The sequence below is a fragment of the Falco cherrug genome, chromosome 3 (assembly GCF_023634085.1).
Source record: "Falco cherrug isolate bFalChe1 chromosome 3, bFalChe1.pri, whole genome shotgun sequence".
NCBI classification, from domain to species: Eukaryota; Metazoa; Chordata; class Aves; order Falconiformes; family Falconidae; genus Falco; species Falco cherrug.
This window is the reverse complement of record NC_073699.1, coordinates 91535589-91596194: the sequence shown is the minus strand read 5'-3', so window position 1 is coordinate 91596194 and position 60606 is coordinate 91535589. Positions and strand designations below refer to the sequence as shown.

The following is a 60606-nucleotide window of genomic DNA, read 5'->3' as shown; positions in this document are numbered from 1 at the left end:
AGGCAACACAACCACCATGCTCAACTGTCCGCTGGCATATGGAAGCTCCAGGATCTTAATTTTGTCAGAAGCCATCACTGCCACTTTAAATGAACCAACCTGATACATCATCTGCACAGGTTTGCTTTCTTGCTGCAAAAACAAGATAATATAGTTTTCACAAGAATTATTCCTATAGTGTAGAAATGTCTACTTAGGGTTAAAACTATTGATTGCCCTTCTTGAAGAAGATTGTAAAACAACTTGTATACTCTATTCATAAATTCTAGGAGATTACACCTTTAAGGTGGTATATGCTCATGTACCTCAGTCATTCTGAAAGGCACTGTCTGGGTGTCTTCATCCTTAAATGCTTTCTCCCACATTCCTTTGAAGTAAATTGCATTGACAAGGACCATTTCAGTCTCGAGATCCACAGCACCCGGCTGAAGGATGTTTTTGATCATTCCTTTAAGAATGCATAGGAAAAGAGAACACATGTATATATACTTCTGTGTATAACCCATCTTAGTTGGCAATCACAATGTTAAATGAAGGGTATAGGATTTGTGGGGAGGAGGGTGTAGGGCAGGGACATTGTTTTGTTTTTGCAACTGTAATCTTGTGTTTCCAAGGTTGATTTGCTCACTGCTGTTGGTAATAGCTGTTGTTTCCCTCTCTGTAAAGAAGTGTAATGAGAGATATAAGACCCAGAGATTTACTTATTACAAAATAAGTAACAAATAAGTTTACAAAATAAACCTGTATATGTTATGACAATGGGAAGAACCATTGCAACCTTTTATCTCAGGATGGTCTCCAACCCAAACAGTAAGCATAAATACTTCTTGCTTGAAACCGATGTTGAAAGGAGATGTCTATATAAAGAAGGTAGCAGGAAAGGAAACCAGAATTTTACTCTGCTTTCTTGTTATACTTTGTTTTTTTTTTATTCAGCAGTCCTCATGCACATAGCAAGCTCATCCCTTAGTTCTTTCCCACCAGTAGCTTTATCATGGCCTGGTTTTCTCCTTCAAAGTATGACACCACGCCAGAAGTTGTGTGACTGTGAATATTTTCATTTAGGTTAAAATTCAACATCTTTTATCTGTGTTTACTGTTCAGGCTATATGTTTCGTGCATGAAGGAAAGGAGTATTTTGAGGTGTCCAGGAAGAAACTGGAAGAATGGAGGCACCACATGGAGATGCAGTGGAGTAAAAATCCCAATTGTGATGTACCTATTTCTATGCATTTCATACACATCTGTGGTTTTCCATTGTCCTTTACATGTTAAGATTTCTCAAGTACCTTATGACTGTATGCCCTACTCAATAGACACACAAAAATTCTGGGGAGCTTGAGGGCAAAGTGCACTGGTCAAAGGATATCCAGATTCTTAACATTAGTGTCAGACCCCTTGTCAATGTGTACAGAGCATATTCTAGTGCTGTCTCTTTACATACCTGCAAAGCCCCTACAGATATAGAGGTCTTCTAAAAGGAACGTGTCTGAGGAAAAATGGTAGTTTCATATGTGGTAACTGATCTACTACCCAAGAGAAGGAATAGAGGGAGAGGTTTGGGGTTTTTTTGTCTCCTGACTTAAGCATTCTCTTATGCTGTCTGCATGGTGGCAGAAGGGAAAATATTTATGCTGATATTTGGCTTGCTCTTACCATTTGTCTGACTTTCAACCCAGGAATTTATGAGGTCTCTGGCTTGATCTGCAGCTGTTTGAAAGCTGATAGTTTCCAAGCCTCCTTTATACAGTTCCTTCACACATTGTAAGTATTCCTGCAAACGAAGAGTATGCAGTTTTCAGATCAGCATGCCAAAGAATTTTGTACATGTGAAATGCAAGACTGAAATTAAGAGATATTAATATTATGCTTGTTAAGACTAATTGGTAAGCCATGGGTTTAGATTATAAGCATCTTAAGATTTGATATTCATTGCTACAAGCAAGAGTATATGCTCACATTTTAAAAAATATTTTCCAAACTGAGTTTGATCCACAAATGGCATTCAATTCCATTGAAGTATGGTGTGTTTTTTTTTAATTTGCCCAATTTTAACTTTATTTTGCAATGATATTTTTCCTTTAATTTCAAATTAAATATTCCTTTCAATGGGAAAACTTGGAATATTTTTGAGAACCTGAAGTTATTTTTCAGGTTTGTTTTACAAGTTGAGAAAACAGTTGGAGTTAACCGTTGTTTTGTTTTCTGACAAAAGTTATCTTTACTAATTATACCTTGACATGATCGGATCATGATTGTACTTTGCACAAATATCTTTTTGGATAGGCACATTTTTTCTCAAGACTGTAGAGGGTTAGGGCTGTAACAGACAGAAGTCATGAATCCTTTCTTCTATATGGAAGAAAACTTCTTTAGCAGAACCTAGACTTCTGACAGTGCTTTTGCATTACAGAATGGTACAGCTTTGACACAGAATACACTCAGATCAAATTTTAGAGCAACTCACCGGTAGGATTGAGTATGCCTCTTCAGCATAAAGTCTACTGGCAAAGCTGAGTGAATAATTGTCACTTGGTTTGGTGATTTGGGTGAACATGTCTTTAAGTGAGTGGATGCTTGCAGATGTGACACACTGAGTACAAATAAAAAGGTAGATGATGTTATGCTTGGTTTAGTATTTAGTAGGTTTTTCACAACATATGAGAAGACTAGAGTAGTTCAGACACTTCTGCTTACAAAACTGTTGTTCATCCTGTATGTTTTGTTGCTATAACTACACTGATGTAGTAATTTTATAATATATACAATTATGTGCCATTTTTCTACTGTAATTTCCTCATACCTCTCTCAAGGGGACTCTTAATTACCTGCTACAGTAATCTAGCACAAGCAGATCAGGTAGGTTTTCCATTCCCAACCAGTCCCATTTAACAAGTAACTTTCAGCTACCTTACTTAAGCATACAAATATCTATTTTTTTCCCTATTTGCCCGATTTTATGGTGCTGGGTTTCATCTTATACTTGTTCTGAATCCTCTATTACCTCCCTTCTCTTTCTATTCTTATGAACAAAGTGTTTCCCAAACTGCTGGATACAGAGCACTAACTGCTCGTCAGAGAGGGGTCAGATCTACCAAGAGATTGCTTTATCTGCTAGATTGTGCTCCCATGAGAAAGTGACATAGAGAAGGAGATGAAATTTCTGTACCTGAGATTCAATAGCCTCTCCAAAGCCTGCAATTTTATCAAAGTGAACAACCTGTAATTGAAAACAGCAATAGTTGAAATAACAGATATGACAAGAAGACATTATGCAACTGAGATTAACATGTTTGAAATAAAACCGTTGGCTAACTGAGAATCTGGATGTCACTAAAAGGTGCAAGCCATCTGTACCATCTGTGAATAGCTGTGCCTACTCTTGCCTGCTTAAATGATCTCTTTTTCTATTGAACATCTAGTAATCAGCTCCAGTGTGTGCTATTAACCATGCTAACTTTCTTCCAGGTAAGAAGCCAGCTACTCTTTATGAAGGAAGTGAGAGCTTTAGGAAACTTGTGAAACATTTTGCAGTCTGGAGACATGTTTTGGCTCTTTACCTGGAGATTTCATCTACTTCCCTTCCTCTAAATAAAGGACCACTGAAATGTATTGCTTTGTTTAAGAATCCTACTGCTACCAATGATAAAATTAAAACTGAAATCCAGTATCAAGATTTCTGGCTGATGCATTTGTTTAACCCTATGGGAGTTTAAGATGGCTGGAGCTTTTGATAACCCTGAACCCAGATGTTTTAAAAGTGCTGTGGCTCTGTTGAGCAGCAGGAAGGTTTAAATTCTTAACTGTAGCCTCACCTTATCTATCTGAGCTTTGGTATTTTCTCTTGCACCTAGGTAGACCATGGACAGAGCTGAAATGATGCTCAGGGGAGAGTAGAAGATGTTCTCGTTGACATGCTGAACTTTCAGCTCCTTGAATACATCAAAACAAAATTCCACACTTGCTGCACCGATGGAGCCCATTGTGAAACCAATTGTCTAGAGCAAACAGCAGAAGTACAATGACAATGACTGAATATTGTACAAACACAGCACAATGCACTTTAATTGTAATTTTTAGGCAGTGAAATATAAACAACTAGTTTCTCATTCAGTGGTAACATGCCTATTACTATGCTCACCTCTCATGCATGTCAGAAACTCTATATTCATCAATCTATTTCCTTCTGCATTTGTATTCAGTTGCCTTTTTGGCAGTACAGTTCCTCAGGGGTCTTAAATCTGTATGTGATTTCCGTTTACCTTTTCAAAACAGTCAAACAACAATTACCTGTACTTATTTTCATTCAGTGAAGGCTAGAATTCCTTGGTACTTGATAGGACTTTTGATGAAAACAAGAAAATATGATCTGTCTTTGATAAACTTGCAAAGCTGGAAATTTAAAGTGCAAATTTTAGTAGACTTGCTCTAGGTTGCACAGATGTAAGTAAAAGCAGAGGCTGGCTGACTATTTTTATTTCATAAAAATAAACAAGCGCAGTAAAGTATTTGTTACACAATACTCACTGTCAGTAGATCATCAAAGGCTTGTATCTTTACACTAGTTTTAGTAATAGAAGCATGAATAGGCAATATAATTTGCCTGAGGTCACCTAGTCTAGGAGAGAGACTGATGCACAAAATTCATATTCTACTTTCAGATATAGCTTGCCTTGCTTAAATGTATCTATATATACTACACCATAACCTTTCTGAGAAATTAAATTGTTAGAGACATTCAGACAGAATAGAAATGCAAACATGATAAAATAGCACTATCTACCATAATGCATCACTGTTAAATTAATATTTGTTTGTGGCAAAAAACAGTATAAGATTTATACTTGTTTTTGTCTGAGGCTGCTATACAGTGCTGGACAGTGTAAGTCCTCTGTAGTCACTGTGCCTATATAAAACACAACTCTTGAGGTCAACGTAAATCTAGTTTCCTTCCTGTGATTTATAGAAATTCTGTAAATTTGTCTTCCAAAATCCAGCCTTTTATGTAGGTGCTTAATGCTGGGATCTCAAGTTTGTCTTCAGAGTATTAAACTTCACCAGGATGACCATGTTTGAAGGTATATACATACACTCACACACACATTTCTCTCACTTTCCTTTCTGCACACAAGTTCACTTTTATAGATTATTGTAAAAATATAAGTCCGAATGCCCACACACCTTTTTATCTTGTGTAGTGTTCACCAGCTGTATTTTCCAGGGATGAAACTGTTAGAGAAATTTCACACTAAAATAAACCTAGCAAATTCACTGAATGCCATGGTTTTGCTCTCAGTGCACTCTGTTGAACCGGAGGTCAATGAGACAAACTTATTCTTTGGCTGCCAAAATCAAACTTAAAAGATACTGAATGAGAGGATAAGCTGCTCTGAAACAAGATCATATTTTAAGCACAAAGAATAACCTTTTTAAAAGTCTCCTGAAAACAAATACTCAGGTTTTGCACATAATAAAATAGCATATACATACACAAAGATGAGAAGATTTGTGGAGAATATCACGTAAATATTCTGTCTTTAAACATATCAAACAAAATACAATAATTTCTCTCTCTTTAAGTTTAGGCATAAACAAGAAATAATACAGCAAGAAGGTAAATTTTCCCAGAGAAATGCTTACCTTTTGAGCTTCAGCACCAAAGGCAATACAGCTTTCCAGCTGTATGTGGACAGACTGGCTGAGCCCTTAGGAATTTATACAGTCTGAATTGTGACCCACCTGCCGCTGCCCTTCAGAAGATTGACCTTTGACACCATAAAAATAATTTAATGGGATTAGCTGAGATTTTAATTTCAATGGGTCCACTTTTGACTTAAAGAGCAAATATTGGTTTTTCATTCTGTATAACAAAGTGTTTTCTACTAGTACATCATGGTTGTTGGACTGGAGAAAAGATTGTGAAATAATGCTCATGTTCCTTTAACCCTCATTTGCAACTAGATACTGGGATGTTAGTAAAAACAAAAAATGTAAAAACCTTACTGATGGAGAACATAATTAGCAGTTATTAGTCAATCTGTCAATAATTAGTCAATTTGTTACTATGGTTGTAGTAGAAGACCAGAACTGTCTTTTAACTGATCCTTTTTAAATGTACAAAAGGCAGCTATGCCATGCTAGACAGAAGATAAGTAAGAACAGGACTTGGCCTATTATTCTGCTAACAAAACTGGGGAAATAAAGAAGGGTGCATGTCAGAAAACCAGTTGAGGTGAAATTCAGAAGCAGACACATTTTCTTTGAGCAGCTAGGATGTTTAAAAAAGATCTTTTGATGAGTGTGAAGGTTTTATAGCAAACTATTCTAGGGAACAAAACATAGCCCCAGACAAAGTAAAAAGTGGTCAATTCCAAATGTGCTTGTAGTATGCACTTGCCATGTATCTCTCAGTGCTTAAATCAGTAACTTAATGGTCTGGCAGATGACAGAGGTACTGTGAAATACAGCTAAAGTATTGTTCATGGTCTGTGGGACAATCATAATATACAATAGCAACTATATTTCAGTTATAAAAGCATTTAAGTCATGAAAGCTATTGTTCTGTATTGAAATAATAGAATGGACAAACAGTAAAGAAACCATTCTGACCTCTGTAAAGCACTATGTGATTTTTAAAAAGATGTGGGGGGAAATCCCAAAGTCAGTATGACATAATTCTTTAAAACATGTATGGACATGACTGTGATCTCTGTTAAGGAGGAGAGGCACTGCTGTCAAAAGTTTAGACAGTGCAGTTTTCTGTGCCTCAGTCTGCTTCCTTTTGTGAAAATAAGTGTGCCATAGCGATCTACATTCTCCTTGCTGAGCTGTTGTCACCAAGGCAGTCTGAGGACTTAAGCAAGGCAAGATTGTAGTGGAAGTGTTATTTTTTATTAGATCTCTACTCCACAGGTATCAGCCAAGTGTTTTGGTTTGGTTTTTTTGTTTTCCCACAGTCTTATGTAACTATACTTAAGCACAGAATAATTATTCTCACTTGTTTTTTAATGCAGGGCTACTGCTTCTGTTTCAGCCTTTAAGTAAGCCTAAAAATTTGCCTGTTTTTTCTGATGATATAAGCACTTCTCAAAAAACATTATCTCTACCTATAAAATATGTATTAGTATGTTGATGGAGAAAAGGACTGGAGAATGAGTCTCCCAGGCACATTGTTAATCAAAAATCTCCACCATCTGGTCAAACACCAGTAACAAATTTTGTACATATATTCTACTTAGCTCTTCATATCTACTTGTTAATATACAGATCAATGTAGACCAGGTGGTTCTGCCACACTGAAATATCCTGATGAAATAACAAGGAAAAGGACAGTTTTACCTCTCACTGAGGCAAAGAACTGTTTACCAGCCAGCCAGGTACTAGGGAAGACAGTCAGCCTCAAAGGGATGCTTCCATCATTAAGACAGTGCCACCATGGCTGAGAAGAGCAGTCGAAGACCTCCTTGAGAGGGAGGCAGTTTTAGTAGGAAAATTCCAGTCTTTCTACAGCCCTGGTCTGAGAGCATGTCACATGGATACAGCCAGGGGACTGGGAAGCTCAGCTAGTACCTCAGCTCCTAGCTCACCCTCCCCTGCATTCAAAGGGAGGGCAGCGGTAAGGGGGAGCAAGCCTCATGAGTCTAATAGAATATTGTGCTTTTTTAATGGAAATTTTCTGGGAGAAGCTGTATCCTTACTCAGTTGCCAGATGGAGGATCCTGAGTAATTTCTGTCTTATAAGAGTCTCCACTAAAGAGAGGGAGTGAGTTATCCACTATGGCCAAAACTGTCAGCCATTTTGTCTGAGCAGACACCAGGTTAAATCAGTAAGGGCAAGGTCTTTCCAAAGTAACCCTAGCATATTAAGCTTTTCCTTTTATTCTTTTTCTTTTTTTAAAAATTACTTACATTTTTATGAATATAGTTCAGTGTGTTGCCTCTTTGGAATGTTATAAACAAAGGCTTTTATTCACACTTCACTATAACCTGTCTTAAGAGTGGTGAGTAACAACAGGGTGTTTCTCACCCAACAGTTTGGTGTACCAGTGGGCCAAGGCACTGAACACTTCAACAAGTACCCATATTCCCTCTTTTGTGTCCACTGGCAGAGTGGGCCCACATTTTGTTTGCATAGCTCAGGAGGTGAAGTGATACCTTAGGACTTAAGGAGAGGCAGAAGTGCTTTCTAGCGCTAGGTGGCCAGAAGAATATCTGGCATGTAATAAAATACTGGGTGGTGTGCCTGGATTCTGAGAGTCGTAGGTAGTGTATCATACCTTGTTTTGCTTTTAAGCTTCCTGTCCACAGCATAATAGTTATCAGGAGTCCTTCAAAGCTGAAGACAAAAAGGCTGAAGAGAACAGGCCAAAGTGCGCATATGGTGGTGATACTAAACTAGGAGGAGGTATGGACTCCCTCGAGGGTAGAGAGGCCTTACAGAGACGTGGATAGGCTAGAGAGCTGGGCAATCACCAACTGCATGAAATTTAACACGAGCCACTGCTGGGTTGTCCACCTGGCATGTAGTAATCCTGGCTGTACATACAAATGGGGGACAAGAAGCAGGAGAGCAGTCCCATAGCATGCCCTGCAAGCCAGCACGGACAGCAGTGCCCTGCGGCACACCAAGCACAGCACAGCCAGCCCGTCAGGGGAGGTGACTGTCCCTTTCCACACTGTGCTGGTGCGGTCCCACCTCACGTACTAGGGGGGTTTGGGCACCTCAGTATGAGAAGGACATCAGATTGTGAGAGTGTGTCCAGAGGAGGGCAACAAGCATGGTGGACAGGCCTCAAGGGCAAGACTTATGAGGAGCAGCTGGGGTCACCTGGCTGGTTCAGCTGGGAGAAGAGAAGGCTGAGAGGTGACCTCATGGCAGCCTACAACTTCCTCAGGGCAGGGGGCTGTGGAGGGGGAGGTGCTGATCTGCTCTCTCTGGCCCACCAGTGACAGGACAGCAGGAAATGGAATGAAGCTGTGTCAGGGGAAGTTCCTATGGGACATTAGGAGAAGGTTCTTCACTGAGAAGGTGGTGGGTCACTGGAACAGGCTCCCCAGGGAAGTGGTCACAGCACCAATCCTGTCCGAGTGCAAGGAGCATCTGGACAATGATTTTAGTCGTTTGGGTTTGGTTTAGGCAGTCCTGCAGGGAGCAGGGAGTTGGACTTAATGATCCTTATGAGTCCCTTCCAACTTGAGGTGTTCTATGATTCTGTAATTCTATGTGTCTACACCTGTTAAGCTGCTTTTTCACACTCTTTATAGTAAACCACCTCAGAACTGTGCCACTATTTTCACTCATCATCCCTTTTTTATTCAGGGCCACTTTGTGCTCACAGGGGTTTATTTCTATTTCTACCACACTAGTCTTCCATTACTGCACATAAGACTTGGCCAGTACATTTAACTCAGTCAACTCTGCCTTCAAGTGTCCCTCAAGGCTCTCTCCTAAACAACCATGATTCCCCTTCCCTTAATCTGGTTTATCACACATTAATTATATGTGTCCAGACATGTGCCACAGGCCCAGCTCATCACAAATGGCCTGTATTTTAGGACCTACAAACATATCTAAGAAGCAGCTGTAGTTTTGTTAGTGATCATTTTTTTCACACCATCACACTGCAAGTATCGAATAAAAAAGATCCCAGAGGTATTTTTTATACCTGGTGAATTTCACTTCTTTGTAGTGTCCTAGTTCCAGACCTGTACAAGTTTTGTATGTGTTTGATGCAGAGCTTTGCTTCGTAAGTTATACAAAAGCCATGTTTTCTCTTCCAGAACTCAGGTTTCAGATTTAGAACACACCTACAGTAAGCAAAGACATGGAGGCTGAGAAGTTCAGCTTTGATAATGTATGAGAAAGACATGATGCACTCTTTCCTAGAAATCTGTTTGGGTTTTCTGTGCTCAAACTGACAGTTAATGCCAAACCAGTTGTAAGCAACAGAATCTGTCCATGAGCAAATGAAGAACTGGATCAGAACAGGCCATCAGCATAGCATCTTCATACAAAAGGTCTTGTATAGTCAGCTTGACATGGGGTCTAGAGAGAGTAAGCAAATCTTCCTGCAGTTGAGAGGCTGCCTGGGACAATTGGTAGTGGACTGCCCTGTCCAGCACAGCTGTGCAAAGCAGTACAAACAGTTCCGCCACACATCCTTGTTTGACAATGCTTGTCCCAAGAAAGAGGTCAGCTAAGGCTCTGCTGCCCTTTCCTCTGCCAGGCCTTTCATTGTGGAGCTGTCCCTAAACCAATAAACTCTTGAGTACCTGAGCCTTGGACACATAAGAGTATAAAAGGCACTTTTTATCCAAAAGGATATGAAGTCCAGGTCATCTCACAGACCAAAGCCTCTCATCCAATCACAAAAACCTACACAGAACTCAAAAGAGTTTTTTCTCCTTCTTGTTCCTGTTCTTTTGCCAGCAGGAAGGAGCATATTAATTATTTTGTGTTTGTCTTCACTCGACATTGTGAATCTGGAAGATGTCTTTTGATGAGGGACAGAAGCAACCACTCACAGACAGAAATCATTTTACCCAGAATGATTACAGCTGACTTTCCAACTGCTTGTCACTGCGGACTTGGTGCTGTAGCTATCAATGATGGTTTCTCTCTCAGTTGTTCCGTGGGACTGTGTTTTTTCCCCAGTGCAAAGAAAATGAGGTGTTGGTCACACTCCTTCAGACAGGAGCTCATAGCCCGGCTGGCACCTTTCTGCAGCAGCATTGTGTCATTCAGAAGAGACAGACATTGTTGCCTGCAGTGCTGCCTTGGTCTCTAGCAGACTATGACAGGGGCATCTGGCAATGCTCTTGTCATTGTGACATCCCATATTGGACATCTTACATTCATTTTAACCTGGTATGGGCTCAGTCTTCATTGTACAACTGATAATTTCTTAATGCTCCCCCGTGGACATTAGATCTGACATAGGTTGATGTGACGTTCATGGCATAACTTACAGTGATCATTGCATCCCACACACCAGGAACAGGTTGGAAGTGAGTATTTGACCCAGAACCTGAAGATCATCCTCACTGTGGCTGAATGAGTTTCAGCCTCACCTACATGTAAAGCCTTTCACTTGCTCCTATGCATGCCACATGTCTTGCTGCTGAAGCAATATACAGGCTGTCTCTGACGATGAAGGTGCCTTCATTCTGACTGAGCTCAAAGGCAAAAAGTGTATGAGAGTTGGAAGCAAGGAGAATACACCAGGAAGTATACACCAGGAGTATAGAAGCTTTCCCTGTACATGAAAGGATGGAATTCAAAAAGCAAAAAATCTGCTGGAGGGAAAACTGACAAGGGCAGTAAAAAAGGCTTCTTTAGGTAGAACAGCAAAAAGAAGACTAAGGAAAAGTCAGGATGCTCAGGGAAGGTTCCTGATGATTTGGAAAAGTGACTAATTTTCAGAAAGGAAAAGAAGGAGAATTCAGGAGTTTACAGGTGCTGCAGTCAGTGAGAAGGTGTAAGCAAGCACTGCAAGGCAGTAAGGCTAGTGTTCATTATGATCTGCATTAAGAAAGGCACTCAGACTCTGTAAGATATTGCTAAAATACCATTTATTGCAGCTCATGTTAAAAGGAAAAAGAGGATAGTATAGATAATCTCAATTCCCTCAGATGCAGGGAACCCCAAGTTGTGCAGCATTGGACAGACCACCAATCAAGGAATGGCATGCAGTGCAGGTCCCATCCATGAAGACAGATGTTCCCTGCCACTTTGGCTTTTAGAGCTCTCACAGGATTTTCCAAAGAAGAAAACAATTAAATTAATTTCTACTCTGAAACAAAAGGATGTTCACATGAAAACATGCTGCCTCACTTTATGGTAAATAAAAGGACACAGATGGCGCAATCGCCTATGCCAAGTGGGAGCTACCTACACATCCTCTCCTTCTGACTGGCACACAAAGTTTACCCTGCAGCCCAGGGGTATGTGCAGCACAGCACAGGATGGGAAGCCAACCTATAGGCTAGGCACAGCACCGGCCTGTGCTTTCTTGTGTCAGTTGTTATGTGTATCACTAATTCCTTGACGTACAATTGTATTTGAGTTTGAATCACTACGGAACACTTCAAAGCAAAGCCTCCTGGGAGCATTTCAAGACACATGAAGGAATAAAACATGATGGAAAAAGCCAGCACAGATTTACCAAGGGCAAATCTTTCCTGACCATCCTCATTTTTAGAATGGGATGGCTTGTTCTGCAGACAGGGGGAGAGCAGAGGATATTGTACACCCTGACTTTACTAAGGCCTTCAGAATGATCTCCCAGAATATCCTTGTAGTCAGATTGGAGAGCTATAAACTAAGCAGACAATACTGTGGGTAGACTGCCAGGAGCAGCAGGAGCAGGGCTGCTCCATGAGGACAGCAAGACTAGCCAAGGGTCACCTCCAAGGTGGGCAGTGCCTTCACCAGCCGGTGCCACACCACAAGATCTGGCCATAAGGAGGCAGAACCAAATGCCAGGAACAGGGTCCATCAACATCCATGGACACAGCAAGAGAAGTACCAGGGCCAAAGTCCATCTACAGAGCCCAAGGTTAGGGAGCTGTGAGAACTAGCTGCTCCCTGTGGGATGGGAGATTCACTGACCAGGAACAGCCTCATGGCACCTGAGCAAGGGAAGCAGGACAGACCCTGAAATGGTGGCAGGTCCAACCAAGTCTTCAGATCATAAGGCAGTATAGTGACATGGCAGGTCCAAAAGCAAGCCAGAAAGTCAATCTACAAGTGAGAGCTGGGATCAGGTACAGTCAGCACCAGTTTCCTGGGTCCTCCTTCTTGCCCTTTTCGAAGACTGGAGTGACCTTGGCCTTCCTCTCCAGTCCTCAAGCACCTCTCCTGTTCTCTGGGCCCTCTGCTGGGCAGAAAATGTTCAGAGAGATACAAGCAAAGATCTCTGACAAAGAGATGCTAGCAGCATAAAAGGGGGTTTTTGAGCTTCTTCAGAAGTTGCTGGTACAGAAGCATAGCTCCTCTTGGCACCACACTTGCCTGTGCTACATCAGACCTTCAAACTCCTCTACACATCACGTGACCAGCACTACACGGAGTAAGTGGGTAGCGTTGATCACACAATGGGCTCCTCTGGGGAAACCCAGCCACCCAGGAACCCTGGAAGAGACCATGGACTGGCCAGAAGACAGAGATTTTGGAACATTGCCTGAGGAGGTGGCTTGTGCCCAAGCAGGGTCACCTTCTAATGAGTTATCAGAAGGTGAAAGGCTGTTTACCGATGGATCCTGTTGCATTGTAGGAAACTGTCAGAAGTGGAAAGCTGCTGTGTGGAGTCCCACATGACAAGTCATCTAAGCCACTGAAGGGGAAGGTAAGTCAAGTCACTTTGCAGAGGCAAAAGCCATCCAACTAGTCCTAGAGATTGCTGAAGGAGAAAAGTGGCCAGTAATTTCTATACTGACTCCTGGATGGTGGTTAATGCCCCATGGGGGAGGCACTGGTGAGCTATTTGTAGCTTGATGGGCCCACGAAACATAGGGAAGTCTAAGGAGAGATGCCATATGCAGATGGGCTGGTGATCAAGAGGTGGACCTGACCATGGAGGCTGTCACACAGGTCCCTCATGAATGTGAAGCAGGTATGGCAATCAAGCAAGCCACATGAGTAAAGTCTCTCTGAAACAGAGGGCGGTGGCTGAGTTTTTGCTATGGTGGGGCCTTTCAAATTGAGTATATATCGGAGCACTGCCACGAACATGCCAGGACAAATGCCCCGTGCCCATACCATCCCGCTTCATTGCTGAAAGGCTCAGGGAGCAGGCCACTGGCCACCAAATGCTGCTGCCAACCATCTCCACCAGTTACAGCCCGTGGGTCTGCAAGGGGCGGCAAAGCCCTGACCCTGTAGCGGCTGCTGCCTCCCTTTGCCATGCAGGAGCAGAGATGGCATCTCAGCTGGGCCAGGGGAGGCCTGAGCTCACTGCCAGGGAGCAGCAAGGCCCAGCTTTTCCCCAAGGAAAGACAAACCAGGAGGCAAGGGGGATCCCACAGCCAGCCGGACAGCAGCCTTACAAGCCAGGGCTGCATCCTACAGGACCTGAGCAGAGCAGGCCCAGAGATCAAGGGCAGCTCCAACCAGGAGTCCAGATCATAAGGGAATGTCATGCCTATGAGGCAGGTCCAAAGACAAACCAGAAAGCTAGTTCACGTGTTAGAGCTAGGCTCAGGTTCAGTGATCACAAGGCAGGGCCAAGGTCACACTAGAAGTTCTTGGCCAGTCATGGACACAGCTGTGTTTGAACTGGAAACTGGCACACCTCTAATGTAGCACAGAGAAGGACTGAAGATCCAGGGCATAGCTTATTGCTTCTGGGCCCATAGGTGTGGGTAGAGGCTCCCAGGTGTGCTTGGTCAGGACCATTAAAGGCTTATTAGTGCATTCAGAGCCCTGACACCTAGTAATGAGGAAAAGAGATGGGCCTGGAGACAAGGCTACAAAGCTTGTGTCTGAGGTCCAGGCCTGGAAACAAGCACCTACAGTGGATTTCAGGCAGTGACTGGAGTTCCAGGGCTCAGCTGAAATGGACTTCTGTTGTGGGCAACAGTCTTGACTTGGGGAGTTTCACATAATTTCTTACTGATTAACATAAAATTTGTGTTGTTGATTCAAGTATTGACAAAAACCAATGTCACAAACTACACACTTAGACCTTTCATCCTGCTTCCCCACACTCAGCTTCAGTCCAAAAAGTCTCCTTCTCTGCTTCCTAGTTTTAGCTTTCTTGTTACACTCAGTGCTCCCCAGTCCCTTTGGTAATGCAAGGGAATGCAAGAGGCTGGGGCTGATGTGTAACTCTTTCTATCTGCCAGTTGTTGCTGCCCACTTTTTTCCTGTAGTCTAGTCTCCTTGTTCCAGTGTTGGTCACCTGTGGGCTGCAGTCCCTCTTAGGTGTCACTGCTCTGGCATGGGTTACCTGTGGCTGCAGTCCCTCAGGGGTGCCTCCTCTGGCATGGAGCACCTCCTCCCAAGAGCATGCCTTCCACTGTGCTCTCAATAACATCTCCTGTTAAGTCTCTCCTCTGTTTTGTTTCTCTAAACATACCTCTTGCATTTCTCCCACAACCCTTTCTTAATTATGCTCGAGGAGAGATGCCATATGCTCCTCTGACTGTCTGAAGATTTGTAATACAAGTTCTTTTCATTCATTACAGGGCTAGCTGCAACTGGCTGTGACTGGCCAAGGACAGTTCATGTCCTCCTCCCACAAAGAACACCCCTAGTATTAAAATGGTGCCAGTGCCCTGTACAGGCTCCTGAACGCATGCACAGAGCGTGTGGGGGAAAGCTCCTGCTGAGGTTGGTCATGCTGTCAGGGTCTTAACAAAAGCTATTTTCAGTCCTGAGACTTCAATAGCTGGTAGTATTTTCTGTAATTTTATTACTTCTCAATGAATTTATCTTCCACAGTTTTGTTCAATCTCCATTTAAAATCATGTAAATTTTTATCATCTCCAGCATCCTTTGACCATGAGGTCTATCATTCAGCTACCTCTATTTGTTTCTTTTGTATCTGCTTCCTACTAACTTCTTATAATACCCTTATGTTCCTGTGTCAGAAGAGATACTAAAAAGTCAATCTCTGTCATTGTCTCCATATCATCCAGGACTTCAGAAACCTCTGCTCTTGACATCATCCCTTTCTTAGGAGTCTGGCTGCCTGGTCTCAGGCCCATCTGAAGCAACTGCCCTCCCTTGAATCAGAGCACTGTTTGTGATAGAGCTGTGAGATGCCTCCATGGGTGTCTACACCCCCTCACCGGAGAGAAGAATTTAAATTGAGTCTCTTGATTATGGCCCTTGCTACCTTGCATCCCTGTGCCTGGCCATTAACCCCACTGAGATGGACCCTGTAATGTACCATTGCAAGTGTTCATTTTGGACACTACTATGAAACTGATTAAAATGCATTTTATTGGAAGTAACATGAGAGGGAAAAAGGAGAGAGCACAGATAATTTCATGTCCCTTCAGATGGTGGGAACCCCAAGCTGTGCAGCATTGGATAGATCTTTATGCAGGGCACAGCACACTTCGCATATCCCCTACATGCAGAGGTTCATTGGTGGTGTGACCTTTACAAATTTTATAGGTATGTTCTTAGAAGTAAACAACTCTGTTTATTATTTCTACTGTGGAAGAAAAGTACATTTATATAGAACTATACTGCTTCACTTCAAGATAAAGACAAGGATGTGCTAGCAGCAGCATCACCAGGTGTCAGTTTGGGACCATCTACGAGCTCCTCCATTACGATTAGCAGGTGGAGTTTATCCCACAGCTATGAGGTATGTTCAGCACAGTGTAGGCCTGGAGGCCAAGAGATATGTGCAGCACAACATAGCACACCATAGCACAACACGTGCCTGTGCCTGATCAGGTCAATTTTTTTGTGGGTCACTAACTCCTTGATGTGTAACAGTTTTCTGGTTAGGACTACTAAACCCTGATGTGTGGACATAAATTCCAGGCTTGGTATTTGACCTACCTCATTGCTACAGACTTCTTTGGGAATCGCTGGACTGTAGTGGTAGTATTGGGAACTAAAGCATTGAACATCTTAGCAGGGAAGCCCCTGCCCTGCTGGCCTTACTGTCTGCCACCTGCTGCCCAGGGTCTCCTTCCCTGGCAGAGCAGTCTCACCATTGCTGCTCCTTGACAATCCCCTCTCTGCTGTCTCTTTTCCAGACTGAAGACTCCTAGCTCACTAGCCACAAGAAACAGAAAACTGGACCACTGCTCTGTATCAAAGCCAAAGTGGATATGTAGTTTTCAGTTTGATTGAGCATGCTGTGCTTTCTCAAATATTTTTGGGGAGCCCAGGACAGCTTTTCCTCTGGAGTCCAGGAGGTTCTCTGAGTGCTTTTCCTCTGGTGGCTATGATTAGAGCATACTGCCTGTAAAGTTCTGTGCCTTCAGCCATGGGTTTGGCTTGCTTAGGAGAAGGTAGGCCTTTCTTTAGACAATTACATTCCCCAAAGGGCAGAGAAGATGTGTCAGCTCTAACCCTTCCCCAAATGACATGAAAAGGAAAGGCACACTTAGTCCACAGAGCAATTCTAATGCTGTCCTATGCAGCATTGAAAAGAATGTGTTTGCATGTGGCTGTTTTTGTTCCTCAGACCTCTAGCAGTACTGTGTATCCAAAATAACACAGTACTCTAGTGAAAATAGAGTGTAGCGGATGAACAGATGGCAATTTATTGAGGTACTAATTTCAATCATACTGCCAGGGAACAAAAGGGCTACGGGACAATACCTAGACTTTGTGGGAACTGTGGTACATGTTTTTAAGCTCTTGTTGGACTTCAGAGCTCGGAAGGCAGTCTTTGCTCCCTTCATGGATGCTCTTCCCTCATACTTTTGCAATATCCCCCATGCTGCTCTTTGCAGAATTGCTTCCCACGGGAGCTGCAGCACCCACATTCCCCATGGCAATGCCTTTACAGCAAGTCCTGCTGGCTCAGACCAGCAATGCACAGGCACAGTTCTGGGCCCAGCTGTTGATAAGGGGGTATAGACTTTATTCGACTTTGCTGAATCTGCACTTCTGACTCTCATTTTATCCTCTTCAGAGGACATTTTCTCCTTCATAAACCAATTAGCTCTATCTCTTCTACAGTATTTGACTGTGACAGTATTTTTTCATTCAGGGCACAGACATCTTAAAATGCCTCTGGATTTTCACCAAATAATATTTCTGTCTTTTTCTTCAAAAATCACTGGGTTCCAAGAACAGAGCCACTGGTCTACATTTTCAGTATATCGATCAGGATCATCTCCTTACACAAAAGTTAGCATAACAACAAAATTGGAACCTACACTAAGCTCCCAAACCTAGTTTTCAAGTAGATATCTCTGTTTCGGAAAACTGATAGACATCACTTTGTATGCCTAGTGACACCTAATGGCCCAGTTTAGAAAGAGCCAAATGGGTGTGCTTCACAGCGAGAACATCACGTGGACTTGGTACCTTGAAAACCTCTCTCATGCACTTTTAGGAAGCCACTTACCATTTCAGCCTTGATTTTCTCAATTTCTTTGCTTTAAAATAACTGTCAAACAAAAGAACGATTAAACAAGGGAATAGCTATTTTTTCTTCATTATGTAATAAATACCTCCATAATAAATGTTCATAATTTTATAGCCATTGCACCTAGAAAGTGCAGAGTGACAGACATCCTCATTTCAGTTTAGTAACAGTTTCATAATACACTCTGCTCCTTAGGACAGTATTTTACCAATCCTGATTTGTAAATTTTTTTAGTTGCAGCAAAACGCTGTTGACTGCTTTTGGGTATAAGAAAAACAGAACATAATGTACATGGTAAACCTTGAAATGTCGTATCTCTTGAAACAATTTTTTCTTGAATACTTATATTAACCGTAGCTAATCGTTTATGAATGTCTCCAGAAAACCAGTATTTGCAGCTCTCCCATAGACTTCATAGCATCTATGAAAATGTGCTTCCCTGCTGCCAGCATCATCATTTCAAGTTATATTTAATGCTGACTTCACAAATGGTTGAGGCAGCTCCAAATACCATCATGTGTCCCCTTTTTTTAGCCTTTTTCAAGTACTGAATTTGCAGTTCTGTATGTGCATCTCAGCAGAAGGAAGATTGCTTAACTCAGCAGTTAACACTAATAATCCTTTTAACTGGATAAACTGAAACCTTGCCTCTAGAGACTGTGAAATAGGAAGTAACATCTCTGGAGAATTATTACATCAAGAGGCAGTAAGAAAGATGTCGTTGTATGATTCTTGTGGGTGTTAGAGAGCTGAAGCTGTACACCTTTTAAGACAAACACTGTTCTCATGTTTTTGAAGCTCTATCTTTTAGGCATGACCTTGATATATTTACTGAGGACATTTAGAGGAAATATTTTAAAAAAATCTGGAATTACAATAGCAAATTAAAAAAAAAAAGTTTAGCTACTTGATATACCATATGGAGATAAGCTCAAGGTAGGAACAGGAACTGTAGGGTTTACTTTACTTAAGCTCAAAATAAAAAAAAAGGTTCTTAATCTGTTTAGTAACTTCACATAGGAGTACAATTGGTTTTGAAAATAGGATCCAAATCCTAGACTAAACACTTGTGTCAATAATCACTACCAACTATATCATATGTTTCAGGTTATGTGGTGCAGTAACACAGATGTAATGACATGTTTAGTTTGCAATGCTTTTATTAGAATAAATAGAGGGACCACCAATTAACATTCACAAAATCAATGATATGTCACTGGAATGAAGATGGGAAATCGTATCAGTCAGGAAGATGTTGTGCTTGGAGGTGATGATTTATGAAGAAATGGTAGACATTCTGCATGCTCCCTCAGAGCAAAAGACATAGCCGTATCGTATGTGCAGGACAAAGAAGCCCAAATGCATTCTTGGAAGAAGAATGCTTTGCTGAAGTTTAGAATTTCATCTGCAGGTTGTCCAGGCATTAATTCAAGGATGGTTACCCAGCAAGTTGAACAGAAAGGAACAGGATTATTCTGAAAGGTATGTTTATTTCACAGAACTGCTACAGAGAAACCAGATTCTCAATAATAGTGGCAGGATTTCTCACAAAAATCAAACCAATTGTCCTGTCTTTCAAAGTTGTTCAATTACAATGGGAAATATTCTGAACTACTTGCTGAAATTCTCACTCAATCCTGGATATGAATCCTGCATACAAGTTGTGTGAGCAGAAATACCTGCACCTAGAGATCTGAAAAGTCACACCCTTCTTCAAGAATATCTCCCTAGATATTTAAGGCTTTCCTCTTGGAGAAAATAGTGAAGAGATGAGATTATACTACAATACTAAAGTAAAAGGGGTCTTATTCTGAGGGGAAGGTAAGCATTATTTCCATCTCTTTTTCTCCTCACGGAGAATAATATTTACCAAAGAAGAGGATGATGTTGGTTGGGTTGTGTTTGATTAAGAAAAGGAATGGGTGGTCAGCCCTAAACTCTTCAGACTCAGAGGACTGTTCAATGTCTCCCATCACACCCTCCGAGCCTGCTGTCTCGGTGCCCTCTTCACTGACTTCCATGTACGCCTCGTGGACGGCCTCAGACACCTTCAGGCTCTCTGCTGAAGAGATGCCAGAGAGATTGGCTGAAGGGCTGAACAGGTCGGTCATACCCAAGGCTGTCAAGACACTTGTGAGGTTATATTTTTCCTCAATCTTCATGCGTGGGAGGTACACTTTCACTCTCTTCTTTTCCATCACATTGGGACTGGTCCATTCTATGAGTTTGTCAAAGCTGATTTTGTTCTCAAGCTGCAAAGAGAGGCAAGGAATGAAATGCCTAAAACAAGATTGCAATGGCCTTAACAGCTGTATTTATACCATTTGTTACTATTTTTTTCCATCTGCTTTGTGTACACAGTAGTACTTACATATAATCTTAAATGGATTTGTTTACCTTATATGCTTCTTCCTGACTACAGCCTATATCTCATCTGTCTTGAAGATGTTCTCCAAAACTTTGTCATCTGAAAATTTCTTTATCAGATCAAGGCTTTTTTTGTGAAAACAGCATTCTTGAAAACATCAAATCAAATTGGCCCCAAAACTGTTCCACCTGGAACTTACTTTATTGATCTCTTCCCTCATCTTAGTTGCTTTCTAATGCTACTTTTCCCATTTTTTCTCTTAGTCAGCTCTTGGAATGCTTTCCTCATCACACCTGTTTTAATTTCCCCTTTGATAAAATTTTCTTGTTTAACAAACTATTGAGTGCTCTCCTGGAAGGCTGAAATCACTTGAAATGAAAAAACATCCTGTAGCATGTCTGTTTCTGGTGCCTGATGGAGATCGGTATGTATAGCAACATCCTATTTTGCAGGGCTACAGCAGCACTATGGTCCTTTACGTTCATTTTACTAGACTGAGCCCAGGGCCCTCCTAAGGGGCCAGTCTCTGCCTGAACACCTGGTGGCACCTGGGGGGCTTTGGTACTCCCCTGCCTGCCTGGCACAGCCGTGCTGTGGGCAGCCGGCATGTAAATGGACAGCAAAAGGGATGATGGCAGCCAAGTCCCACTCAAATGACAACTCTTCTGCTTCCCGGCCAGGGCCATACCTGCTCCAGGCCAGAGATGTCATCAGGCAACAGCACCAACATGCTCAGCTCTCCGCCTGCATACGGAAGCTCCAGGATCTTCACTTTCTCTGCAGCCACCGCTGCCACTTTGAAGGTGCTGTTCTGGCTCATCATTTGCACAGGTCTGCTTTCTTGCTGCAGAGAGAGAAATGTGAGACTACGTGACTGGGGAGCAATTTTTTCCTTAAGCAGGCAAATGCATAAGGGACAGGACTCAATCTTCAAGCATGTTGCTTTTGAAGAAGAGCTGTGTCTCCATTCCCCCCTTGTCTGTTGGTGTTCCCTGGAAGCCTGGTCAGACACAGCTCTTGCAAACACTTCTTGGCCTTAGGCTCAGGTTCTGACAATGAGGAACCCGTCTAAATACCCGACCTGTGACAGCAGCAGGTTGTATGTGGAGCATCCAGCCTGCTGGCTGTGAGCCAACAGCTGTCTTGGCCAGAAGCTGTGTCCATGCCCTCCTACCTCTGTCACATTGAAGGGCACTTCCTGAGTGTTGTCTTCTTTAAACGCTGTCTTCCATATCCCTTTGAAGTAAATGGCATTCACAAGGACCAGTGCAGTATCAAGATCAACAGAGCCTGACACAAGGAAATCTTGAATCCGTCCTTTAAGAAAGAGGCAGGCAGAAGCATGGTAAGATACACCTCCTCCGGTGTGTGCACATACCTTCAATGAAGGGTACAGGGCTGAGGGTGCTGCTCTCTGGAGTTGTTTTCATAGCAAGAAGCAACCTGCTCTTGCTTGACCCACTTTTTCTAGACATTATGAGGAAAGGAAAAGAAGGGTATAGATTATGGTAGGTAGGGGGGGAAATATCTGCTACTAATTTTTCAGTCCTTACCATTTGTCTCTTTCTCCACCCAGGAATTAATGAGCTGTCTTGCTTCCTCTGTAGCTGTTTTGAAGTCAACTTCTTCCAGTCCCGCTCTGTAGAATTTCTTCGCACACTCTAAGTATTCCTGTGAACAGGATTACTGTTGTCAGACTGATGAGAACTTGAAAATTTAGGAATGTGAGATGCAAGATTGTGACATGAAGCTGAATGGTTAAAAGAACAGTGAACATTTACCCCTGTGTTCGAGTATGTCAGTCGCAGCTGTCCTCTGGTAACAGAATCTTAAAGCTCAACAAGAAAGACTACTTCACACATTTAGATCTGGCACTTTCTTTTTCAGATAGGATTCTAAGTTAAAATTTTGAAATAATTTTATTTGTTTTACCAAAACACTTTCAGTGTAATGAGCATTTTTAAGGACAATGTTTGTTTCCTTCTCTTTGTGTGCACCTTTTATTTTGAATATTGTGTTCTTACATTCTTAGATTTCAAAAACAAAGCTACTTTTCAGTGGGAAGATTTGGTATTTGGCTTTGAAAAAATCCAAATTTGACAATTTCAGTCTTCATGCTTTCAGGTCATAAAATGTATTTAATTTCCCTGAAAAGTTACATTTTTAATTAAAAGCCATTTTCTAGCAAATGAACAGCAATCTTAATTATTCCCTGTGACCGTTGCAACATGGGCATATTTTATGCCACTGTACTTTTGCCTGGCCTCCACCTGACAACAACAGGAAGGTTCAAACTTGTTCTGAACCAGTTCTCGTCATGGCTCACAACGACCTCTTCACCAGCAGACACTGGGCTGTTGCTGGTGGTGCTTCTCTAGGGTAGAGTCACGGGGGCCTGTATGGGAAATCCCACTGAAGTCAGGTTGCAGCACTACTCACCGGCAGAACAGGGTATGTTTTTTCAATATAGATTCTGTCAGCGATGTTGAGTGAGTGTGTAGCATTTGGCATTGTGATGCCTGAGAGAAGATCCTTGAATGACTTCTGGATGTATTCAGAAATGCCACACTGGGGTGCAAACATGAAAATAAGAAGATACATTGCATTAGCTTCTTTTTATCTAAGAAATAAGACCCTGAAGGATTGTCTTTAGTAGTTAGTCATGCTGCAGTGCAGCTGTCACTTTTGGGACAGCAGGTGCTTTGGTGATGGTGCATTAAGCCAACAAGTTCATCCTTCTCAAGGTAAATTCCCTGAAATGTGCTTTTTGTACGAGTGCAATTGTGTTCCTGACACTGAGACTTCTGGGTTCTTTTCTGCCCAGCATCTTCCTGCCCCTCTTTGGATGTCTCAGCTACAATTCTGACTGCTGTACCCTGGCTCTAGGTGCTGAGCCCCTTTCACATGCTGTCCCCCAGCAGCACTTGCCCGGGAAGGCACCCTGGTGCCCAAAGCATCCTGCCTCACACCATCACTTGCTCTGGTGCAGGATGTGCAACCTGCCTTCTTTCCCTGGTTTTTAACAAATAAGTTACACCCTCCTTTCTTCCCTCCACAGGACTGCTTGGTTTGAGAGTGTTACCATAGTTTTGGACAGGGTCTGAAACTGCCAGGAGGAGAGGCAGAAGAGTTCTAGTTTTGTTCTGAGGAGGAAAGCAGATCAAGTTGTTTCTCTACCTGGGGATCAGTAGTGTCTCCAACTCCTGTAACGTTATCAAAGTGAAGAACCTGCAAGAGAAAATGCCCATGGTAGAAATGACAAGCATGACCAAATGATGTGAATTTGAGATTTACACGCAATGCTTGAGGTAAAGCTATTGGCTCAGGAAAAAAAAGTGCTAACTGAGAATAAAGATAAACTAAAAATTTACTAGTGAGCTTGCAACTGGTTTATGCCCTCTGTGGCCTTCTTGGAAACTGTAAATAACACTCTCTGCTTAGATACTTTTTTCTAGTGAACGTCTAGAAATTAACTGAGTTACATATTATGTGCTGCTAATAATATTCTGTCTTCCTTTCTACCTGGGATCTATCTTTTTTATACATTAAAAAAAAATCTGATCACATTATCTAGAAGATGTCAGCATTTAGGGAAAAAAAATCATATAACCAAATTTTCTGACTAGAAATCCATTTTGTTATTGTCCTTGAGATATTTTTTTCTAAGTCAAAATTAACTGCCCCCTATGGTAAAAATATATTCTTTTTTTTTAGTATTTTCTCTAAATAACTCTCAGTTCAGTTCTCCATTTTCTGACTTTGGCTTACTTCTTGTGCATTAAAACAGGTGAGAACCTTGTCAGTGGTTAATATATTTCAGTGATGTTACTTAGAAAGAACAACAAGGAGAAGTAGAGGTCACTTCACACCTGTGTAAGTAACTTACCTTCTCCATCTGAGACTGAGTGTTACCTCTTGCTCCCAGATAGACCATGGCCAGAGCTGAAATGATGCTTAGGGGGGAATAGAAGATGTTGTCGTTGGCATGGTGGACTTTCAGCTCTTTGAATACATCAAAACAAAACTCTGCATTTGCTGCACTGATGGAGCCCATTGTGAAGTCGGTGTTGTCTAAAGCAAACAGAAAGAGTCTGACTTGTTATGATGAAATATATTAATTGCAATGCAAGAAAGTCACTGCACTCAAACCCCTGAACTTGGTGTACAAGGTCTTTTTTTCAGCAAACAGAATCCAGTGGTGTGGATTTAAAAGGCAGACATGCTTTTGGATTCATGAGCAATCAAAATGCTGGATAGCTACAAGTCATGCATAGGCTGGTCATTTTTTATTTGAAACTTGAGTTCCCCTTCTCTGTACATATATACCATATTGTTGAAAATGTTGCAAAGAATATTAGTTACCTTGAAAGAAGCTTACTAACAGGCTTTTCTCATCTCTTAAGGAAAATAAAAAAAACATAGATTTGGTCTCAGAATCTTCATTTTTTTTTTGACCTCCAAACCAGGTTCTTGGCTATAGTTTTTTAACATCACTTCTAAGATCAGTTAACAGATCAGCCCACTATGATCCAAACTAAAGTTAATTCCAGTATACAATGTGCAAACCTGAAGCAACAGCATGAGTTTTGCTAGCTTTACTCTAATTTTAGTCTAGTGTAAATGGAAGCTAGGTTGTTACACCACCTGCTTTATCAGAGGTCTCAAATGTTAGCAACATTACTTTCATTTTTTTATATAGGATAATGAAGGCACAGCAATGGAGACTGCAAATTAATTACCAAATTCATAGAGTTTATGACAAACATATATAACTAGTATGTTCCATTCATTGTTTAATTATATCTCATTCTGTTTTTAAAGTGTTTTTTAATATTTTTATCACCTTTTCCATAAAATCCACCTTTTAATAAGACAGTGCTTGCTTAGCCTTGTGTTTAATTTGCAGAGATCTTCACATCTTCAATATTTAAAATTTCATTCTGTCCTTTTTCTGACATTCTTGTAAAATTCTCCTTGTAGTTTCAGCACCTAGCATTTCATCTAACACTGAAGGGAAGGATTTTTTGTAAAGAAGGCAACACAGAGTATAAAATACAATACTGTGAAATGTAATGCAGCAGTATATTGTTTATACCACTTATAACTTCCACATGTTGACACAAGCAAAGAGAACCTTGCTAGGGTGGAATTTCCCCTAGCTCTTGGGGATCTTCACGCAGTGTAATCTTTAATTTGTTTCCTTCTGTGGCTGTTAGAGGACAAAATCCAGGATACTCTGCCATATGTATCACAGTCTCTATGGAATCAATGCATTCATGTGACAGTCATCTCCTAATGTGGGATAATTTGAACAACAGTGCATCTAGCTGCTCCCCTGCTGGAATGGATGGTCAATCTCTCTGTAAATTGAACCACTTATATAGGTGATATAAGGTAGATTTTTTCATTTTTTACCAATTCTACTAGCTATTACATTTTAGGCTTTAAGCTCCATTTATGGTCTTGGTAAAGAAACTTATTTGTGAAGCAAATGTTTTGTTGGTGGTGTTTGGTTTTTTTTTTTAAAATCTTAGAAATGTAGCTGTTAAAGATAACACAGAGATATGTCACCTGAACATGCTGCATTCCTGAATTTCATTCAGACAGTATCTTCCATAAACCCTGCAACTGAGCTTTAGTTGTATCTGCTGGTATTTAAACAGATTCAATTTTTCCTTTTAATTCTAAGTGAAAAATTACAGTGATAGAGGAAGAAGGAAGAAAGTTTGTCATAACATATCACCAGCTTTTTGATGTGGAAAAGTTAATAAACAAAGTCTTAGTTCATACAAACAAATACTTTTACTTTATGCATGGCAGAATGAGAAACAGTAAAATAATGCAGAACACACATGTGAAGGTGAGATGATGTTTCTGTGGAAGGAATCCTTTAATCATTTGTTTCTTCAACTGATATTGAAGATCATAATCATGAGATTTGATCAATCTTTTTGTAAGTTTTGTAAAAGATTTTTTTTTAATTGCAGAGAAAACTTAAATTGTATTTGAAAGAAATGTTTGAAATGCTTACCTTATCAGCTTCACCTGCGAAGGTAATAGTACAGCTTCTCAGCTGTACTTGGGGCAGACTTGCCAAACTCCTTCAAATATATCTTGTGTAATTTTTTGACACGCCCCACGCTGCCTGTTCTGTGTTTACCAAATACAGTGATGGATGGAGCTCAATGTCAAGTAAACTTTTACCTGGAATAATTCGATTCTTTAATTAAAAAGAAAAAAGCCTGAATGAAAGGATTTTATCCTAAAATCTCCAAAATGGAAGATTCATTCATCATAGCATGTAAAACCTTCCAGAAAAGGAAGGAGCATATTGAAATGGCTGAAGTAAAAATAGTGATAAAAGCTATTCATTGGAACTTGAAGAGTAATTACGATTTGTTGTGGCAGCAAATAATCTGGCATAGCTCATGAAAATAAAACAAAAAAAGTGAGAAATTCAGTATCGCAGAATATCTCTAAGGAATTTTGAGTTAATTTCCATATTATTCTTCTGTAATAAGCACTGACAGGCCAGATCCCTCTCAGAGTCACCATTCTGTGAACTCAAAAAAATTTGGTAAAACCAATATATGCCGGACTGCTTGCTATGGCATGCCCACACTGTATCTATTACAACTTTTCTCCCTCCTGTTGTTGGCTGGACTACCAATATCACTAGTCTTTCTTCCCATCAGAATTCATAGATCTTGCTGAGGAATAGAGAACCTTCTGCTACCAAGGCACTTCAGAAACAGCACATCCTTCAATTGTTAGTTGCCAAATTTAATAATATTGAAATAGATTCTTTTGCAAAAACTTTTATGTAATTGCCCAGTACTGCTTACAGCCTGCATTGTGAAAGGCCACACACACAGTGTTTCACAGAGCACAGTTTTTCATTCTAGAGCAATCTAGCTCAGGGAGCTCAGACGCAGTCACAGTCTGCACAGCACATCAGTGGAACAAAACCTTCAGTGAGCATATTGTGGGAATGCAAATTAATTTCAAAAGCAATATTGAGAGCATCTGTATAGAGGAGCATTACAGAGCTGAAGAAAGATGTGTTGAGGAAAGAGGGGTTGAGCAGAGAAGAAAGGCAAGGCTTCTGTTGCTTTTTAAATTTGGGCATCAGGATATTTAGCTCCCAGTCAGATGTTCCCAGAAAAAGTTTTGAACTTGCTGCTAAAATTTTGAAGAGCAGTTTAAGTTGAGTTGCTCTTTTCTTTTCCCACAGGTCTCAGCACCAGATGCTAGGTTCAAAGTATGCCTTTTGTACATACAGAGACCATTCTTACAGATCTTCCACAAGTAGCTTCACGGCACATCAGGTGAACAAACCAGCTGAAGAAACATTCATGGTCTGCAGGACAGTCATAATGTACAATAGCAAGCAGAAAGCAGTCACATAATTCCTTTGAAATAAAAGAATGAACAGACAATAAAAGAAACAGCTCTGACCTCTCTAAATGCCATGTGATTTTTAAACAGAAACCCAAAGTCAATACACAAAATGCCTCTGAAATTGTAGAACAAATTATGCTTCTGGAGAGAAGAGATGGGCTCTTTAACTGTTTTAATTGTCCGTGCAAGTGGAAAACCTCTGAATCATCCATACCTTTCTCCCTAGTACAGTTCTTATTAGTCTTGTTCACCTGAAGATATTAGTGCAATAATAACGGTGTAGAATTCAGTCTGGAGTGGTGCACTTGCATACCACTAGTACTTTACATAGCACGGGGTGTAGACCAGGCCGTTATGCTACAGACATTGCTACGCAGCAGCAGTGCTTTTGAGGAAAGATCTTTAGGGCTTGTCTCACATTGGTGGCTCACCACTGTGAATCTATTGTAAAGAAAGAGAATGAGCTGTTCTCTCACAAGAGCAGTACGTGAAGTGGTCAATAGCTGAAAATCATATCACTGTGCTGGTGGAAAGACAGGTTAAATGGGTGAATGTGTCTGTAGATGGTGAATACCTTTAACCACACAACTGAGAGAGCTCCCTAAACTGCAAGCTGTTCCTGTGGCTGCTGCCCCTTCTGTCTTTCCCGCTGAAGGCTGCTTTGTTTCTGTTCAAACAGGCTTTAACATTCACTGCCGTGGCCCATTGTTGTAACTTTACAGCTCAGAAGTCAAAGGATTAGCCAATATGTTTTACCCTGTCACTTCTAACTTTTGAGTAGTCCTTGAATCTTTTTTTTTTTGACAATCAAATTGTCTAGCGGTATGCTCCAGCTAACTGTATGTGAGCCACCTTGGCATTTATGCACCACCTACTCAAATCACATTCGGGTCATCGTAGACAGCCTGTAACTTAGTAGCTACAAAGACATCCAGTGAGTCAGACAGTTGTTTCATAACAGCCAATTCACAGCATTAATGTTGTCAGCAGTGGCATGGTTTTCAAAATACTTCTTAGTTCTATATATATATATATATACATCAATGAAATAATTTTTTTGTTTTGCAATAGAGAAGGGGCAGTACACTCCTCAGAAGCATGTTAATACACAACCCAGGTTACTGGTTTTGTTAGCATTTTTAATTTTTATTGGTCAAATGAATGATTAATGTAAAGCAAGTTGCAGAAGGAACAAAATCATTCCACAAGTAAAAATCTTGATCACCATCAGTCACCAGTGCAGAGTCGTAAGGATATAAGAGGTACTGCCTAGTCTACTCAGCAACTTTAGATCTGTAATGGAGTCTAGTGACGTTAAGCAAACCTTCCCGTAGGTGAAATGCTCGCTGGGCTAAAAGATAATGGATCACCCTGCCCAGCACAGCTGTGTAATGCAGCACAAACACAAAAGGATATGTTTTGCCACATGTTCTTGTTTCAACAATGCTTGTCCCAAGGAAGAGGTCAGGTAAGACTCTGCTGTCCTTTGCCAGGCCTTTCATTGTGGAGCTGTCCCTAAACTAACAGACTCTTGGACATTTGAGCCTTTCCAAAAGGATATGAAGTCCAGGTCAGCGCACAGACCAAAGCCTCTCACCCAATCACAACAGCCCACGCAGAACTCAAGATTTTTCTTTCATCCATGCTGCTGCCCTCTTGCCAGTAGGATGGAGCCTGTTGATTGTTCCGTGTTTGTCTTGCTCAGTGACTGCCAGTGATTGTTCAGTTAGTTGCCATTGCAGATCTTGGTGCTGTAGCTATCAATGATGTTTTCTTTCTCAGTTGCTCTGTGGGACTGTGTTCTTTCCCCAGTGCAAGGAAAATGAGGTGTCTGGTCAGGTTCCTTTAGACAGGAGCTCGTAGCCCACCTGGTGCCTTTCTGCAGTAGTGCTGTGTCATTGTGAAGAGATGGACATTGCTGCCTCCAGTGCTGCCTTCATTGTTTAAAGGGATATGCATACCTCAGTGCTGGCAGAGTGGATTTCTCCAGTGAAGACATCTTCAGAAGGCTTCTATGATGGCCTTGGTCACAAGTCTCTCACACTTGCTGCACTTGCTTAACAGTGCACACAGTGTACAAGGTCTCCTGCTATAAAGTTTCTGGACCAGCACACACAGCAGTCCCTTTATCAGTCACCACAGCATATGTGAAGTTCCTTATTCCTCCCTCAAGCCCTGGGGATCAGCTAACAGCCAGGGTGAGGCTGTGGATGGTCTTACCTCGCTGGGTCCTAAGGAGGCAGTATGGTAACCAGGCCCTTACACCTGGCATGCACATGGCGCAGGACAGGTGGCCACTGGTGTTGGCACAACTAGTTTACTGACTGTGCCATACGGAGCTTAATTAGCAGGGTCCCTCCCCACAGAGAAGACACTTCATGGCAGCCTGTGACTAGCAGTGCTCATGTCACCTTGCCTGTCACTTTACCTCCCACTGCTCACTGGAAGGGTGCCCAGCAGGCCACTTTTCTTGGCACATGCTCCCAGGAAAAATAACATTTTTCTTTTGCATAAAACAGAATAAACTAATCTCTTGGTTTGTTTCAACACAGACAGACTTCCAGGAAGTCTTCCTCTCCTTTGACTAGTAGCTTGCTGAGATTCTTAATATTCCTTGCATGTTTCCTGCCACCCCTTGCAAGAAAAGACTGCTGCAGAAAAGGAGAGAAGGAGAAATGTCACTGCACGAAGCTCCATGCCATCGTGTCAGCTTCGCAGAAAAGAACTGGGGGTCCTGGTGGAGACCAAATTGACCATGAGTCAGTAATGTATCTTTGTGGCAAAGAAAGTTATTAACATAGGCTGCATTAGAAAAAGCATTGCCAGCAGGTAAAGGGAGGTTATCCCCCCCCTCTGTTCAGCGCTGATGGGACCACAGCTTGAGCATTGTGTCCAGCTCTGGGCTTTCTAGTACAAAAGAGATGTGGATGTACTGGAGCAAGACCAGAGAAGAACCACAAAGATGATGAAGTGATTAAAGCATCTGTCAGGAGAGGAGAGGCAAAGAGATGGGACTTGTTATTCTGGAGAGGAGAAAGTGCAGGGGGGAACTTCTGCATGTGCATAACTTACTTGATGGGAAAGTGAAAAGAAGATGGAGCCAGACTTTCTCCAGTGAACATGCAAGAGGGAACAGACATAACTTGAAATAGCGTAAATTCCATTTAAACATAAGAAAATGTATTTATTTCTGGGGAGGGAGGTAAATCCAGATTGCCCAAAGAGGCTGTGGAGTCTCCCTCCTTGGAAAGTTTCAAAACCCAGCAGGACACACTCCCAAGCAACCTGCTCTTGCTGACCCTGCTTGATGGGGGGAGCTTGGAATAGGCAATGGGCAGAGGTCACTTCCAATCTCAGCTGTTCTGTGATTCTGTGTCATATGTAGAGGAAGATCTCAAGGGAGACAGAGACAGCAGGATTATTGCACATTAACGTGCAAAGTACGGCGGTGTAGATGAGGCACTTGGGATGAGGGTGTATGGCAAATCCCACAGGGGAGTACAATTTCCATGTTGTACAGGGAGCAACATTGCCTCATACCGAGAGGCCCTTGGACCTCTCTTTGTGCTTTCAGGAGGTGTGTTAGTTGCACCAAGAGGTGCAGAATGTTTCAGAGTTTTCAGCCTTGCCCTCCTTGTGTTATTAACCTGCTGAGCCTTCCATCTAGTGCTGCACAGTAGTCTGTCAGAGAAACAGGGTCTCAGTTCTTCAGAAAATAAAAATGCCAGTAGCCTCCGGAAGGCTAGGACAAAAATGCCAGTAGCAACAAGGAGGTTTTAAAGAATTATTTATTTTTGTCCTTTTTTCAAATAAAAACTTTTGGAGCATTTTATTATTGTTAAAATTTGGGGATTTTTTTTTTTTAAAGCAAATACTCTCAGATGCCTATTGGCATGAGAACCAGAACTGTGCCTGGGAAATGAAACCTGCCGGGTGAGAGTGCAGTGGTGCTGAGGCAGAGCATAGGGTCCAGCCCTGCTCCTGGAGCACCTGCACCTTTCCCCGGCATGCTGGCTTGGTGGGTGACAGCACCGAGAGGCTGAGCCACAGACCCGTCTCTCTGGGGCACAGGAAGGGCCGCTTCTCCCAAATCTCTCCAGGGTTTTAGAGACCTCAGAGGCCACAGCAGGCAGTCATCATCCCACCAGCCAGGTCTGCCACACCGTTTATGGGGAATGCTCTTCCACTGCCGTTTAAATACTGTGCCCCCTACCTTGTCCGTGGTGGCCAAGGCCAGGTCCTAGCTGTTGGTACTTTGTTACAGGTTTGATCCAGTATTGCTGAATTTGCTGTCTGCTGTTTTCCCTTTTGGGAAAGGGGAAGCTTTGTACTTCTTTGTAAACCTTATGGCTCCTTTGCTTTTTTCTTATTCCTTCATTTTGACCTTTGTTGTCATTCAGGAAACAGCATTGGTCACTGAGACATAAATTTGTACTTTAAGCGCTTTCCAGTTTAATAATCATAGGAAGGCTAGTTTGCAAGCGTAACTTTTCAGATCTTCTTATTGTTTAGGTGTACAGGCTTTTAAATTTAACAGACTGGATCAACTGCTTCTGGCTACAAAAGGTGCAAAAGATAAACTGCTTATGATAAACCTTGAGATATTGAAATTTTGCATCTTTTGGAACTGTTCGTATCACTGCTTTCATTTCTAAAGAATAAAAGTTAAAGTATACTTGGTAAAATAGCAGGTTTTACCAAGGAAAGCCAGATGAGTCTGTATCACAAATATCCTGATGATATTCAAATAATGTGGATGTCAGACCTGTAGCACCAGCTGCTTCCCTTTACAGATCTGCTTTTATCATACCACACTATGTGCGGATGTGGAAATAGCCAATATTAAAAAGAGTTCTTCCTCTCAAGACTCTCGATGGGGAAAGCCTTTGCCTAATAGTTTTCAGTCTACTTACTCTTTCTTATGCCTTTCGAGCTATATGATTTTCAGATTATTTCTTCATTTGAAATAGCAGAGCTGCTGGAATAGTTGTTCCTTGAAATATTTACCAGATTAATTGTTGGTGCATCCTTAATATCCATTGCAATTGTACTCAAAAATACGTAAGAATAGATTAGTATACCATTGGGATATTTTTTGGTAATCTGCAGTACAGAGAGGAATCCAACTCTACATGTATGCATTTATGCATTTCATAAATGCCTAGGAAACTTTGTATCTACATGCTTCATTCATTTTAAAAATAGGATTTTGTACTCAATCCCGTTTTATTCACAACCGTTAACCAATCTAACAATATTTTCAAGGGCTTGTGGTCCAGAAAATTAATATAATTCTCATGACGAGCATTTGTGATTTTCTTTTATTACATTAACCAAAAAAATCAATTGTATGCATATGATTAGAATGAAAACAGGACATAGTACTGAGCCAATATATCCATATTTGCAGACGGCAACCAACACACAGGAAGAAAAAGAGACAGTATTAAGATTCTCATGTATTTCTTAACAAGAAGAGGTGTAGCCTTCTTTTTAAAAGAGATGTAGGAACAAAGAAGCCCAGCTGCATTCATAGAAGAATAATGTACTCTGGTTTTGAACTTCACCTGAGGGCTTTCCAGGGACTGCTTCAAGTTTACTTCATAAGCTAACTCAACAGAGACAGATTATTTTGAAAGCTGTGTTTTTCACAAAACTTCCATGGAGAAATCAGATTCTTTAATATCACTTGCAGGATTTTTCACAAAAATCGCAATGTTTTCAAATTTGAAGTGTCTTCCAATGTTTTAAACAAGAATTCAGACAGCTCTCTTGCCTGGCAGTTCTCACTGACTTCTGGATCATCTGGACCATCTGGATATCCATGTCTCAGGCTGTGAATCTACACTCTGTGAGAAGGCACAACTGCACCTACAGATAGTTAGATTTATTTGTGTTCTCTGAAGTGGAAGGGAGACTCTCCATGACTTTTGAGAACTTCTGCAAGAAATTCAAAATTAAGTGAGGAAGTCATGGTGAGAGAACAACTCTTGTGATAGTGGATGTCTACACCATTTCCCAACAGCTAAGTAAAGAAAATTAGAATTTACATAGGTACCAGTTAATAACCTGCATATCTGAATGTTATCCACAAGCATCTCCTCCAGACTGGAGATCTCAGACCCCATGTTTCAGGAACAACAACATGGGTTTGTGAGAAGGATGCTGCTGGAGAATGGGATGAGTGCAACCCACGGCTTTCTACATCAAGGACTCCAAAAGATTACTTGAAACCCTACCTGCAACTTGTTTCTCAAGTGAAAATCACTTGGGCCCTTCCTGGCTGGTGGGTGCCTCTGTTCTCTGTTGGCTGTCTGTGCTCAGCTCAAGCAATCCTGAAACCAGTCTGAGAAGGGAAAGGAGTAATCGTGCTTGCTGCTGTTTCCTCACCTGGAGGTAGGTCTCTGCAATGGAAGCTTCCACAAAGCGCATTTCTTAGATTAGGCTTTCCACTTGGAAAAGATATTGAAGAGATGAGATGATACTACAATACTACAGTAAAGGGGGTCTGTTTCTGAGGGGAAGGTAAGCATTACTTTCAGCTTTCTTTCTTTAGGGGGAACAATATCTACCAAAGAAGAGAATGCTGTTGGTTGGATTGTGTTTGATTAAGAAAAGGAATGGGTGGTCAGCCCTAAACTCTTCAGACTCAGAGGACTGTTCAATGTCTCCCATCACACCCTCCGAGCCTGCCATCTCGGTGCCCTCTTCACTGACTTCCATGTACGCCTCGTGGACGGCCTCAGACACCTTCAGGCTCTCTGCTGAAGAGATGCCAGAGAGATTGGCTGAAGGGCTGAACAGGTCGGTCATACCCAAGGCCGTCAAGACACTTGTGAGGTTATATTTTTCCTCAATCTTCATGCGTGGGAGGTACACTTTCACTCTCTTCTTTTCCATCACATTGGGACTGGTCCATTCTATGAGTTTGTCAAAGCTGATTTTGTTCTCAAGCTGCAAAGAGAGGCAAGGAATGAAATGCCTGGTATGCGAATATCCTATCAACATCCCTTTTGTAGTTTATTTTTTGCCTCTCCAATACTGCCTGTGTAACTGTCCTTTTATTCAGTTCCTTACCCACCTCACACATCCTTTTCTATCCGACTAATCTTGTATCTCATGAGGCACAACGCAGCAGTTTCATAGCCAAGACAATTAGTTCAGCTTGTGAAAGAAATTGCAAAAAAAGGCCATGAAAATTTACCTGCAGTTGACAGTACGTAACAAATGCAAACTCATCTACCTGTTGAATATCTCTACTTTATAACATCATTCAAAAAAATAGCTGAAATAAGACTAATGGATTATACAATGCAGGCTGCATCACTTTTTCCCTTTCCTAAGCAACAGACAGGTAATTTGCTAATACCTTGTTAACTTAATTTTAAATTATTACATTGTATTAACTGATGAAGTGGTATTGATCAGTTAGTTTAGCTAGATCAGTTTTGCCATTTCAAAATCAAGAATATTTAATGGAGATTATGCTTGTTTAACTTTGGTTTTCATTCCATGCTGACATAATCAGAGCAATTTTTGAAAGCAGCCTATTTATGATGTTTAATAATACTTATTTTGTAAAAAAAAAAAAATAAAATTAGTGATTCCTGCAAAGAATGACTAATCCTCATCAGTTTTAGCACTATTTCCACAACAGTTTATATGGGGCATGGGTGAAATTACCTCCCCATGACAAAAAAAAAAAATAATGTGCCCATACATACATCCTATTGTGCAGGGCTACAGCAGCACTATGGTCCTTTACGTTCATTTTACTAGACTGAGCCCAGGGCCCTCCTAAGGGGCCAGTCTCTGCCTGAACACCTGGTGGCACCTGGGGGGCTTTGGTACTCCCCTGCCTGCCTGGCACAGCCGTGCTGTGGGCAGCCGGCATGTAAATGGACAGCAAAAGGGATGATGGCAGCCAAGTCCCACTCAAATGACAACTCTTCTGCTTCCCGGCCAGGGCCATACCTGCTCCAGGCCAGAGATGTCATCAGGCAACAGCACCAACATGCTCAGCTCTCCGCCTGCATACGGAAGCTCCAGGATCTTCACTTTCTCTGCAGCCACCGCTGCCACTTTGAAGGTGCTGTTCTGGCTCATCATTTGCACAGGTCTGCTTTCTTGCTGCAGAGAGAGAAATGTGAGACTACGTGACTGGGGAGCAATTTTTTCCTTAAGCAGGCAAATGCATAAGGGACAGGACTCAATCTTCAAGCATGTTGCTTTTGAAGAAGAGCTGTGTCTCCATTCCCCCCTTGTCTGCTGGTGATCTCTGGTCAGACACAGCTCTTGAGGTGCCCTGCTGAGTCACCTGGCCAGTGACCACAGCATGTTGTATGTCTAACACCCGGCCTGCTGGCCGTGCAAGCTAACACTGGCTTCCTGGCCAGAAGCGGTGTCTGTGCCCCCCTACCTTTGTCACACTGAAGGGAAATTCCCGAGTGTTGTCTTCTTTAAACGCTGCCTTCCATATCCCTTTGAAGTAAATGGCATTCACAAGGACCAGCATAGTATCAAGATCAACAGAGCCTGGTTTAAGGAAATCTTGAATCCGTCCTTTAAGGAAGAAGCAGGGCAGAGAGGGGTAAGTTTCATAGCAGTCACCTTGCATTTTAGAGGTCAATCAACACACTGCTGCTTGACTTGACTTCCTCTTCTTCAAACATCTGCATGTGGAATTCAGGTTCGTGAGGATGATTTTATACAGACTGGCTGGCACCTGGCCAGACATTCTTCAAGAAGACAGGTAGGTTCAAGAGTAGTATACATCCCTGGGAATATTTCTTGGAAATTCTGCTTGGAAAAAGATTTATATAGAAAAGAAGGAACAGCAGAGGGAAGTGTAGAACAGCACTACAGATTTATGTTCCTCACTGCGCTCATTTCTCACTCTTGACTCTTGTTATTCCTCCCACCTCAGCACAATAAATGTACGCAACCTCCTGAACCATTCCTTTCCCACCGTCAGCCTAGTGTGTGCACTACTTTCTCCCCTGGCAGTCCACTTCTTACTCATCCAGCACATCCTTGTAAAATTATGCCTATATTCTAGAGAGGCTGGAACTAACCTTGCATGAGTTAAGCTCTCCAGACACAAAAAGTGCGCGTATGAAGTGTGCATGTCCTGGCACCTCTGCCTCTACCAGATATGTTTAAAACACCGTCACTGCCACACAGGTGCAATAGAGTCATCCCTTTCCACAGGAAACATCCATTAATGGGGAAAGGAGGAGGAAATTTATCCTCTAATGTTCAGTCTTTCCAGAAGTTGTTCAAATACAGTTGTGAGAGGGAAGTATATTTCAGAATCTTGTCTGACCTTACCATTTGTATGATTTTCCACCCAGGAATTAATGAGCTGTCTGGATTGATCTGATGCTGTTTTGAAGTTGACTAGTTCCAGACCTGCTCTGTACAGTTTCTTCACACATTTTAAGTAGATCTGTAAAGACAGCAATTGTAGCCACCAAACTAGTCATTTTTTAAAAACAGTATGAAGGTGAAATAAAATATAGCTAAAAGGAGTTTTATAGTGATGCCATGGTTAGGCTGTTCTCGTTGCTTACTTCCTGGAAGAATCTGCTAAAACTCGGCCAGAAAAAAATATTCTGATCCATGACATTTTCAGATCTGACATTTTTATTGCTTGAACAGTTTAGAGTATATATTAGAAATGTTTAAATATTATCTTGAAGAAAGCCTGATCCAAAAAGAGTTTCAAAGAGTTTCAGGTTCGTGTTTTATTATCATTATGTCCACCCATTTTTAATTTTTTTTAGGCATTTTTCCTTAAAGATAAGACATTTCTTTGATTTAGAACACTTTTATCTTTTGTTTTGAAAGTGTCAAATGAAAGATTTTTACACTTTCAAAAGTTGTTTTTGAGGTGAGGTGAAGTTTTGAAGTGATGTGCTAAAGTCAAATTATTTCCTGGAAAAAACCCCAGTCAAACGACCTATTAAAATGAACAGGCTTTGGGGAAGCAAGCAGGGACTGGGGAATTACATTACTAAATAGTTTTGATTATAACTCCATTCATTTTTAATTAGGACTATCTTTTTGCCTGGAACTGCTTTCCATTCCAGTAACTGTCAGGGCTATGGCAAAAGCAAAAGCCATGGAAGTCCACATCGGGGGAGACCACTGGATTAACGGATCACTGGCTCTGGTTAGTCCTCCTGGATTACAGTTTTAGACAGTTTAGCAAGAAGTCATGCTAATGCACAACTCACCGGTAGGATTGAACATGTCTTTTCAGCATAGAGTCTGTTGGCAATGTGGAGTGAATAACTGGCTTTTGGTGCAGTGATATCGGAGAGGAGTTCTTTAAACAGTATGTGGATATTCACAGATTTGCCACACTGAGTTGTTGATAAGAAGAACAAAAGGTATAGCTGTTAGTTTATTTTGCTAGGAAAAGAATTATTTGTAAGGTACAAATAACATGGGAAAATGGACAGGATTTGGGCATTTGCAAATGAACATGTACTACAGTCTAAAAGCTCCATGGGAGGGATGTTCAATATAAACAAATAATGATGTACAATTGATTCATAGCATGTAATGACACTCATTCTAGGTGACAACAAGCAGAAAACATCAGGGATTAATCTGAAACCGTATGGTTCAGGAGTGAGGTGACAAGAAAAATTCAGGTGTCAATGATTGCAACTGGTAGGTTATCATTGATGTGTAGCCTCTAGTTCCCAGCTTCTGCTTGCATTTTCTTGGCAGCTTTCTGCTGAAGCTGCAGATGGGAGGAGTGCAAGATAACAAGTGAATCAGGAAGTATCTCACAATACAGTGAAAAAATGGATCAACTGTCTAATGCCCCCCAAATAGTGCTCCAGGTGACACATCTAACAGCCTGTTAAGAAAAATGCAGAACGATAAACAGTGGCTGGGATTTCATTTTATGAGAATTGTATTGAACTGCTCCTTTCCAAATGCTTAACCAGCCACTAAATGCTCTAACTGATATTACCTTTATTTTTTAATTATTTTTTTTTTTAAATCTTGTTCCTTGCAAGTCCCACCTTGTGCTTGTGGATCCCAAGTGGATGGGGATAGACCAAGGAGCATGGCTTGTGTTATCTTTACAGAAGCAGCAGATTAACATGGAGAAAAGCACACAGGTGGTATCAAGGTACTGGGGCCCCTCATGGTGCTCTTGGGGTAGCAGTGGGACTTGGATGCTGGACAAGTCTCTGTAGATTTTGGAAGAGTGTGCTTGTTTTCCAGCCTTTTAGGCTTCTGGGTTTTTTTCTGCTGAAGCACCTTCCCGCCCCACCTTGGAGTCTCAGCTACAAGCCTGACTGCAGCACCCCGAGTCCAGATGTTGAGCCTCTTCCAAGTGTTGTCCCCCAGCAGCATTTGCAGGTGAGCAGATGCTCATCTAGACAAGAAGGTAGCCTGGTGCCCAGAGCATCCTGACCTGTCCTGTCACTTGTTCTGGTGCAACGTGTGCAGCCTGTCTTCTTTTTCTGATTTTTGGTTTTGGTTTTGCTTTTTTTTAACTTACATCTCTTAAATCAAGAGCATTAACAAGGTTTGGGAAGGTGTCAAACTTACTTCAAACACAGTCAGAACAGTCTATTCTCAGGGGAAAAATATGAAAGAGAAGTAAATGTACCTTAGATTTCTGTACCTTGGTCTGAATAGTTCCTCCAAGTCCTGCAATTTTGTCAAAGTGAAGAACCTGCAATTGAAAGTAGTAGTAGAAGAAATTAAGTATGTGAAGTCCACTGAGAGTCACTGACATTTGTGTTGAAACTATAGGTTTGGACCAACGAGGTCTGATTAGCACATAAATGAACTGAGACATTTCATGTGAGCTTTAAACCAGTTTTTTTACTGCAAGTGCCACACTGAAAATGTGTAACTATGATCCTCAGTTAAGTTCCCTTCTTTTCCAGTTAATGGTATTCAGTCTATAAACCAGCTACAACCATGTCATATTGCATTTATAATTGTGACTCTTGTTTTCTAAACGTTTAATCTTTTGATATTACAAGTTGTCCTTTCCACTTGGACGAAATCAGTTCTGTGAGATAATATAAGCTGAAGCAAGAGACCGTTCTTCAGCACTGCTCTTTCTTAATAAGAACCAAAGGCTGCTTTTGCTGTTCATAAGGAAAAGCAATGGGAAGTGAAAACTCAGCTCCAGATCCAAACCTCAGGGTTTGGAATGCCGTTCTTTTTCTAGGCAGGTTTGAATCTAGGGCCAAATGTGACTATGTGGCTTTCTTCCCTCAACTGGAGAAAGTCCCAAAGATGTAAGTGGATAATCTGTCATTGTGTTGAACAGGATCAAAAGGAGTTTGTATCCATTTATGTAACTTACCTTCTCCATCTGATACTCAGTGTTACCTCTTGCTCCCAGATAGACCATGGCCAGGGCTGCAATGATGCTCAGTGGGGAATACAAGATGTTGTCGTTGGCATGGTGGACTTTCAGCTCTTTGAAAACATCAAAACAAAACTCTGCATTTGCTGCACTGATGGAGCCCATTGTGAAACTGGTGTTGTCTGAAGCAAACAGAAATAAGACTGTGTAATGGTGATACATAGCACTTGTTTTAAAAAGTACTGTCAATAACCCAGAAACTGCTAATTCATTGTGATGCTGGACCAATGAATGATGTGAAGTCTACAAATTTTGTGATCATTAGAAATGTTGTAACTCCTGACCCATTTATTGCTGAATGCATATCTGTTTTCTTTCAGCAAGATACTAGCTCATCATCAAGATAGTCTTTTGTACTTGCCCTTTAGAAAATAGATAGTTTCATCCATGCTTCGATATGATAGACATAACACTGACTAGATGAGTTTCCCTATGGTGATATAGAGGACTCTGAATGATGTGTGAGTCAATGCAAACTTCATATTTCATTTCCTTCTGTGGCTGCTCTGGACCATGTTCTGGACCTTTAAATCAAATGTAGTCAACTCACTGTACACTTAGTGTACTTCTTACTGTTGCTTAGTACAAGCAGCCACAGATTTGGAGGTTGCATTCCTGTAGTTTACAGGAGTAATGGAAGTAAATTGATCGGCAAACCCAGCCAGTTGCTTAGATGCTGAACTATAGATTTAGGGGGTTCTTTTCTGTAGTCCCATTTCAGACATTTAATCTCTGCTGATGCCTTTTTGTTGAGAAAAAGCACAAGCATATATATCATAAATACGGGTTTTGGCAGTACAGCTTGACACAGCATAGAGCTGCATTCAGTCAGTCAGGTGCAAGTCCTGTACATGCAAATCAGTGTGACACATTAAGGATATTCACTGAAACCTGCAGGCATTCTCTATTTTGAATAGGAGACCAAGAAAGTTGCATACTGTTCGTGTATCTCTAAAACAGTTAAAGTTGGAGGAATAGCAGCGTATCCATAGTCTGGAGCAGATATGGTTGATACGTGACCTGAGAGGCATCTGACACTCATGACTGTGGAACCACAGACTCTGTGAATTGTCATACTGTACCTCACCTGCATTCTCCAGAGAGAGAGGCTGAGAAAAAAGAAGTGCCTTTTTTCCCAAAATAATTATGTAATTTCCCGTATAACTATAAAATAACAGTTTTAATGTGACACCAGATTTTCCATGAAAAAAAGGTATTTCCACTCAAAGCTGTGGTGTACAAATGCTCACACTTTGCACATCTAGAAATATTTGACAGTCAAACAGTATAAGATATATTCATAAGGCAAGGTAAAATTACTGTATATGCTGTCTTTTTACATATCTGTTTTATACTTACCTTAAAGTTCTGAAACATAATATCTCTTTTTTTCCATATTAAAGAATACAAATTAGAAATTATATTTTACTTGGAGAAATACTTACCCCACAAACTTCAAAACAGCATGGAATAATCCAGCTTGCCAGCTGAACCTAAACAGATTTCTGAGCTCTTGGTGATATATATTGTACCATTTGAGACACTCCCACTGTAAGCCTTCAAGGAGTCATCTTTGGAGTCACTACCTTTTGTCATGGCCTTTTGATTCATTGCACTTTGAAACACTGAGTAGACCAATGTTAGACTGGTATTCTGTCCTCAGCAAGTCAATCTTTATTTACTGAAGGAAAACCTAATAAAAAAATGAATTATTTAAGCCTTTTCTGTAACTTACAAGGCTGCACCAAAGCAATTGGAATTCAATTCTAAATCTATGTCTCATGCAGTTCTTTTGAATTTACACGTTAATGTGATTGGGCCATATTAAGTAACTAGAGCCAAATGAAAATCAAACGCAAAAACCTGAGGAAAAACAGCGTTACAAATACATCCAGCAAAACAATTCATTTTTAATAAACCTAGCTGTAACATCAGATCAGGTGATTCTCAGAGCCAAGTGAAGCTAAAGGTCCCAAAATATTACTGGGAAATAAGACCTAGTCATGGTGCACTGATCTGGGAGTGAGCAAGCAGTTCCCACCACAGTTCATTGTTAGTGATCATCCATGGATATAGTTGAGGAAAGAGCCTTGTATTACCAAGAATTGCAAAAATGTGCATCAGCCCCCAAAAACCTAGCTGTTTCTCTTCTTACCTACAAAGTACTGTGAGTGACACATGGAGCAATGTGACACAGTACTCCCACCAGGCGTGGAGGGAAAAGTGGATACTGGGCTAACTGCCGAAGGACTAATATATATGCAACAACTCACTACAGTGTCTGTGCAGTGCAACAGAGGTTAGTTCCTCATGGACAGTGACCATCTGATGTTGCCAAAATAATTAAATTCCAAGACAGCTGCAATCATTATATCCGCCGGGGTGTGTATGTGTGTGTGTGTGTAGGTTTGAAGTGGAAATTTTCCATGTAAGAACAAACCCAAAATTTTCTGTTTATTTTTCAAGACCAAAATCGTACTGAAAGGTGTTTTGATCTGCCAAAATGCAGATATATGTTCCTAGAGTCCAAGGACTGGTGTGGTTTATAACTCGTACACGCACAGCCACATCTATTTCTGTACCTCGGTAAGACCAAAGGTTTTTACCTGAGGTCAAACTATAGGGACTAAAGCATACATGTGGAGGAAGGGAGAAGGGCTCTGAGGAGAAAGTATGTTCTGCTAAAACTTCATTTTGATGGAAGCATTCAGAGCAGCAGTGCTGAGATGAATTAGAGGTTGGATGGTGGGCATGGCAGAGGAAAAGTCAGGAATTACATATTTGCTGGGCTGTGAGTCAGACCCCAGAGTAATCAGATGTTCAGAAATGGATTTTAGCCAGCTGGTAGGATTTAAAGGATGATTGAGGGTCAGCTTTTAATTTTCATTCTCTGCAGGTCATGGCACAAGGCCCGTGGTACATGCACAGGCCATTCTCATAGATCTTCCATACTTACCTTTTTACTATGGCAGGTGAATAAACTACAGAATCTGTCTGCTGGAACATTCATGGTCTGTTAGACAATCATAATGCACAATATCAAATATAATTCAATTGTAAGAAGCTATTACTCTTTATTGAATAATAGACTTGATGAGCAGTAAAGAAACACATCTGGCATCTGTAAAGGTCGTAGGGATGGATAATAGAAATCCCAAATTTGTACATATTAAGTGACAGAGCACAGCGCAGCAGAAGCACCCTCTGTGAAAAGGAAATTGAGCTGCTTTACCCTTAACAGTGTGTTTTGTTCTGCTGAAACACAGGCATGTACATGCAGAGCTGGATGGTTGGAGTGGCTTCCAGTTTCCAAACTCAGAAAGAACTTTTTATCTGAGGATGTTATAGCAGGATGGGATAATCTAAAAACAGTAAGCAGCTTTGTTCTCACATTCTTCAACGCTCCTTGTTCTGTGAGCTGGGCTGCTGTTACTGTGTTGTATCAAACTGCTACTGCCTGAGGGCCCAGGTTTGCATGGAAAGAACTGTAGTGTGTCTTTTCTTATTCTCCCATTTTCACATATTCACATTAGAATTCCAGCTACTGGTCAGAAGGTGCTCAAACATGCCTTGGGGGCCTCCATGAAGAGCTTTCCTGGTCACCCACACTCCTTTGTAAGCTTTGGTTCAGTGTGTTTGTACTGTGTGGACACCTATGGAGCATGTACCTGAAGGACACAACTGGCCCTGCACGGGTGGCCAGCTCTTTGCCTCATGTCCAGGATTTTCTCAATAAACATTTTGTTGCACCGACTCCTCTAGAAGAGGCCATGTAGATGTTTCTGGTATGTTCTCCCAGCCAATATGTTTGCCTTCTTTGTACACTCTGCATTTCGTACCTCTGCAGCAACATGATCGCCACAAGGGCTCTCCACGCAGGTAGGTTGCTTGAATGTCTGGTAACTGCTCAGTTTCTGAATTATGCTAGCTACCCTAATGTGAAAAACTACATTGCCAAGGCAGGCAAGATAATTAACCCAAAGTAAATTAGCTCATGGAAGAGAGGAAGTTTGGTTCTGCCAGTAGTCATTGATGGGACAGTACAACTTCTTCAGAGACTAGTCTGTCACTACACACCCTTGGGTTTGTTTTGTATTTTTTCCTACACTGAATGTTAGTGCAAAAGTGCAGAAGCAGCCTGTGAGGAGCTGAAAATTTTGATTAGAATGGACTATCCATATGCAGTCATCAGCAGACAAGTGCTCTTTTCTAACTTTGCCTAGTTAGGGCACTGGACCTGGGAAAATCAGATGCTTCTCCTGAAATTCAAAAGCTAAGAGCGTGGTAGCAATGTAAAGGAAGACAAGCAGGTTAAAATATGCTCCATATCCATGTTTGTCCCAAGAAAGAAGTCAGCAAAGACTCTGCTGCTCTTTGTGCCTAAACCAGTTCATGGTGTTTGCCCTTCTTCCCCGGTGCTGGCATAACCAAAGAGACATTAAGCAGCAGAAACCCTGGCTCTTTCCAGCATTTCTCTGTTCAAATTTTCACACTAAATGTCTTATGGTTGCTTAGAAACCATTGTGCAGTGTCTGGGGGCAATGTTTGCTTATGCTTTGGGTGGCCTGTCCAACTGCACCACACTTGGCAGAGGCTATACTGGCATCTCTCAGTGACCTTACATTAACTGAGGTGTGGCCAAAGAAGTCCCACTTGTAGGATTTCAGCTGCTTTTTATTCAGTCCTGACATTTGCTGTGCTGGAGGTGGTCAGCTCTGCGTGGTACGCACACAGTCTGAGGCAGACTGTCATTGGAATCAGTGCTAGCCCTTTTAAGACAACCGGCATCTTGTATTAAACCTCTCAGAGAGTCAGTGTGTCAAGCCCAGGGTAAAATGAATGCCTAACATGTGCCTTCCCCTTCAGAGCTCATAGTACCTGGTATGTCAGTGTGTATTGTGTTTGCACAGCAACTCAAGGCAAAAGGATACCAAGCACACCCACCAGTCCTCTGTGCTCCTTCGTTGTAATAATTCAATTTGTTATAATAAAGCAGCAATAAAACTGGGACTTTTTTTCTGCTGCACATGCTTGCCAAAAGCAAGGAAGAGGCTTGCTCTGTTGCCACTCCTCAGGTAGCTGGATCTCACTCCCTGCACGTGTCACGCTTGTGGTGTTCTCTGGCGAGCAGTGCTGCTCTTTGCCCGGTGCACACAGCTGCTGAGTAGCTTATCTGTGCAGCCTCTGAACAGATCTAAGCTTATCAGTGCCGCCTTCTTTTTCTTTACGTTATTAGCTCCAATAAGTGGCATTTGAAGTGATACTCTATGCACTGCCTTTCTTACTGGGATCTTGAACCAGGATGTCCTGGTGTAAAGCCTTCTGCCAGTTACAGTTTGAAAGAATTAAGCATTAGTCTTCATGTGGGAAAAAAAACTTACTCAGAACTGCTTTCTAGCTTTTTCAGTGCCCTTCAGTCCACCCATTGTAAACCTCTTGAAGATATAACAATCATGTTATACAAAGGTACTGAGAAACAGCTTAAAGGAAAGCAAAATGTCAGAGAAAAATGGGGAGAACTGCAACCATCAGAGATTCGAGTCCAGTGGAAAGGTGAAAATGTGAATTGAGAATTACTCAGTAATCAGACCACGGAAAGACACAGATCTGTCTAATGTGGGACAAATGGGTGTTATCTTTCCATGGATGCTCATGCAAATAGTATTTGACTTCTTTTGCTTTGCTTTTTGGCAGTGTGTGTACTTGTAGGCAGTGAGATACGCTGGTGTAGTTCAACAAGCTGTGCAGCAACACTCCGCATCAAGCCTGTCCCTGGGCAAGAAGCAGTGGCAACCCCTCCAGGGTTGTGTCTGCTCCATGCACCGTTCAGTGTCCAGCTTTTCTCTGCTCTGCAGGCTCTCCTGTTCGGCATCGTTACAAGCTATAGTTCCCCACTTGCACTTGCTGCCAGAGTAGACTAGTTAACCTTCTATTTTTAAGTAAACATCTCTGATTCTGTGGGACCATTGCCCTCTACACTGGGAGCTGCTACAACTACACTAGCAGCAGGAGGCTACTTTCCAGCTCCTAGCTGTTTTCACCACATTTTTAGATGTTTTATAAATTAAGATGGCAAATAGAAAAAAAGATTGTGAGGAGAAAATAGATACTTTTTTAAAATGTATATTGTATTTTGTTCCTAGTTTTGAAATTATCTAGATATCCCTGAAGCAAGTTTTTTTAAAAAAACCCACAAAGATTGTAAGTGACTACTTCTGCTGTAGTAAGCTAAGTGGCAATCATTGCTTCAGCCACACCTTCTCCTTTGCTCACACACAGAATTACTTTTCCTGTTGTGAGACTCATGCTTTTGGGGATAATATTTTACAGCACTTGCCTTTATCACACATGCCATTAATTGTTTTTCTTTTACATTTTACCTGAAAATATATACATCTGATTATACAAGATATTACATTCTAACACTGTTCATTTCACTCTTTTTTTAATAAGTAATTAATATTTGACACAAACCAGATATACACAAAATACTGATGGATGTTGTTGAAAAACATGCATGGCTAATTTGTGCATACCCTGTTCATGAGAAGAGCCCACAGCCAGTGTTCGGTGTTCTCTTATCAGCTAATTGACACGAAAACTGCCTCTACTGGTAATTTTACTATTTCAGGCTGTAATTCATACTGAAATTGCAGCTGTGTGAGACAGCTCTGGAGACTATCATGAGTCTGCTTTATTTAGCAATTGAATTTGTGTCAAGTGCTGTAATTTGCTATAATTTTGCATGCGTATCTCAGCATTTGGGACAACCATTTGAATCCTCAGTTCTGAAAGGGCACTAGCATGCTCCCAGCATTTACCTTCTTCCCATCAGTGAGCAACAGGAAGAGTCATCAAGGAGTAGAATATTTTTTCCTTTAAAAGCAAGTATTTTTCATATATCTGTGGATGTTGGACATTGCCTACTGCCAAACTGGGCAGGCTGCTCTGTTCTCCATAACCCCACGTTATCCCTTCCCACCACCTATTCCACAGGAGGTGGTTTAGGGAACTAGGTCATCAGCAAGAAAATTAACTTTACCAAAAATTCTCCTCTTGATTTATGTCCTAGAGAACTGCTCATCACCAAGTCAGGCAAGTAACAGTGATGGTGTAAGGGAGGGAGCAGAAACACATGGAAGGAAAGAGACAAAGGGAGCATTTTCCTCCTCCTCCTCAATGGCATTGGACTGGCTCAGCCGTGTCCTAGAAATTCACTCTTAATTCCCTCATAAAATCAAATACAAGAGAGAAGCAGCAGGCGAGGTTCGAGGCTTGCCTATCCTAATGTCAAGCTGTCCAATGCATAAATTTAGCATGATGAATATTTTAAAATGAGAGGGAGACTTCAGTGTCACATTTTTGAAAGGATTACCAGTATTTTTACTTGCTATATTAAGACTATGCCTCTGTCCATTTAATTCTGCAGACTACTACATTTAATTTGCAGTATATCAGTTTGCAGTGGTTTTATTATGATAAATGGAACAAAGACAGGCTACCCATCTAAATACCATTTCTATAAATATTTTAAATCATTTTTTTATGCTATTGAGGAATAAAGATGAATCAAGAAACTCATGGTATCTGGGGCACAAAGAGAGCTGTTTTTTAGAACTAAGAATAACTGATCACTGCTTAAAGTTTTATGTGGGAATTAAGTCTCTAATTCACAGCCATTGCAGGGCAGGCCTTGTCAGAAAAGGCCTTCCACTACCCTAAAAACCTGTTTGTTATGTGAAAGTTTACGAAGAAGTTAGAGAACTAAGACATACAGGATTTCTGACAGAAAAAAATAAGCAATGGGCCTGCTCTGCTTGAGAGCAAGCACAATTACACCAGAAAAGTCTTGTCCTTTCTCTGCTCTCAGAGAACAAATCCTGAGATTTCCAGTTTGAACCATTACCCCTGATCAACATTTAAGGGAGGCTCTCATAGGAATACTTTGCTACTCCCATACAAAGTGGCATTGTCCTTGAGACCTATACAGAGGTTGGGCAGGAAAAGCTAGAAGACTGAATACCTGAGTTCATCCTTTTAATGCAGATCCCTGTCCTCCTGTCTCCTTCATGTGGGAGAATGTGTCACTCATAGGGCACTAGAATCATGGGTTTATTGGAGACATATTACATTAGGAAAGACTCAAAATAAGATTTTCTATGTACATGCCTCTCCAGGCCTACAGCTCTTTGGTAAATAATCATATAGTGTATTTTAAGGTAGATGTCATTTTAGTGAGGCCCCCTAAAAGTAAAACATGCCTGAAGCTGATGTTAGAAAGGCAATAGTTAACACTTTTTAGGTTTTTATCTCCAATTTGGCTCTTATCGGATGGTCTTTTGTACAGCAGATTAACACATTAGAATAAAGCCTGGCGAAAATGTGCTTGTCTCTTGTTCTCAGTACCTGCCAACAGGGATGTTAGCTGGAGAAAGATCTAATTTCCAAAATAACCTCCACTTATGGGGAGCAGTATCTTCCAAAGAAGAGAATGGTGTCAGTTGGGTTGTGTCTGATGAAGAAGAGGAACGGATGGTCAGCTTTGAACTCATAACAAACTGGGTGACACAGAGGTATTACAACATGACCCATGGCACCAGCTGCTTCAGTGCCCTCTTCACTGACTTCCATGAATGACTTCTGGATGGCCTTGGACACAACCAAACCATCCTTCCTAGAGATTCCTGACAAATCAGCTTTTCCCCAGTCAAAAACATTCTTCATTCCCATCTCCTGGAGAGTTTTGTTTAGAACGTAACTTTCCTCGATCTTGAACTGAGGCAGGTACACCTTCACTCTCAGCTGTTGCATTCTAGCCGAGCTGGTCCATCCTGCCAGTTTTTCATATGTGAGGCTGCATTCAAGCTGTAAGGTGGTATTGATAACAATGAATGACACCATAATGAATGGAAGAAAAAGACAGTAAGGTTCAGTTTTTCCCACTTGTCTTCTGACTACACTGGAGAACTGTTAAAGTATTGCTTTTTACAGCCTGTTATGCATGCAACTAGAGACAAAAGGAAGTATTACCTGTTCTAGGCCAGTGAAGTCCTCACAGACCACTTCAGGAAGAAGAATGAACATGCTTAGTTCATCATCAAAGTATAGGAGCTCTATCACTTTCACTTTCAGTTCCTCTATGATGGCCATGTTAAAATAACCTTCTTGAAACATCATCTGCACTGTCCTTTTCTCATTCTGGAACATATGAAACATATTAAACAGAAAATATAAAAATGATCACCCTGGTTTTAATTGGTTTCAGATCTGAGTTAGAGTTCAGTCCAGAAACATTATTTACACTGGTCATGGGTTTAATGTACTTGTAGCATTGATGTGTTCCTCTCTCTTAACTAGCCCCAATGAAGTTATCTGTTTTAGAAGCGTAAAATCTACTTTTCCATTTCTACTGGTGCCAGATTGCTCACACCTCCCTCGTTACACCCTTCTTTTTTTCTGGCATGTCAGATGAGGAAACTGATGCATCTGATGCAACCATGAATCTAAATCCTTCATGAATAATGTATACGTTCTCCTGAGATAATTTGCCTTTAGCTCATTTTTTCCTGAAAACAAATACTGTTCTGCTGGTAAATAGTAGCAGAGGAACAGAATCCTCAGATTCAGTCTCAAACGCCGACTATTTTTGAAACAGCATCCTTAGTTGCAAAATCCCCGACACATGTGCTCAGTGACTTTGACACAACCAGGATCTCAGCAGCATGAGACCCACTTCTGATGTGAATTGATAGAAACAGTCACACATTTGGTTATCAAACTGGAAAGAAGATGTAGCTTTCTATTGCTCTAGCTGAAGACCAGTGTTTTGTCTTGGAATAACAGAAAGGAGGAAAGATCTCATCTGTTGTTGCAGCAGAGACATCTTATTTCTACTCCCCAGCTGTTTCAGTTCCTGCTCATACTGACCTTGTTCAGCTGGAAATACATTTCCTTAGTGTCCTCTTTCTTAAATTCTACTGCCCACTTTCCTTTAAAATATATAGCGTTGACCAGGACAAGTACAGTAGAGGGATCAATAAATCCAGCAGCAAATAGGTCCTTGATTTTACCTTTAAAAATAATGAATTAAGAATTACTACTTTGTTTGGGCAATCAACTGCATTTGACTATTAATAATTATTTCTGTAAATCTGAAAAGTAGTATAATGCTGTCAGGCAAATAACAAAATATTTATGTACAGCTTTTGAAGCCAGGAACTCAAGGCACTTTTGTGCTTCTCCCTACATTCATCTCCTGTTGAGCAAAAAAATGCAGTGAGGGTTTTAAATATAAAAATCTCAGTACCTTTGGAAAAAAAGGTGGAAACTGAAATTCAGACATGGTATTCCTAACTGGTTCAGTTGCAAACCAAACAACCTGCACATTTTCTTCTTTACCTTTTGTCTCATTTTCCACCCAGAAGTTAATCTTCTCTCTGGCTTCTTCTTCAGTGTGTTTAAAATTGACTGGTTCCAGTTCTGCTCGATAAAATTTCTTAGTTGAATCTAAGTATTTCTGGGAAGTACAATAGACAGAAATTTATCACAACATGATGATTTTTATGATAGATAATTTCATGGTTTCAAGACAATTCCATGTAGTAGATCAGCAAGAAAGGAATGAGTAAAAGAAGGCATATATAAGAAATTCACTGAAATAACTCAAGCATTCAGATTTTAGAGATTATTTATAAAAAAACATATCTGCAAATATATTTTTCTGTATTTTCAAGCTGTACTGAGCAGCAGAAATTTCTCAGCACAGTAAAAAACTTTTCCAGACTGCTGGTCACCTTTATCTGGCTCTGAAAAATATCTCTTTACCTAGAGTGTAGTGTTTTAGAAGAAAGATGAAATCTTGACTTGAAAAGAGAAAAGTGGTTACAGAGAAAAAACAGTGCTGTTTCTAGCAATACTCTTATAAACACTTAAAGTCTGGTTTCCTGAGGGAATTATTTGCATGCACTTGCATTGCCTGGGCTGTCAGTATTCCACAGGAACATTCTGAGATGGTCATTCCCACTGAAATTAGACTAATTGACAAAAATGTCAAAGCTGTAACTTTCTTCTAAGCCTTGTTTGAAAAGGCAGCAGGAATCAGAGTCCCATATTCGCATAGACTCTGAAGGAAAGGTGGAAGAGTATGTACAATTATTTTATTAGAAACAGAGAAGACACTGGGGAAGGAAGAAAGTCTTATGGTCACAGAGCTTTGTTCCTTGGATAGAAATGATGCAGCAAACACGAGATCTATTAGACACCAGGCATGTGTGGCAAAGGTGTGTTGACAGTGATTAATGCTCTCATGTTTTCTGGAATACCCAGGGACAGCTTTTACATAGATCTGTTTGTTTATATTAAAGCTTTTAAGTCATGGCTTTTCCATGTTTTGCTGTTTGCCATATCTCACCATGGGCAACTGAGATGGAAAGGCTTCTTGACTGAAAGAGCTGTGGAGTGCAGCCATTTGGCAGCACACCCTGCCAGCGTTGTTGTATTTCATTACCCTTTGTACTTAATGATGGAATAAATTCTGCTCCCAGGAGCTGTTAAAATGGACACCATGGCCACTTACCTGGAAGAATGGATAAGTAGTTTCTCCAAAGAGCCTGTTGGCAATGGTGAGAGAGCATCCTGGTCTGGGCTCACTGACTGCAGCCAACAGAGCCTGGAACTGGGAATGCACTCCTGCTTCTTCAGACTTCAAACAGGAAAACAGAAGTTTCATGGTAAGCTTGAGCTTTCCTATGCAAAGCTGGACCTGAGGGTGAATTGCATCCTCTTTCTGCATGAGAAGCCTGACTCCACCCAGCTGACACAGGAACATTGGAACAAATGCATGAGGACACCACCTCCAGCTCCCCCTGAACCAGATGTACAGAATGACAAAATGATTCCCCGTCTGGCCTGCACTAGTCCACCCCCAAATCACAATGTATCCTACAGTGATGGCTCTGGGCACACCGAGCAAAAGTCTGCTGGCTTAGAGCCTGGGAGGAGCAAGCTCCAAGATGCCTTTGGCATGCCCTGTAGACAAACCTTTGCAGGTGGCAAGTTAAGTACCGATGACATTTTAGATTGGTACTGCTGTTTTGGTTAGAAACCTATAATGAGAAGGCTTAGCTGCTGAAATGTGTGATCTCACAAGGCCCCTAATAAAAGAACAGTAATAAGAAGGTCTGCAGATCTAGAGAGGCTGCTCAGCCCTGCAGTGCTTTCTGATTAAGTGATCGTTTGCAAGGACAAGGGTGGACAAACCAGCACCCATTTCTTCATCTCAGAGCTGCAACTGTGTCTTACCTTCTCAGAAGGGTATCTGTTTCCCTGGCTTGTACTGCTCAAAACTTCACTGAAATGAAATACCTGCAATGTAAATGTTGGGTGAATGCAGCTGAGTGATGGTACCTTAAAGCTAAAACAGTGTTTCAAGCCTATCCCAAAACGCAACCAGACACAGTCAACTGGGAAAGTCCATTTGTCCTTTATTACGAGACCCTTGCAAGTGAACAATAAGGTTTTGTAGAGGGTGAGCTCATGAAATATTTGACAGCTTTATTCTTAAGAAAGAAGACTTTAGGTATCCAGGGAAAGCAGAAGACCATATGAAAGGGAACCACTACTTCTGAGTCCTGGAGGGTGGAGGAATACCTTCAAAACACTTTCTTTACCACTGATGTATTCATTGAATGATCAATTACTGTAATAGTGTTTAGTCTGAAAAAGTTTGGTATTAGGAATATCATAAGAGAGGGCATTTGTAAAGGGCCCTCTATGTGCATCACTTCTCTGGATACTTAGGAACTATATCAGATGGTACGATCAGCCTCACGGCTCACATCTGGCTACTCTCCCCTTTTCAGAGCAAAGGAAACTCACCTCCTCAATCTGTTTGAGTGTGTTGCCCCTAGCTCCAAGGACAACCATCCCAAAGGCAGCTGAGAGACTTAGCGGGGAGAAGAAGATGTTTTCATTTCTTTTTCTTTTGCTCAGCTCTCTGAAAAAGTCAAGACAGAACTTGGCATTGGCTGTGCTGAGAGAGCACATTGTGGCACTGTGATCGCCTGCAACAAGGGAAACAAAGATTTAGGTTTCTTGTCCTTACACCTGCTAAGTTTAGGTGCCTTAGTAGAGCACAGTAAGGTTTTTCTGTGGTAGCATGGCTGAACTGTTCATCACTTCATGGAAGATTCCTGATTCACCACATCTGGGATTTCACAGTGAATCTGAAAACCAGCGCCCTGAATGGCAGGAGAAACACATTTTCAGAAACAGAATTCTCAGTTCAGGTGTTTCTCCAGCACTAGCACTTAGCCCTGACTTTGTCCTAACTACAGTCTCAGCGCACCTTACGTCCCCATCATTTTTGCCTCATGTTGTCTAAACATAGGTCTTATTAATTTCACCCCTTGCTCATACCTCACTCTGTCTCTCTCTAAAAAAAATATTGTGTGTATTAATCAGCTGTGTCCTTCTAAGGCTGGGTGCTTAACAAACATTTGACAGAAAATTGAACTACAGATGGGCTCACTTACTAAGATTTTCAGCAAAGGCACATTGTATATTAGGGGCAAATTGCAGTCACATTTTATATTTTATCTGCAGCTTTAACACTTTTCCCAGATAAACCTCAGTTACTATCACAATTATTACTAGCAGATGATCTTGAGTGTTCTGCAACACATCTTACACCTAGGACAGAGTTTCTTTCTAATGAAAGCCTTTTCCCAGTGTCTTTATCCAGTAAAGTGACGTAGAGGCATCTGATCCGTTAGAAAGTCACTTCAGTATTTTATTTTCCACTATTCTAAATCACTTTTGTTTTGATTCTGAGTCTGAATAACTTTCTCCACAAATGTGGAAGATCTCTTTCCCCCATTACACAAGAAGAATTAAATTATCTGTATAAATATTCAAAAGATGGAATGGTATAGAAAGATTATGCTTTCATAAATTACCAATCTGGGCCATGCAGAAGAAGTGGGAAAAGGCTTGGGTTTAATCTTCTTTAGAAACACACCTGGCAAAGCCATTGTACAAGCTAAACACAGCTTTATCACACAGAATACATTTCAATGTAATCCAAAACATTGCACAACATCTTGAAAATATTCTCACTTCCTCAAAATATGTTATATACCATATATACGTGCTAAGCAGATAATCTTCTGACATTTCATAGTTATGTCTTTTGTAATATAAACGTTAGAATTAAAGGTCAAGGAGATATTTACCTTCTCCTCAGGACTGATGGTGTCAACTCGCCTGTTGAGCTTGATGACAAGGCTTCTGGAGCAATGGGATATAAAGCCATTGCCACTCCCAGCGGCAGCATAATTTTTGCTCATGATGAATCACTTTCCTGTTCCAATCAGTTAGTATAATTAGGGCACCTTTTGTGGAATCTTGAATTTTTCCTTACCCCCGGGAGTTCAGAAAGAAGTCACAATGTTAAATGCATACTGAGATGTAAAAATCTCTACTTAGTTATAAAAAAGAAAGCAAACTTCTAGCAACAAAGGAGATTTCAGGGGGTTTACCTGTAAAAAAATTAGTTCTACAAAGTTTGATGTGGGTTACTATCAGAAGTGGCACCATCAAATGCAAATATGTATGTTTTTGTAATAGAAATTAATTATTGAAACGTTTGCAGGTGGCACAGTAACAAGTGAAAGAAAAATACAAAAGCACCTATTTGGCCAATTGTGACTTAAGGAAATGGTTCCAGAGTGGAGGTAGAGCAATCCCCTTCACCTGCTCCAGTTCTGTGCTGCTGAAGACTTCTTTCTTAAAGATCCCTCCCAGGAACACAGGTTTCTTCAACTGGAAAATTTGTCCTTGATGGAGAAAAGCAATTTAGCCATTTGTTCCAGAGTTTCTGGAATATCCAACAGCTTGGAGAAACAGTGGCTTGCTTTCATTCGCATGACATCTTGGAAGAGCGGGCACGGTGAGTGCACAGCGTGACTGTGCTCAGTGTGTGCGTTGGGTGTGCTGCAGCTGAGCACTTTGCAGTCGCTGCAGTGATGTGGCACAGCTTGTGTGCATTGGTGTCAGCCACACAGCATGTACAAACCAACTCTGATACACCTGGATGCAGAGACACTGCATTCTATGACATAGAATCATAGAAAAGACCTTTAAGATCATGAGAGCCCTCCCTGTTCCTCTCCTGGGGATTCCTGATATTTCTGCTGTAAGTGGGGAAGGCATCTGTGGTACAAGGGGCGAAATATAGAGAAGCTATCCCTGTCCACATAGTCTGCTTTCAAAACCTGGCATTCTGCAGTTGTGTTTACAGGAGACCTGGACGAGTTTTGTCCAGGCAGGCTTTCCACGAGACACTGATGTGTCAGCTAAGTTTAGCCCAGAACTTGTCATTACTCCTCATTTTTATTAGTGACTCCAAGAAAGTCTGGCCCTTGCCTTACATGGCTTCAGCAAGGCATAGGCAACAGGGAGAGAGCAACCTAATTATAAGAAGTAGTATGTTTCTGAGGTTATTTTCCTGAAAAAAAAAAATCTTCCTTCACATTCAGGTTGATACGTTGTGTGGGTGGGAAAGTATGTGCATGAGTGTATGCACGCACAAACACTTAACACTATTTTGTAAGAAGTACTTAGTTATTACTACTAACATATACTTACATATCAACCCAATCAGATGCTAGGCTTCTCTGGTATTTAGGAAGCTCTGAAAGCAGTTTCATATCCATCATAAGATACTCATGAGTTTATTTCTTTTCCAATTTGAATTTTCTCCTTTCTCTTGGACGAAACAAATTAAAAAACCTGCTGTTCATTCAACCCTCACGCCAAGAGGGTTAGACCTGCACAGATTTTGCCTGAAGGGAAGAAATCCATGGAGTCTGGTTTTACTTGCTTAATGCTGGGGCAAGAAAACTTCCCTGAGAAGTGTCTGCTTTGCTTCCCTGGTTTCTGCTGAGGAAGCGGCCGCCCTCCACACCATCACATCAAAACCCTGCTCATGAGCCTGTACCTCATGTTGTCACCGAAAGGAAACTGCAGAGCAGAACCAAGCAGATGGTGTTTCCTTTCTTGCAGTGGTGGGCTGTGCACTGCATTCTTAGTTTTGGCACTAGGCATAGCACAATTGGAGGAAAAATGTTGTGGAGTATGAGTGGGAGGTAAGCAAGTAAGAGCAATAAGATGCAACAGCCCTAAGTCAGAGTAGCATTGTCATCTTTCAGAACAGAAGTAGTGAGATTGTCTGCAAGCAGCAAAACACAAGTATGTATTTTTCTTTCAGGAATACTGGCAATTTTTATTCCAAATTAATATAGTGAATGGAAAACTACGGTCCTGGAACAGAATAAATTGTGTCCTTTATGCACAAGGGGGTGTGCTAGAGCCGCCAGTCCCCTTAAAATTTATTCTTTTGTGTATGAATCTGTTAAGGTGGAGTTCAAGCCACCTAATATGCTAGCAGAGTGAAACACTACACTCTTAGCCCTGCTTATTTTTCTGATACTTTTGACCTCTTGTCTTAACTGTATTAAAAGAGCAGGTTTCTTTGCTGTTTGTTAAGCCTGTATTTCTCTGTTCTTGCTACATTTTGAGTTACCCTGAAGATTAACTGCTGCTCCATTGCTCCATTTGGTGGAGGTTTGTTTCACCTGGATTGGTTTCTGTCAGTGGTCAAATTACAGTTGATGAAGTAGCTGAATTGGCATTAATTGCCAGAAAGGAACATTTTCTGCTTCTCTTCTGGTCTCTTCATTTGATGTTTTCTGCTCTTCTAGGTTAGTATAATGCAGGTTAGAGAGCGGCTTAGACGGGCATAGCTCTCTGATGGGAATGCCTGAGAAATACAGGAGTTTTTGTTTAAGTAGATTGAAGGATCTGTGCATTGTAGGTTCTCAGGAGACTCAGTACACAAACACCTGCAGGGAAAGACAAAGCTGTAGCTCATCCTGTCTTTGGACAAGGATGGCTGGAGGACTAGGACTTGCAGCGCCCCTGTCAGCCCTTTGGCTCCCTTCTTGCTCTTGAAATAATGCAAAAGTTCATTGCTGGCCAGAGGAAAACTAAGAGGATTGAAGATGGTTGTGGTAGTCTTAGAATCAGGAGACTCTATTGCTTTCCAAGGATAAGCCTTCAAACAGGAAAGGATAACAGGAGGATTTTTTTGTAAGGTTACAGAGAAGTAGTTGCTGAGATGAGTTGTGTGGAAAGGAAGATGAAGATGTAAAAGGAATGCAAGTAAGGAAGTGACAGATTTTGTTTCAGAAAGACTGCTCTGGAAAGAACACAGATTTCAGACAGACCTTGTAGCTGGTGGTCAGGCGCTTGTCATGGTGAAGTTACTCTCAGGCACAGAGGAGTGGGTCACAGACTTAGCTGCTTCCTACCCCTAAAGTTCTCCACATTTAAATAAGACTGTAAACAGTGCCATGGCCTTAGGGACAAGTTTTCTTCAGCACTGTTTACCTGTCTGAAGTCATTTTGGCTGAAAGTCTCGAACTTTTCCTTCACTTGCCAGGGACAATTCTGTTACTCTTTCTGGTGGCTTTGGGGCCAGGACCAAGGGAATGAAGATTTCTCTGTATGATTTATAAATTGCAAAGAGTTCTGATGACATGGATGAGACAAGCATAGGAAGGCCAAAACAAGGGACAAGAGGTTCACTCAGTGATGTCAATAAGCAGAATACAATTTCACAGCATGGAGCAACGACTCACTCTGTAGGGAACAGACCACCAGCATGTCCATTGTGATTATTCTTTGCTTCCAGTGGACACACTGCAGTAAACCTGGATGGCTGTAGTTCTTCCTTGGCTGCAGGATGCAGCCGGGAAGCAGATTAATGTTGAGGAAACAGAAGCTGATCTCAAGCTTGACAGCAAAGGCTCTTCTTGTCGCTTTCATCTGACAAAATGTACATTCTGCTACCACTCTGAGACTGCTCAGGTGGTAATTACAGAGTAGCTGAAGTGTCTGAGGTTGAGTAGAAGTACCATTGGATTAGTAGGCTGCTGAGTAACAAGAACACAACAAGGACTCCTGTGATTTTCACTGGGTCAAGGACCAAGAGGGCCCACCCTATTTACCAGACACCTGCTACATAAGCATAACAAACCTTATACATCATATCAGAGCAATTAGCGTGATAAAGCATCTGTGGTGATCCACAGCAACTTTAGCATGACAGAAAAATACCTTTTGAAGTTGATGAAGAAGTGGGAGAGACTTCAGATGTTGCTGATGGTCTCAGCCCACTTGGGAAGCACCACATGAGCAAAGTCTAATATTAATTTCTGTGATTTTCAGGCTGTATGAGTCAAGAACCTAGTAAAGAGCTAGTATCACCTTCTAAGTTGCACTGCTGTCTGCTGACTCTCCAATACTGAATTTATTGGCAACAGAGTGCAGGAATTGATGAGTGTCAACTTTGTAGAGTCTTAGGCCACCTTATATTGGTTATTCAGCTTGCCAGGGAAAAGGTGAGCCCAGCACTGTTTCTTTCCACCTGATCTTTTTTCTGCACCAGAAGTCTTTCCATGATTGCAATGGAGCCCTTTACTCTCCAGGGAGATTTAGACATGATGCAAAACAGCACCCAAAAAGTCTTCATCTTTGATTCTCTTACCAATGTCCAAAATAGGCTCTAGCAATGCAGCCAGTTCTGCCTGTTGCACCTTCTCTGCTCACACCCCTTCTTGCCTGCTCATCAGCTATGACTAACAGGAAATTACAGTTGTAAGCAAGGATTCCTCCATGTGTTTTATCTGGCTTCCACAGAGTAAGGGGTTACGGCTAGACAGAAAAATGTTGGGGAAAATGGGCATGAGGAGCCTATTTTACAATGTCAGCTGATCCAGGCTTTGTGACCGATCTCATTTACATTATCTGAATATCATTCCTTTGTGGCAGTTTAAATCATTTTATAAGCCAGGTCCTTTTACCTAAATAACAAATGCAGCATTTTTTAAAGCTGTGAGATACAGACTGTCCATAAGTCTTCCTCTTCTAGCTTTACCCCAAGGAGTTAAACTTCCGTCCATCTCAATGCATAGCTTTTCTTGTCAGCCAGCATTGTGGGGTACAGTGATGAAGACAGTAGAAAAGTTCCTTTGCATTTTAAAAAAGGGGCTGGTTTTTTTCTATATTGATTAACTACCAAAAAGATAATAGATATTTTCATGCAATGGAGCTTTTGTTTGGGATTCTTGAAAGTGCAAAATACATTGATTTGCATTTTCAAGTTCATTCCTACAAAGGTGGTGGCTGGTTATGGTTTTTTTAACAATGAACATATGCATGAATGAAAATTCTGCTGAGATGCAGCATCAGGATTTTGGCATTTCAGTCTAGGCAACAGCAAACAGATGACATTGCAGCAGTCTCTCTAGATATCAGTTCTTATTATTCCGTTGCTGAGACCCTGATAATCCTCCAAACCAGTCATTCTGCATCCCAGAAAATGGTGAAAACACAGAGCACAAATTCAAAGTGAAACTTGCCTATCATAATTCTGGGGGACTTTGGGGTGCTTCAAGTGACAGAAATGGCAGTTAGGCTTCTTTACACGCTTGTGAAAAGGAAATTCCTTGTTTTCTACCACTTAATCATTTCTCCTTAGAATCCTCAGGTTTTTTTCAATGTTACTGAGGACACTGGAGAGCAATAAACTCTCATCACACACATTTATTGTCTCATTGATGATAGAGGCATAGGTAGTATAATAGAACAAGTTATATATTCAGAGAATTAGGGTTTACCATCAGAATTTCTACAGTGTTGATTTAAATGAAATTCGGTGAGGAATTCCCAAACTTTTGGAGAATGCAACACATTCAACACAGATCAGTGTTCATTTTCACATTGTTCTTGGGGTTGCGTTGTAAAGAACAAAGGACTGCTTGGAAACGTTTTGTACCAGAAGAAATGGCAGAGACTTATCGCAAAATCTGCATTCAGCCACTGGGCACAATCTACACGGTGTGCAGACCCCTTCCTCTGGGGCTCTGGTATGCAACTATGGAAAATAGAATGGGTGAGTGATAGTTTTAGTATAGAAGAAGCTGGTAATAAGACCTGTTGTCCATATGGCAAATGAAGTTACCAAGAGTAACAAAAAAAAGGAAAGAAAAATGTATTCCCACCAACAGATCTTGTAAAATTTTGAACAGATACATTGAGCAAATCTCTATTGTTCTTTTGCAACTCTGTATAGCCATTAATTAGCTTTGATTGGAAATGACAGAAATGTGTGGCTGGAGGAGCCTTGAGATTGTCTCGTGCATCTGCTGCCCTAAGGCAGGATCAAAGATGTCTGGATTACTGTTCATAGGCGTTTGTTGAACCTGTTTTTAGAAGCTTCTAGACAAAGAATTCCCAAA

General features: G+C 41.3%; 4 protein-coding genes across 4 annotated transcripts in view; all 4 read right to left on the bottom strand.

Annotated features, from left to right (window-relative positions):
• LOC102057453 (ovalbumin-like) overlaps positions 1-4437 on the bottom strand; it is a 6013-nt gene extending 1576 nt beyond the window's left edge. The window contains exons 1-6 of the mRNA XM_005434862.2: positions 3816-4437; positions 3170-3220; positions 2468-2593; positions 1657-1774; positions 306-448; positions 1-132 (exon numbers count right to left, since the gene is read on the bottom strand). The exon at positions 1-132 is cut by the window's left edge and continues 24 nt beyond it. Coding sequence (XP_005434919.1) covers positions 1-132; positions 306-448; positions 1657-1774; positions 2468-2593; positions 3170-3220; positions 3816-3983 — 738 coding nt within the window. The 5' untranslated portion in view covers positions 3984-4437. The remainder of the gene's footprint in view (positions 133-305; positions 449-1656; positions 1775-2467; positions 2594-3169; positions 3221-3815) is intronic.
• A 15478-nt stretch (positions 4438-19915) lies between these two features.
• On the bottom strand, positions 19916-24487 carry LOC102057283 (ovalbumin-related protein Y-like). Its single transcript, XM_005434861.3, has 7 exons — positions 24320-24487; positions 23611-23661; positions 22873-23001; positions 21987-22104; positions 21608-21750; positions 21122-21277; positions 19916-20317 (listed from the first exon to the last, which is right to left on the bottom strand). Exons 1-7 carry the CDS (start codon positions 24485-24487, stop codon positions 19916-19918), a joined length of 1167 nt encoding a protein of 388 aa, XP_005434918.1.
• An 8671-nt stretch (positions 24488-33158) lies between these two features.
• On the bottom strand, positions 33159-40408 carry LOC102057114 (ovalbumin-related protein X-like). Its single transcript, XM_005434860.3, has 7 exons — positions 40184-40408; positions 39488-39538; positions 38073-38201; positions 37165-37282; positions 36254-36396; positions 35809-35964; positions 33159-34788 (listed from the first exon to the last, which is right to left on the bottom strand). The coding sequence occupies exons 1-7, from the start codon at positions 40406-40408 to the stop codon at positions 34387-34389; spliced, it is 1224 nt and encodes a 407-aa protein (XP_005434917.2). The 3' UTR covers positions 33159-34386.
• A 7851-nt stretch (positions 40409-48259) lies between these two features.
• LOC102054609 (leukocyte elastase inhibitor A-like) lies at positions 48260-53300 on the bottom strand. Its single transcript, XM_027799239.2, has 7 exons — positions 53123-53300; positions 52547-52609; positions 51822-51947; positions 50645-50762; positions 50174-50316; positions 49277-49444; positions 48260-49111 (listed from the first exon to the last, which is right to left on the bottom strand). Exons 1-7 carry the CDS (start codon positions 53288-53290, stop codon positions 48707-48709), a joined length of 1191 nt encoding a protein of 396 aa, XP_027655040.1. The 5' UTR covers positions 53291-53300; the 3' UTR covers positions 48260-48706.
• Positions 53301-60606: the final 7306 nt, after the last annotated feature.

Coding starts and splice junctions, on each gene's coding strand:
- LOC102057114 (XM_005434860.3), bottom strand. CDS start 40,408: ATGTATCACCATTACACAGTCTTATTTCTGTTTGCTTCAGACAACACC. Junction 38,202..39,487: donor GAGGAACTATTCAGACCAAG/GTACAGAAATCT, acceptor TCAACAACTCAG/TGTGGCAAATCTGTGAATAT. Junction 36,397..37,164: donor GGTGGAAAATCATACAAATG/GTAAGGTCAGAC, acceptor TCTTCCTTAAAG/GACGGATTCAAGATTTCCTT.
- LOC102057283 (XM_005434861.3), bottom strand. CDS start 24,487: ATGGGCTCCATCAGTGCAGCAAATGCAGAGTTTTGTTTTGATGTATTC. Junction 22,105..22,872: donor AAACATACCCTGTTCTGCCG/GTGAGTAGTGCT, acceptor TCCTGTTCACAG/GAATACTTAGAGTGTGCGAA. Junction 21,278..21,607: donor TGCCCTTCAATGTGACAGAG/GTAGGAGGGCAT, acceptor CTCTCTCTGCAG/CAAGAAAGCAGACCTGTGCA.
- LOC102054609 (XM_027799239.2), bottom strand. CDS start 53,290: ATGTGCTCTCTCAGCACAGCCAATGCCAAGTTCTGTCTTGACTTTTTC. Junction 52,610..53,122: donor CACTCAAACAGATTGAGGAG/GTGAGTTTCCTT, acceptor TTTACATTGCAG/GTATTTCATTTCAGTGAAGT. Junction 51,948..52,546: donor ACAGATACCCTTCTGAGAAG/GTAAGACACAGT, acceptor TCCTGTTTGAAG/TCTGAAGAAGCAGGAGTGCA.